The sequence below is a fragment of the Peromyscus leucopus genome, chromosome 7 (assembly GCF_004664715.2).
Source record: "Peromyscus leucopus breed LL Stock chromosome 7, UCI_PerLeu_2.1, whole genome shotgun sequence".
Lineage (NCBI taxonomy): Eukaryota > Metazoa > Chordata > Mammalia > Rodentia > Cricetidae > Peromyscus > Peromyscus leucopus.
The window spans coordinates 72,456,143-72,528,231 of record NC_051069.1 but is presented as its reverse complement, the minus strand read 5'-3'; the positions used below and the strand labels follow the sequence as shown (position 1 = coordinate 72,528,231).

General features: G+C 41.4%; 1 protein-coding gene across 1 annotated transcript; it reads left to right on the top strand.

The window, feature by feature from the left end:
• The first annotated feature begins 14,152 nt into the window (after positions 1 to 14,152).
• Positions 14,153 to 64,347, top strand: Lca5 (lebercilin LCA5). The gene is given in 18 exon segments (XM_037208235.1): positions 14,153 to 14,240; positions 29,116 to 29,478; positions 34,962 to 35,491; positions 58,261 to 58,300; positions 58,303 to 58,348; positions 58,350 to 58,395; positions 59,345 to 59,422; positions 59,425 to 59,440; positions 60,383 to 60,430; positions 60,433 to 60,524; positions 61,691 to 61,817; positions 63,446 to 63,594; positions 63,596 to 63,724; positions 63,726 to 63,763; positions 63,765 to 63,837; positions 63,839 to 63,877; positions 63,879 to 64,241; positions 64,244 to 64,347. Coding segments are annotated over 17 exon segments (2,097 nt in total). The 5' UTR covers positions 14,153 to 14,240; positions 29,116 to 29,279; the 3' UTR covers positions 64,328 to 64,347.
• The last annotated feature ends 7,742 nt before the right edge of the window (positions 64,348 to 72,089 follow it).

The window sequence follows — 72,089 nt, the reverse complement described above, 5'->3', positions numbered from 1 at the left end:
ATCTCTTAACTACACCACTCTGAAATGTAAAAAGAGATTGAATCTTATATCTTTAACTTATATTCCAACCGACTGAACTTTAGGATTTTGAGAAAAATACATTTGAATTACAAATTTTAAATCAGCATTCTTTATTTCATCTTGCTGCCTTCTCAATAAAGCTTCTATTGAATTTTAAAGACTACTTCAGAAAAGGGAACTCTCAAGCGACTGTCAGTAGTATTTGTCAAGAGAAAATCAGAAGGAGTCTATTAATATTTTTGAATACATTATGTCCTTGAACACCAACTTTGTGACTTAAAAGTCATGTTTTCCTATCCCTCCGATTTCTTATAATAAAAAGATCCCCGGGCTGGAGAGATGGTCAGAGGACAAACGACTTTGGGGAGTCAGTTGTCCCCTTCCAGCTCCATGTGCTTCCGGGGGCAGAACTCAGGTTGCAGATTGTGCTACCCACTGTTCATCAGTTGAACCATCTCGCTGGCCCCAGGGATCCTGTTTTAACTGCTGAGAATTTTCCCCAGGCAACTGCAGATCCTCTTAAATCAATACTTTTCAAAGTTCTCTGAGCGTATGGGTTGACTGAAATGGGGACTCTAATTTTATAGGTCTGGATTGGGGCCTGAGCATCAGCTGTTATATGAATGATGCTCCTTTGTGGATCCTGCTCTGAGAGGTTAAACCTCAGTTGAAAAGACCTCAGGAGACTTTTCTTCTCTCTTATTTATGGGCTTTCTTTTTATGAGACAGCATCTTACTACACAACCATGCCCATCCTCCTGTCTCTGCCCCTCAGTGCTAGGATTACAGGCATGAGCTCTCTCACTCTGCTTCCAGCTGGTTTTTACATGGGCAAGTGCACACGCCTGCTTGGCTCCCTGAATGTTTCTCTTGTTCCATTCTGCACATTAATGATGAGGCTTTGGATATTCTTTAAACTGTTTTTTTTTTTTTTTTTTTTTTTTTTTTTTTTTTTTTTTTATAGCCAGCATTGGAAAAAGCCAAGGGGAGGAATGGAATTAAAAGAAGCCTTTAAAGATCTAATGGAAAAAAATAATGTTCTTGAAAACCCAGCACTTCTGGAGCCGGGGAGACAGCTCCGTTAGCGAAGTGCTTGCTGAAGAATGGGGTTCAGATGCCCATCGCCCATGGAAGAAGTCAGGCAAGGTAGCATGTACCTGCCAGACTGATACTGAGAGGCACAGACGGACGGGTCCCTCAGGTATGCTGGCCAGCCACTCTCGACAAATAAGTGAGTTTCCAGGTTCAGGGAGAGACCCCATTACAAAAGACAAGGTGAGGTTTGAGAGATGGGTCAGTGGTTAAGAGCACTGGCTGCTCTTCCAGAGGTCCTAGGTTCAGTTCCCAGCACCCACATGGCAGTTCAGCACCATCTAGCTCCAGTGTTAGAGGATCTGATGCCCCTCTCTGGCCTCCCGAGTCCACATCTCTTTGGTAATTTGTTAGCAGCAGGTGCCTTTCCTTTTATCCTCTTCCATTCAGCTAAATGAAATATTGCTTTACATCCTTCATTTAAATGTATGATGCTTGACAGCAAACTCACCCTTGTGACATCTTCTTAATAATGTCTTCTCCCCAACATACATAATGGAGATAAGGAACTCGGAAAATGTAGAATTTTAGAAAACAACCAAAGCTCTTCTGCTATCATAATCCTAATCTAAAAAAATACTATTGACATGTTAGTGCGTTTCCTTATGTTTTCTTTTGCTAGTCATTTAAAAGTCCATTTGTTTTTGTTAAAGAAATATGAAAACAGAAAGTGTTTTAAACCATACACAGGTGTCTATATGACATGTTTATCTCCATTTCCCACCTCCTAACCAGACACAATCACCATTACTATGCCTATTAAATTTTTTTATATTTTTACTTTTGGTTTTTCAAGACAGGGTTTTTCTGTGTAGCCCTGGCTGTCCTGGAACTTGCTTTGTAAACTGGACTTGCCAGGAAATCAGAGATCTGCCTGCCTCTGCCTCCTGAGAGAGGGTTGAAGTGCATCATCACCCGACTAAATGGTCTTAAAGCATCCTTGTTTGTGTTGGTGATTACTCTTTTGGTTTCTTTATCTTTTTTCTTTTTTTCTTTTTGGTTTTTTGAGACAGGGTTTCTCTGTGTAGCCCTGGCTGTCCTAGAATTTGCTTTGTAGACCAGGCTGGCCTTAAACTCACAGAGATCTACCTGCCTCTGACTCCCTAGTGTTAGGATTGAAGACATGCAACACCACTGCCCAGGTTGGTGGTTATTCTTAATCTGTAACAACATATTTCTGTCCAGTTCTTGACTTACTAATTTTGGACCACATTCACCCAGTCTTCTGAAAGATGAAGATATCTTAGTTATATGGACATTGCCTATGTTTCTCCTTTCCCGAGTTTGGTGATTTCTTTAATTATTAAAATTTGTAACACTGATGTTTGTTTCCTGGCTATAAACTTTGGTGCTGAGTTTATGGACTTCATATGGAAATGTAAACTACAGGGAAAGATGGGAAGGAGGTTGAGGAGGATGCAGATGGATGACTTAGCACTTCAATTTTGCTTATAAATTAAATAATTAATTTAATTATTTTAATATTAGCCCCTTCTTGAATAACTTTTTTTTGGGTTTTTTTTTTTTTTTTTTTTTCCGAGACAGGTTTTCTCTGTGTAGCTTTGTGCCTTTTCTGGAACTCACTTGGTAGCCCAGGCTGGCCTCGAACTCACAGAGATCCGCCTGGCTCTGCCTCCCGAGTGCTGGGATTAAAGGCGAGCGCCACCACCGCCCGGCTAGAATAACTTTTAAAGACATTGCCTTTGAACTTGGAATTTCCCTATGTGTCCTTTGGAAAGGATTCCTGTCACCTCTGAAGTCTGGGGCTGTCACTTTTACTTCATTTAGTCCTAGTGTGCTTCTATTTTATTTCTATCATTTCCAGAATTTTCTCAAACTCATTCCATGCCTCTCACCATTAACATCCTTCAGTCTTTTAAACATTTCATTAATTGACAGCTTCTTAAAAACTTGCCTGAAATTGTGGGAGGTAAGAGTCTAGATGTACAGGTCAGAACATCATGTATCAACACCCTGAATGAGTTCTTCCACATGGCCATTGCTTGGTTTGGGGCATTTTGTCATGAGCTTGATTCTTATCAGTTAGACTAATTAATTCAGATCATTTGAAGAAGGAAGATCAGATTTGTCTTTGTCTGGGTGACAGGGGCTTGAGGTCCCTCTTCCCTTGCATCTGTCTTTTGCTATTGGGCCAGTTTCTGCTATGGGATGTCTTTCTATATGCTGCGAATATGTGTGGCTCCCATTGGAGTTATAAATAAAGCTGTTTGTGCCTATGGCAGGAAAGCTTACAGCCAGGCAGGAGATACAAGCTAAGATACAGAGAGACAAAGGGTGGAGTTGGGAGAGATGCCAGCAGACTGGTAACACCATGGCCACGTGGCAACAGACAGATTAATAGGGATGAGCTAATTTAAGATGAAAGAACTAACTAGAAAGAAGCTGAAGCCATAGGCCATACAGTTTGTAATTAACATAAGCCTCTGAGTGATTATTTTATAAGCCGCTGCAGGACCACAGGGCCTGGTGGGACCGGAGAAACTTCCAGCTACAGCCTCTGTGTGTTTACTTGGGACTGTGCAGCTGCTGGACCAGGCAGGACACAGGAAAACCTCCCTCTGCAGTCTTGATATTAGAACCAACTTGTTCTGACCATGTATTTACATGGTTCGTATAAAATGTGCTTCATAAACGAAAGGGGAATTGAAGCTGGGCCCCACTACTACTTCAGATTACATCCATTTATTCATGTTTACAAGAATATTTACTTAGCGCCTCCATATGGCAGGGATTTTCTGGGTTTTCTACGTGTTGTGCATTCTGATCTGGAGTGATGCAGAGCGGACCTGCTGTCCTGGTCATGCTTACATCCTAAGATGGGGGCCTTCTCTTTCCTATTGAACTGCAGCTGCTAGCACAGTACAGGCTGAAAAGCACTGGAATGATAAAATGGAATGCTGCTGGGTTAGGAGGAGACAGCATCCAAACATCAGCTGGCTCAGCATCACTCCAAACCATCTTCTCATGACTAAGTGTTCAGAGTCTGCATCCAAGGACAGTGGATATCTAATAACAACGACAATAATAATATTTACAGGAACAAACAAATACTAATAATTCAAATGCTAACACTTACAATCAGGTCTAACTTGTAACTCAGCTTAGAGGATTTATGTATGTGCAGATCTCTGGGTTCCATCACTAGCATTGTAAACACATTTTTTAAAAAAACAATACCAATGTCCTATGATATAACAATACTTTAAAAATGGATATAGCTATAAAGTGAAAATGTAAAACTAAATATTTTTATGCTAATGATAAGATGGTTGTATAATTTCTTTGATGTCTCAGTGGGGTATTGTGATGATTTGAATATGAATGGCCCCCATAGGCTCATATATTTGAGTGCTGGTCCCCAGTTGGTGGAACTGTTTGGTAAAGATTAGTAGGTGTGACTTTGTTGGAGGAGGTACATCATTGTCATTGGGGTTGGGCTTGCAGGCTTCAAAAGCCCAGGTCATTCCCAGTGATTGTTCTCTCTCTCTCTCTCTCTCTCTCTCTCTCTCTCTCTCTCTCTCTCTCTCTCTCTCTCTCTCTCTCTCTCTCTGCCTTGTGTTGGGGGCCAGGAATTGAGTTCTCAGCTACTGCTCCAGAGCCATGCCTGCCTGCTTGCTTGCTGCCATGCTCCCCACCTTGATGACTGTGGACTCACTCTCTGAAATGGTAAGCCCCAGATAAACTTTCTTCTTTAAATTGCTTTGGTTATAGTGCCTCTTCATAGCAACAGAAAAGTATCACAGACAGTTTTATGTCTGTTAATTTGTTTTGTTTTGGGGTTTTTGAGACAGAGTTTCTCTGTGTAGCCCTGGCTGTCCTGGAACTCCATCTGTAGACCAGGCTGGCCTCAGATTCACAGAGAACCTCCTGCCTCTGCCACTAGGGTACTGGGATTAAAGGCGTTCCCACCACTCTAACATCTTGGACAGATCCCATAACGTACTGATTATGCAGTACTTGAAACATAGCCCAGTTGTCAAACACTCTTGCTTCATCTCTTCTCTTTCCCCATACACCAGGATCTAGACCACAAAAATGACTAAGTTGAAGAGCAGGGGAGAGGGTGTACTACAGATGTGGGGAGGGCAGAGAGGGCTGGCATCAGCTTTTTACCCAAGGGGGCACTGTTAGGGGCAGGAGGATGTCAGCTGTCTTGCTAAAGTTCAGCATGTTGAGCTGAGACCATGCTCCAGAGGCCTCGATGTCTCCAAGAAGTCAAAAGTGTGGTTGCCTTGGCCAATGCTCAGCTTTACCAGGTCCCCTCTGTCTTTGAGAAAGAGGAAGACATCCCCTCGAGGCTACCTGCATTCACCCTCCTAACTGCATCTCTCTGACCACCCCTTCCACGCATCTCCTTCCTTCCCATGCAATCAGGAAGTCCCGGTGGCATTTTTCATGTCTTTTTACATGGAGAACTAAACCAGTTTAGTTAAATCCAGGTCCTCATTTTCATCTGAGCCTGCTGGGTCATAAAGCCTTACTAGCCAGGGTCATTTCAGTTCCAGTTTCAGATATTGCTAGACTGGAACTCTATATTAGCATCAAAGAGTCTCCTCCCACCAATGTGAAACTCTTTCAACAACGCCTTTAATCCCAGTGCTCAGGAGGCTGAGGCAGGTGGATTTCTGTGAGCACAAGGCCAGCCTGGTCTACAGAGGAATTTCCAAGATAGCCAAGGCTACATAGGGAAACTCTGTCTCAAAAAACAAACAAAAAACCAAACACACACACACACACACACACACACACACACACACACACACACACACACAAACCCATAAAACAAACAAAAAGACACCCCACAAAACAAAACCACAAAACTCTATCTCAAGGTCAACACCAAAACACTGATGAGGCTTTAATTTAGTAGCCATGAGGTCTTAACATCCCCTTCTTTTAGATACTATAGATTTCTATGTTTGTTTGGATTTCCACCTCTCATTCCCACCCAGTGGGCTCCAGAAAAGTAATAATAATAATAATAATAATAATAATAATAATAATAATAATACCCTCTACACAAAGGCAACTTGAGTTTCTTCCCTACTTTCCGAAACTCGGGCCTCTTCTGATGAAACTGAGGAGAGGCATTTTCCAGGGTGGGACTTGATAACCTGTTGGTAGTCCTAATTATCTATGGTTTATTTGAGGGTAATAGTTACAATGTCAAGGAAGCAAGGTGAGAACGTCCCAGCCAACATTCTGTTCAGCAGGTGGGAAGGGGAAGCCTGAGATACTTTGAAGATGGGTAATTTCCCCCACTGTTTGTATTGTTTAATTGGTATTATAGGGGTTTCCTTAACTATTTTGGATTAATGTCACAGTGTTGTGATCTACCTCCCCTTTGTCCCAGTTACTAATCGTGGTATTCCAGGTTGGGTATGTAGAAATTTCTTTCCTGGGAGAGATATCACGACCTGCTTCTTTGATTCCTGGGTAGTCAGTCACTAATAAGTGGATGCTGACAGAATGGAAATGCTTTACTTAAGACCACTGCTTGCAAAGTTTTGTACAAAAAGCCTGCCTGCTCTTTGATGTTTTCCAGTAACACTGTATTAGCAAATGTCTGGGATGTGGCTCAGTGGACAAAGTTCTCGCCTAGCATGCCTGAGGCCCTGGGTTCCATGCTTATCCTTGCATCAATTATGGTGGTGGCACAGGCCTATAATCTCAGCACTTGATTAGTAAAGGCACAAAGACCAGAAGTTCAAGGTCATTGTCAGCTACCAGGGAATTCAAGGTTAACTTGAAGTAGAGAATGACTCAAGCACACACACTCCACACACACACACACACACACACACACACACACACACACTCCACACACACACACTCCACACACAGACACACACACACACTACACACACACTCCACACACACACTCCACACACACACACACACTCCACACACAGACCCACACACTCCACACACACACTCCACACACACACACACTCCACACACAGACACACACACACTCCACACACACACTCCACACACACACACACTCCACACACACACTCCACACACAGACACACACACTCCACACACACACTCCACACACAGACACACACACTCCACACACACACACACTCCACACACACACTCCACACACAGACACACACACTCCACACACACACTCCACACACAGACACACACACTCCACACACACACTCCACACACACACACACACTCCATACACACACTCCACACACAGACACACACACTCCACACACACACTCCACACACAGACACACACTCCACACACACACACACACACTCCACACACACACTCCACACAGACACACACTCCACACACACACTCCACACACACACACACTCCACACACACACTCCACACACACACTCCACACACAGACACACACTCCACACACACACTCCACACACACACACACTCCACACACAGACACACACTCCACACACACACTCCACACACACACACACTCCACACACACACACACACTCCACACACATACTCCACACACAGACACACACACTCCACACACACACACACACACACACACTCCACACACACACACACACACACACACTCCACACACCACACTCCACACACCACACACACCACCACCAACAACAACAACCACCACCAAACCTAACAAACACGAAACAATACTAGAAAGTGTTAACAGCGGGCTCAGGACCTAGGCTCAAGTTTTCCTTTTGGACAGAAGAAGATCGGAAGCCAGTTATTAAACACTGCATTTGCAGACCAGTAAACAACAAGGACACTTCAAGAACTACTGTTGTTAATGGGCCAGTGTCTGGGGCAACACTTCTCCACAAGCATCTTTACAGTCTGGGCACATTTTTTCATTCTATGATGTAGGTCACTGATCAACAGTTAGTTAGGTGTGAGAGAACTGAAAGTGTCTTTTACAGTTTGTTTTCCTATGGAATCTTATTTCCAAAATTGCTTTCCTACTGTTTTAATTAGCAAGATAAAATTTTCAGGTGCTGAGATTTAAAAAAAAAAAAAAGTTATATTTAGTAAGACAGGCCCACAGTTAAAACAGAAGGAAAGGAGGAAAAATTTAGTTTATTCCCAGATTTCACTCATCTGAAAGCTGTGGTTGGAAATCACCTGAGAAATAAATCATGCATCATTTTAATGGGTTCAAGTCCAAATGACTGCAAGGCTGCTAGTTTCTCTTCCATGCCCACGGACCGGCAGGGCGGCTGATTATCCGGCATCACAGGCATGGCCAGGCCCTGAGCCCAGCGAGATGCTGCGCCACAAAGAGCCGCAGGGATGGAGGGAGGAGGGGGAGGAGTCACCGTCATGGCTCAGATGACCCAGAGGTTCAGGTGGGAGGCTTAAATCTGGGAGACTCCCGGCCATCGCGACCTCGGCATTGTGGTCACCGTCCTTTCAATCACCTTCTGAACCACAAATAGAACCTGGGGGAGACCGAGAGAAGGTAGATCAGACCGCTTGCTCCGCAGGCGGCACTTTCGACAATCACTCCTTAATTTAATGCTCAGGCTTTAGCTTTGAATTACTCGAAACTGTGTGATCTCAAATATTTAAAAATTAATTCCTAGAGCTTTTCCTTGACTGGATTGCATATTGTTAAAAATTATTCCTCAAAATAACCCTCTGCTTTAAGTAATGGCATGTATCAGAGGAATCGGTCACCCACTGGGCAATAGGCATGGCATATACCACTGAAGAAATTGCTTTGGGGGGAGGGGAAAGTAAGTTCTAATTCATGAGCAGCACAGTTCCACTGGGTTTATTTATTTATTTATTTTTATTAACTTAAAATTTTGTTTCCTATCAAAATGCAGCGCGTCCTTGCTCAGGTTGCTGCGGGAGAAGGAGCAGACTGGATTAAGAAGGGATCCCTGGATTAAGAGGTGTGCTGATAAGGGCTAACTACTGGCTCTGGGAAAAACTCCGATTTGTGGCAACTTTCTGGTTTTTGTGCGGTGAATATCGTCACCGTGTCTGATCTGGGACCAGTGTGAGGTCAATTACTGCCCGGGCAGCAATGCGCCATGGGGAGCCAGGACCACGTTCCGTTCCGTGCTGTGCTGGGTGCTGCGCCCGGTCTGGGTCTCGCACCCGCTGCAGGTGGATTGGAGCACGTCACTGAGGTGGTGATGGTTGGGTTGGAGCTGCCTTTGCATTTAATTGTTGCACCTTGGTTTGCCAAGTAATTGAGAGAATTCTTGAGGGTCACCATTTTGGGGAGATGCTGAATTGCTAGCGGCTCCACCTTTTCCCGTTTCAGTTTTGTGGGGCAAGGAAGGCCTGCTTTTACAAGGAAGGCCTGCTTTTACAAGGAAGGCCTGGAATTCCAGCACTCAGGAGACCAAAAAGGGAGATCAGCGCCAGTTAGAGGCCAGACTGGACTTCCTAGTGAGATTCTGTCTCAAAATACAAACCAAACTGGCAAAAGTAAACACACACACACACACACACACACACACACACACACACACACACACACACACTGGGTAGGGTAGGGAGGAAGGCAGAGAGAGACAGAGAAACACACACACACAGAGAAAGAGATTGAGTCCCAAGCCAAGCAGGGCAGTCCTAATTTCAGATTTAGAATTCTGTACAAGATACTGTTTGAAGACAACGGCCTAGTACCGTGGCAAAGATAGCATTAGAAACCATCTGAATGCCTGAATTTATCTGTTCATTTTCATTTATAAAAATCTGACAATGCTTGAAACTGTAAATGTGGATCAAAAACACCAATGTACCAGTCTATGGAGAGTACTGAACTTACAGTACTTTCTCATTCTTGATTAAATACTAATCCTGGCTAAAAGAGACAAGTATGTCTAAATGAGGTTGTATCCATGTAACCACAGATCTGTTTAAAATGAGAAGGACCAGAGATATGTTTTTTTTTCCCAAGGATTTTCAGATAAGCTAAGCAATTTCATTAGAACTCCCTTAGAAGGTGTGGGGAGGCAGGGAAAGGGGAGGGGAGGGAGGGGGAGGGCAGAGGAGGGAGGGGGAGGGGAGAGGAGGGGAGGGGAGAGGAGGGGGGAAGGAGAGGGGAGAGAGGAGAGGAAGGAGATGGGGGAGAGGGGGATAGGAGAGGAGAGAAGGGGAGGGGAGGGGAGGAGAAGAGGGAGAAAGGAGAGGAGGGAAGGGGGGAGAGGAGAGGAGGGAGAGAAGGGAATAGGAGAGGAGAGAAGGGAGGGAGGGGAGAGAGAAAGGGAGGGAGAGAGGAGGGAGAGGGGAGGGGGAGGAAAGGAGGGAGAGGAGAGGAGGGGGGAGAGGAGAGGAGAGGGGAGAGGAGGGGAGGGAGAGGAGAGGGAAACAGGTGCATAGAAGTCCAGTCCACCAGTACCCAGCCCTCCTTGCCATGCTCTGCATCACGCCCTTTCATAGAAAGCAGTTCCTTGCGGAAATCTGCTTCCTGTGTTTTAAATACACGGCTTTCATTTCAGAAGATAGCAGTGGCAAATGATGCTGTGATTTGCTTTCCTAAAAACAAAACAAATACAAACAAACAAAAAACAGAACAAAACTGAAAAACAAACAGACAGACAAACAAAAAGACACTAAGCTTTAAAGAGAACTTTGTACCTGCCACACAGCTAATAAGAGGCAAAGTCAGATTTGGGATTGAGGATGTAGGCTTCTGGTCCAACATCATTTTCCTTTTCAGAAGCCGGCTACCCATCTTTGCTTCCCTTTACACCTCTGCGTAAACAGTCTAAGCATGCACTGACCCATGAGGTACTATGACCACATGAACTGTGAATACTTAAGATGGGTGGTTGTTCTGAATTGAGATGTATCAAAGGATGAAAAAAAAAATTAATTGAATTTTCTGGTTTTTCAGACTGGAGAATTTAGGATTGTGTGCTTTTCTTAAATTTAAAAAGAAGCCCACCAGATTGATCCATAAAAATATCTGAGTGAAATTCAACTTTTGATGTAGGCTTTTTCAGAAAAACTGAGCACAGATGCAAAGTCCACCCCCTCATTGAAATAAACTCTACAAAATTCACATGCTATCAATAATTCACCCTCCGATTTGAAAGAAAGTTACCAGTGAATATCTAAGTGGCTCAGTTTCTTTTTTCCACTAACACAGTAAATCACTCAAAAATGTCATCAAGTATTCAACAATTCATTCTTTATACAGTGTAATAATCAACAGCTCTCAGGACCACAACGATGAACAATGATAACCAGATTGGACTGTATTTCTTTTCCTAACAACCCACCTTCTAGGTCTTCAGTTGCCTTGAAACTTATCCTAAATTCTTTGTTTCTTAAGCCAGTTGGTTTCTTTAAAATACCTACTATAGATGTTCTTTAAAACTTAATGTTATATACTAACAACCTATTTACCCAGTAAACAAAAAAGTTGATTAATAAATTTAAAGTAGTATGAATAACAGGAAGTTCCATTTTTTAATTGTCATACTTTGTTACTTATCATATTTAGGTAAAAAACATAAACATTGTGACAGTTCTATGGTATTTTTTTAAGACAGGATCTTGCTATGTATATAGCCAAGGATGGAAGTTGAGATATTGTTGCATGAGCCTCACAATGTTGGGACTTTAGGTATCTTTCACATGCAACTTTTTAAAAGAATGGTATTTGGTGAACAACTTAACTTTTGCTAAGGATGATCCACTGTTGTGATAAGATTATATTATGTACATATATATGCATATATGACACCTCCCCTTTTATAACTGTGATCATTGCCATTTCTATATTGTTTGATGGCAGAAAGGCTACTTATGCCTCTGGCTAGTGAATGGTTTGCAAGTTCTAACAAATCCTTCTGACTCTGACTCTTAGGTAGTAGTAGTTACCTCACAGGAAGAATTGGAATATTTGTAGGAACAGTTTCATATTCTTGGTGTCATTACCACAGAGCATTAAACACGACAAAGTCCTGCAGAAAAATGGCCATTCACTGGCCAATAGAGTCTGAAATCACAGCAGCAACAGAGGAATCAATCCCCGTGAGACTAAAAATACAATCCCAGAGTCCCCACTGGTGAGAAGTCATCTCCAAACATAATCCTTAGAAACAGCAAACCTGAATGCAGTTAAATAGTTTCAATTAGCAGAAATATTAGCATGTGGTTTGGTAGCTTCATTTCCTCTTTTTCCTGAAAAGCTGTATCTTCTGTAGTACACGGTGAAGTGAAGTGGTATAACCAGAAAGTCCTAGTCTTAACAAAATGACAGGCCAAAACCATGTCATACAGAAAGTTGAATTATTATCTAATACTTGAGATAGCTCTTTAAAAAAGCTAACTCAGTAAAACTGGCTTTTATTTTTGGGGTTTTATAAATTCTTTTGGTCTTTCTTTCCCCAGGGTCAAATAAAGCAAATATTGTTTTTAATGAGAGGGTGAATAACACTGCTGGCTGTAATAAGGGTACTGAAAATGTTACAAACAATTAGATCTCTTTGGGGAATTTCCGAATTTTTAGATACTGCTCAATTACCTTGTTATAGAAACACTCCAAAGATGCTAGATTTGGAATTTAATGGTACTGTGGTTCTGTCCTTACCTCACCACTTACTACTCCCTGAATCTCTCTTCTGGAGTATAAATGATGGCTAACAATATCTAAGTCAAGCGTTGAAACAGAATAGGATGTTACAGCCTAGGACATTCTGAGTGCTCAGTTAGTCACAGTGCTAGCTGTCCCTGAGTGCAACAGGCCTCCTTTGGAGATGGTGGAAGGCAGTTGGACCGGGAAATGGCATATTTCTCAACTTTCCCCCAGCATCCTTCTTTGAAAGTAGTCCACCCATGTTTGTTAAACTACTTTCTATTAACTCTGTCAATAATAAGGGTGAGCTATTTTGACTGAGGAGTACCATGACTTAACTAAGTGATATTAAGTATTTCACTGCAGTTTGAGGAACTCCTCATTTTCACTAAAGGACAACCGCTATTGCCTATGATACACTGTAACTACAGAAAATTCCATTTACAATATTTAGGCAGGTTCATCGGTTACTTGAAGGAAAATATGTCAGCAAAAGTTTTGAAACAGTGCACAAGTGGAAAAACGAAGTGAGGCGAGAAATGAGAATGATCATCTCTGATGGGCAATGGATCAGAATATATCTGTGTCCAAGAATTCGATTCTCTACATACGGAGGCTGAAATCCAGAGAGGCACTAACAGTCTTAAATCAGGAACTGGGTAGTCTTAAACCATCTGGATGACAAGGCTCAGAGACCTTCAAAGCCCCGTGAAAAAGATTGTTTTCTTTTTAGCTTCTTTGCCTACTACAATTAATGCTGTTTAGTGTGCACTGTCAACTTTTAAAGGAAAATTAGCCATCCAGCCGCCCGTAGCCCATTGGCATGCACTTCGGAATATTCCTTTAAAAAAAAAAATTACGTGCAAATGTGTTCCGATTACCCTTTATCCCCAAAGTCGCTCCAGAACCTCCAAATCACCCTCAAACTATATTCAAGATGTGCTCACGAAGGCCCAGACCCCGAGGCAGGAGCATCATTCATGTGTCAAGTTCACACCCTCCTACAGATCAATTTCAGCCGAGCCCGGAAAGTGCATTATGATTTTTTTATAATGAAACCCAACATATCCAGAAAGAAATCAGTCAGTTTCCACGGATTCTGACCAGCCGCTAGTTTCACCGACCCCGTCCAGAGACGGGGGTCCCTCCTCGGGAAGGTTGGCATCCTTTCGGTCCGCCTTGGGCGCCGGGCTTGGCGCACCAACTGTCCTCGCGGGTCGCAGCCCCGCCTCAGCGGCCGACCAATGGCTGAGGCCTCTCGCCGGGCCATCCCGTCTTCCGGTGTCACACCAGCCAATAGGAATGGCCGTATGGAGCCAGCAGCCAATGGGAACTCGGGGAGGCGGAGACCGGTCCTCCCGCGGTGGAAGCTGGGCCTCCGCTCCGTTGCCCGGGAGCCGAGGCCGCCGAGCCGCCGCCCACAGCCGCGGTCCCTACAGTGAGGGATTTCAAACTCCCCGAAGCCGTAGCGTCCCGGTACTCCTCGCCTCGGGCCGTAGCTGTCGGTCGGGCTCGGGGCTCGGGCCGGTGATCTAGGCAGGAGCGGGAGGCGTCCACTTGGAGGGTAAGGGGCGGGCCGCGGCCGAGAGAGGAGGTCTGCGGCCGGGGGATGGATGTGATGGGGGTGATGCGGGGCGGGGCGGCTGATGCGGCACCGGGGCGGAGCAGGAGAAAGTTAGGCGCGCGGGGTTTGTCAGCCCCCAAAGCAGGAGGAACGTGCGGTGCAGGCAGATCCAGAGAAGGGTGAAGTTAACCAGAGAGAAACCTCTGGAGGCTGGTGGCGATCCGGAGGGGTGGGCGTGGAGCCTTTCAGAGGCTCTGAAACAGGGTGTTATTATTACACTGTCATTAAGCGGGAAAGGCACTTTGGCCCAGGCTATGAGTTACTTTTAATATATCCTTGAGGGATGGAATGTGACGAATAAAAGTAGTTAGCCAAGCCTACCTGTTGACATAGCTGCGTTGGGGTGGGGACAGACGCTTTGCTTCGCGCGGGGTGAACAAGGGGACAGTGTTTCTCCATGTGAAGGGCCGGTCCAGTTCACCTGAATGTAAACTCTTACTCATTTCGTGGGCTCGAAAAGTAATGGCATCTATCAAGCGGCAGTATTTTTTTTTCCCCCGGTGAGGGGGTGCAGTGAACAGCAGATTCGTTGTGAGGATTCATTTTATGGAGATATTTGTACCTATGTTTGGGTGGTGTGGAGGGAAGTTTTATGGAAGTAGATTTTCTTTTAGGATTGATTTTGTGTCTTTTCTGTCATGAACCAGCCAGCCCCTGTCTGCTCATCTCCACCCCGAAATTTGAGGGTCTAAGCTCATCGCCCAAGCAGAGTATGCGTGACCACATACATGTTTATGCCCAACCTGTGCGTTCAGGATGAGATGTCTTTGGGATCAAAAGTCATCATTTAGTTCAGCAGTTGAGAGCACTGACTGCTCTTCCAGAGGACACGGGTTTGATTCCCAGCAGCTACATGACTGCTCACAACTGTTTGTAACTCCAGTCCCAGGGAATCCAACGCTCTCTACTGGCCTTCTTGGGCACCGGGAATGCATAAGGTGCACAGACATAGCTTCAGGCAAAACACCCGTACACATATTGATAAATAAATAAATAGATAGATAGATAGATAGATAGATAGATAAAACACCCATACACATAAATAAATAGATATATAGATAAAACACCCATACACATATTGATAAATAAATAGATAAAACACCCATACACATGTTGATAAATAAATAAATAGATAGATAGATAAAACACCCATACACATGTTGATAAATAAATAAATAGATAGATAGATAGATAAAACACCCATACACATATTGATAAATAAATAGATAGATAGATAAAACACCCATACACATATTGATAAATAAATAGATAGATAGATAAAACACCCATACACATAAATAAATAGATAGATAGATAAAACACCCATACACATATTGATAAATAAATAGATAGATAGATAAAACACCCATACACATAAATAAATAGATATATAGATAAAACACCCATACACATATTGATAAATAAATAGATAGATAGATAAAACACCCATACACATAAATAGATATATAGATAAAACACCCATACACATATTGATAAATAAATAGATAGATAGATAGATAAACACCCACACATATTGGTAAATAAATAAATAGATAGATAAAACACCCATACACATATTATAAATAAATAACAGGCATCGAGGAAAAAGGTAAATGGAGGTTTCGTTTTGCCCATGCTCATTAATCTGTATTCTTTCGATCCTCTTTCGGCACTCCAGTTTTATATTATCATTTACAGTATTTTGCCCTGTGAATGGTTGCACATTGGTTAATGTGTTTATTCAAATGTATGACAGGAAAGACTAGTTTGCTTGGAGTCTTTTAAGTTGATAAACTGTCATTCAGATGTCAAAAATCAGTTGAGGCCCTTGGAGAAGAGATAATTCCCACAGCTGTATCTCTTTAAGGTCACCGAAAGAATTCTGTAAGACTTGCTAGAAGACTCAAGCAGTCCCCTTCTGGTCCTCCTTTCTGTTGTCAACCCTGGAGTCCGGACACCCTCTTCTGCCCACCACAACTTAATCTTCAATTATTTCTTCTCACTCCATCCTTCTTGGCCAACTCCATCCTTCTTGTTAGCTCCTACCATCTATAACCCCCAGTTTTGCATCTCTCCAACTCCTATGTAGGCAACCTTAGGTATTTCCACTCAGATTAACCTGCCCATGGGCACCCCAAACTCAGTATGTCTGGTAACTGACAAACCCCATGCAGCTGGATGGTATCATTTGCATCCAGTTTTACAAGTCAAAAACTTTGAAATTCGGGTTCTTCTCATAGACCACATTTAATCCATCATCAACTCTAGTTTATTTGACTTGGTCAGTATCTCTAACATCAGTTTGAAGCTCCATATCTCTAATTATGCTCCTGTAGATCAAACCTCGATTTCTTGGGTTGAGATGGACCTTTGTAAAGGTCAGTCTGAGTGCTTTAATGTTCCTGAGAATCCTTTGTTTCCATAAGAAGTCTTCCTGTGATTGTAGCTTCCACCCGATCCAGCCTCACTCATTACTCTCTGATGCTCACAGCCAGTGGATTCATTTCAAACCAAATTGTCCAATATTAGTATAATGTGAAGCATATTTATTTTGCAGTAAGCATACAAAAATATAAGCAGATAAAATTAATTTTAATATATGGTTACTGAGTAATCCAAAATATCGTTTCAACACATAACCAATATAGAAAAGATTATTAGGGTTTTTTTTTTTTTTGGCTTTTTGTGTGTGTATTAAATTTTCAAAAGCTCATGCATTATGTGTGTAAAAGTTATTGGTTACTATACAGTGAAAATGACTTTCATTACTCTGTCCTTTTTCCTCCTACTTCCTTTAGACCTGTTCCTCCATTCTCATATATAAATTTATACCTAGATTCCACACATGCGATAACATGAGGTATTTGTCTTTCTGAGTCTGACTTATTTAAAATGACACCGAACAATCTTCAGTTCCATCCATTTCCCTGCAGTATCATTTTTTACAGGTGAATACGTTTCCATTGTGTACATCTACCTTATTTTCTTTATAACGTCACCTGCTGGTGGACTTCTAGGCTGATCCCTATCATTGCTGTTGTGAGAGGTGCAGCAGTAAACAGACGTCCCACGTACATATTCTGATGACCACATATCTCAGTTCTGCTGAGCTGTGTTTCACATCCTTAGTAACTACTTGCAATCTGAAGTAACTATTTGCATGTTTTTGTTATCAGGCCCTAGCTGACTTGATATAGGGACCAGGCTGCGTTCTGGGTTCTGGGTTTAAAGGCATGGCCACCATGCCCAGCCCTTGCTAACCCGTTTATTCTGACAGGTGCTGCTGCTTGTATTGGAAGAAGCCCTTCTTCACCAGCTGCCTGCTTTTAATAACCGAATTTATCACTGCCCATCCAGTCCCCCCCCCCCCCCCCCCCAGATTATGCTGTGCTTAACCTCTAGTAATGCCCGAGAACAGAAACCGACCGTTGCCTCCTCTGGACACCTCCCAGCTGCCTTCTGGCACTAATCCTGCCTCTCATTTCACTACCTCTCCTTCCTTTACCGCCAGCAGCTGTATTCGGCTGTATTATTTCTCCTCTTCTTGGCGCAGCGTTTGTTCATGTGAGGGAATGAGTTATCTTACTCATTTCTTATTTGTGACTTATTCAACGTTCCATGTCTGACAGTTGGGGGGTGTTGAACAAGTGTCTTATGGATGGATGAAAGAACGCTCTGTGGTATTTTCATTTGTTTGACTAAACTTTGGGAATACATACTACAGTTATGCTCTCATTTGGCTGACTATTTTTTAAAAAATTTTTTAAAGAAGCTGATTGTGTCAGAGATGTGAAGGCTAGCATTTGCTGTGGTCTGACTGATCATACTAAAACCATACTTTAAAATACAACATAGTTTAACCATTTTAATATTTCCAAGTTTTAAACAAATTTTTTTTTTTGTTTTTGTTTTTTTTTTGTTTTTCGAGACAGGGTTTCTCTGTGTAGCTTTGAGCCTTTCCTGGAGCTCACTCGGTAGCCCAGGCTGGCCTCGAACTCACAGAGATCCGCCTGGCTCTGCCTCCGAGTGCTGGGATTAAAGGCGTGCGCCACCAACGCCCGGCCTAAACAAATATATTTTGATATTTAAGGGAGAGAAGATTTTATGCAAATAAAGTAAGTTTTTGTAGAAATATGCAGAAGCATGTAAATATAGTGAGGAAACTGAATTTTCATTCTTTTTAATCTTTTAATGTTCTCTATAGAATTTACAGCTGTAGCTTGAAAGCAGCACTGTGGTTCTTTACCTTCATCTTATCATTCCATGCTTTTTTTCCTTCTTGAGGAAACAGAGCTCCTTAATTCTAATTGTTGCTCTTAGTTTCTCTTAGTTTTCTTGTCCTGTTGCCTGCCAGCAGCAGAGGTAACCAGGAAGCGATGTTTCATACACAGAAACCCAGCACAGGGTTTTGTTGGGGAATTAACAAGGCTTTGGTTTTATACACTTTGTTCCTAGACTCACGTGAGCTGAGCTGTGTGATTGCTGTGTGTACACAGTGATCTCTGCAGATCGCAGCTCACTTTACCATCCATGAGAACCTGGGGATAAAGAAGGCATTCCAGCCCTGGAGGAGTCCTGACCAGCTAGGTATCACCTGTATTCTTGGGGATTCTTGTTAAAGAAATTTGCTTTTGGATAAAAAATGAAATGTTTGGAATTGACAGTTTCCTGACATTGCTGTAGTAGTGCTCTTGGCCATTTTTAGGAAAATAACTATTCTTAGAGATTTAATTAGCAACACACACACACACACACACACACACACACACACACACACACACTGCTTTTAGCTAGCTAACTTTTTAATCTGATGAAATACATAAAGCATTCCACCCCTCAGGAGAAACTGATCACTGATTCACTTCTGGTCACAGTGACTAGTTTAAATGACTCGGAAACCTACACTTGGAACATAAATCTTCAGGATTCTGTAAGTTGCACATCTTTTTTTTTCTTTAATGGAAAATGGATTTTCTTCATACAATATATTCTGATTATGTTTTCCCCTCTTCCAACCCTTCCCCATCCTCTCCTCCTCCCTTCCCATCGAAACCCTCTCTCTCTCTCTCTCTCTCTCTCTCTCTCCCTCTCTCTCTCTTTCTCTCCCTCCCTCCCTCTCTCTCACTTATTAGAAAACGAACAGGCATCTAATAATAATAATAAAGTAAACAAAATCAAACAAACGAGAATAGGACAAGACAAACAGAGAAAAAGAGCCATAGAAAAAGCACAAGAAACACGTACAGATGCGGGGACACACACACACACACACACACACACACACACACACACACACGCATGCACACATGCACACATTCACACAGAGAAAGCCTTTAAAACACAAAACTGGAGAAAAACAAGATATACACAAACGACCTGTAAGGTAAACAAACAGAAACCAAAAGCCCCAGCAAAGCATTATGAGACAGAGGACCTCCAGAATGCCACTGAGTTTCTTTTCTGTTGGTCGTTTACTGCTGGGCATGGGACCTGCCCTCAAGAGTGGTTTGTTTACCCAGTGAAACTCTGTTGGAGAACTAATTTTCCCTTGCGAGAGCAGTTACCAGTTGGAGACAGCTTCTGAATTAGGGATGGGGGCTGTGTTCACTTACCCTCTCAGTGCGGGGACCCCATCAGGCCCAGACCTATTCCGGCCTGTGCATGCTGCCACAGTCTGTGTGAGTTCATATGTGCTTTGGTCCTGCTGTGTTTAGAAGGCCTTATTTCATTGTTGTGCTCCATCCCTCTGGCTCTTCAAATCTTTCTGCCTCCTCTTCCACAGTGTTCCCTGAGCTGTGGGTGGGGAAGGAGGTGGGGTGAGGAGAGGTGAGGGGTGTCTGATAGAGACGTCTCATTTAGAAAAGAGTGTTCCAAGAACTCTCTTTCTGTGTGTGTGTGTGTGTGTGTGTGTGTGTGTGTGTGTGTGTGTATTGTCTGGCTGTGGGTCTCTGTATTTGTTCCCATCTCCTGCAGGAAGAAGCTTCTCTGATGATGGCTGACTGAGACCCTGCTCTAGGAGTCTATCAGAACGCCATTAGGAGTCATTTTGTTGCTATGTTTCTTTAAGTTACACATTTTTTTTTTAAAGATAGGTAATTCAATTCATTTTATAATATTTCTAAGCCAGCTGTGATGACTCATACTTGTAATCCCATTGCTTGGGAGACAGCAGTAGGGACCAAGGCCATCTTCAGCTACATGGTGACTTGCTGACCAGCCCGGGCTCCCTGAGACCCTGTCTCTAAACCAAAAATATCAGTAAAGTACAAATGATAGATATAAATGCAGGTGAACTTCACTTTGCCTAAAGTCTCATTAGATCTCTCAGTTATTTAAAATAAGCCCATGAGAATTTTTGACAGTAAATAGAAGAGTATTTCCAGTGCTAAAAGGCCTAGACAGACAGTAAAACAGCCTAACACAATAAAGCGACTGGGCTCACTGTGATCAAGTTCAGTCCGAAGTGTTTTTGAGAAGGTGGCCTTTGTGCTGAGTCCAGGGTGAGGGAGCCACTGTTGGGAAGTTCTAGGTGGGGAATGAAGCGAGCTCCAGGTTTGGCAGGCGGGGAGCACAGATGCCATTAGCTTGGGAAAGAGAAGAGAGCGGTGGCATGCGAAGACGGGCAGGAAGCAGAGTGCTGAGTCTCGGATGGGTTGGAACTTAAGGAGTCTGATGGTTTTAGGAAGTCATTGAGGTGGGTTGAGGGAGGAAGCCCTGCTGTCTAATCTCTGCTCTTGGTTGCTATTTCTGGCTGCCACGTGAAGAATTAGCTGTGGGAATGAAAGCAGGCTGTCAGTAGTGAGTGCAGCGGTCCATCTGAGAGAAGATGGCGACTCAGGCTTGGGCAGGAGCAGTACCGATGGTGAGAAGCAGGTAGATCTACAGTGCAGTATTTGGAGGTTAACCTCTCAGGTTTTGTAGATGACTTAGGGATGTGAAGAGAGAAGGATCCAGAATAATCTTAGATTTGTAACTTGGGCCATTTAATAGAGAGGAGTCCCCCTAATGAGGTCAGGAAAAATAGGAAAGAGTCAGGTGGGATGAAGGTATTTTAACTTTGAACTTGTGAATTTGAAATGACCTGTCCAATAGGAAGAGGGGATATTGGACTCTGAAAGTCAGACTTAGAGATGACCCAAGGGGGCAGTGAAGGTAAAGGGAAGGAAGCCAATGCGGCTGGTACGTTGGGTGTTTACACATTTGGGTGTCAGGTAGAAAAGAGAATGCTTCTTGAAGGCTTAGGGTTTGTTATTGCTGTGAGGAGACACCATGACAACAGCAACTCTTATAAAGGAAAACATTCAATTGTGGTGGCTGGCTTACAGTTCAGAGGTTCAGTCCATTATCATCATGACAGGGAGCGTGGTGGTGTGCAGGCAGACCTGGTGCTGGAGAAATAGATGAACGTCCTACATCTTGCAGGCAACAGGTTGCCTAAACATAAGCATTGTGGTTCAGTGGAGCTGACCTGTTAACCAAGCTGACCATGAGTAATGGTCAGGTAGAATATGCAGTGTGCGTACTCTGGGTGGATAGATAATTCACATCCCACGCTGGACAGTGGAATGCCGTGAGACATTATTGTGATGCTATGAGCAGTGTGCAATTTAGAAGTTGTGTGTTGTTTATTTCTGGAATCTTCCATTTAATACTTATGGACCCTGTTGACCATAGATGAAGGGAGACTAAGCATAAAAGTTTAAACCTTTAAAATACTTGTGGGGAGTAGGAGCTGGATAATGGGGTGTAGGAATTCCGTGTGCTTTGACTGTAAGTTCTTGGGAAGAGGGGAGAGTGCTGTTTTGTGTGTTCCTCCCCCTTGCCAAGCCAGCTGTCACCTTGTTTTCTAGATGGACGAGGTCAGAGAGCTACTTCCGGTATGCAAATGAAAACAATACATCTTATCTTACATAATTAACGATAGCATTGTTAGCATTCAAATGGAATGTAATTAATTGTATGATAGTTGCTGAATTATCCCATTTATCCTCAAATCATTTCTCTAGTACTTGCTATTAATAGTCCCGCTGTGTGGATGGCAGAGGGGACAAACCAGTCTGGTATTTATTTATTTTTGGTGTGTATACGTGTATATATACATGTAGGGACCAGAGGTTGACACGGTGTCTTCCTCAGTTGCTTGTTACCTTACTGTGTGAGAACCTGGAGCACACCAGTTTGGCTATGCTGGCTGCCCAGTAAGCCTCAGGGATCATCCTGTCTCCTCAGCTCCACTTTTGGGATGTCAGAATGGTCCAAGGATGGAGCCATTGGAGGAGAATTCTAAGTGCTTGTGATAAAACTTCAAGAAAATAAGACAAGAGTCTTGTATCTCAGTTTCTTCAAAACACAGACTTGTTCGTGGAACGTGTTTTCATGTTCCTTCCAGGTGTAGCAGACAGTGAGTTTACTTCAGATTATTCATTGCAATTTGCTGCTGTTATTTGTTTATATGCCTCTATGGAAGAATGTTTTTGCCACATGCAGCTTGGCCTTGTGATTGTACACTTATGTGACTCTTAACCCTCAGGGTATAAATTGTCTGATGCTCTGAATAAAGTTGGCTATGGAATGAAACTTCAGTTTGCCTCATGTTAGCCAATTAGAGAGGCAAACACTGGGATAACTGATATGTGCCACTGAAACCAGCTTTTTAAATGTGCCAGGCCATCATACTTGGATGGCAAGTCCTTTTTCTGACTGAGTCCTCTCTCCAGACTTGATTAGCATTTTGTCTTTCTGTATATTAGTACTTTATATCAATAGCCATTAGAACTATTGATTTCAGGTCCATTAGTGAATTTTTAACAGTCTGAGATAGGCAGGCACTATCAAGCTAAGATGTATTAATTAAGTTTTCAGTGGAGATATAGCTCAGTGGTAGAGTATGTACTTAGCATGTGCAAGACCCTGCACTGGACCCCAAGGTTCTCTCTTCCTCTCTCTCCAGCTCCCTATCCATTCAGAGAAGCAGTGGTAGCCAGATAATGAAGATGTTCTTCATCACCTCATCCATACAGCTGCCAGCTCTTAGTGATCTTTCATCTGCATCCTTCTCTGGGATATTTTGAAGCAAACCTCAGACATCACTTAATTTTTATTTTGAAGTATTTGAACAAATTTCTTTAAAAGGCAAAGATTCATAACAAATACAAACTGCACAATTGCATTTCACCCAAAGCCACAGCAATTCCTTAGCATGTAGCGCTCAGTCTGTGTTTAAGTTGGCTCAGTCGTCTTCTCTTCTCTTCTAAGAGTTGTCTAGGTACCATAGCGATGGCATGCGCAGGATGTTTCTTTAGACTCAATACACAGACAACCTCTGGAGCACAGTTTGTGCTCCTTGCAGTTTGTTCAGGAAGATGCTGCATTTCCTGTAGATTGAATTCTATTTGGAGGCTTGACCAGATTCAGATTTAAAATGGACAGACTTCTAATCTTGCATTTTAATGTTTTCTTTTCCACTATTTGCTGAAAATAATTCTATAAAGAAGTGTTTTTTCTCTTGTGATTTTGAGATACAGCCTTGGCAGCACAGGCCAGGTACATGCCTGGTTTCCCCCTGGACTATTTTGTAAAAGTCATTAGTTGGAGATTCATTTAGCATCTCATGAATTTGCGGGCTTAAGTGTATTTCCTGTCTTAATCCCGTGCTTATGCAATCCCTATAAATGATGAAAGTGTTCAGTCTTGACACTAAGTGCTTCTTCGAGTTGGCACATAAGCCTTTTTCAGAGTCTCTCAGCATCATCTCATTGCTTCTTTGCTTTCTGAAATAACCAAACCTCTGGATTCTTCAGTTAATCTTACATACCTCCAGCTTCAGACATGGTGTCAGACATTTTACGAGGAAGTGATATTTAGATACGATGTGTGGGTGTGCCTTTTTTGTTTCTTGTTTCTAGGATTTCTCAGTGGACATAGATATAAAAATGTTCTTTTTCTCATTGAAAAAAATTAAGACATAAAAGCCACCATACATTCATATTGATGCTTCTGACTCAGACTTTGGGCTTAAGAATGTTAGGGCTCAGCCGGGCAGTGGTGGCACGTACTTTTAATACCAGCACTCAGAGGCAGAGGGAGTTCCAGGACAGCCAGGGCTACACAGAGAAACTCTGTCTTGAAAATAAAATACAAAAAAAAGAATGTTAGCGTTCATCTAAGCAGATATTTGTTTTTTCCATATTGAAAATTCCAGTGCCCAAGTAGTGCAACAGCTGCCCGCTTGCTTTGTCCCCGGTACACGAGTATTAGCATGAGAATGAGAGGAGTGCCCACGAAGATCACCCAGACCAGCCTTTAACAGCTTTGTTGTTTGCTTTTGTCGTTTTTGAAACTTTTGACTGTGTGTTTGCTGTGGTGTGTGTGTGTGTGTGTGTATTTACTGTGGTGTGCGTGTGTGTGTGTGTGTGTGTGTGTGTGTGTGCGTGTGTGTGTCTGTATGTGTCTGTGTCTGTGTGTCTGTGTGTCTGTGTCTGTGTGCATCTGTGTGGCTCAGAGGACAACCTCAGGGGTCAGTCCTTGCCTTCCACCCTGCACGTTGTGCTTTAAAGTAATTTGAGCTGGCTACTTTATGTTTTTGTCACCAACTGAATATTGTTTACCTCATTTGTTTAATTTCTCCTGATGTATAGGACTTTCTTTAAAAAAAATTAATTCCCCCCAAATCATCATTTCCGAAGTCAAGTCTGTAAACAGTTAGGTACAGTAGAGGTTAGCGTCCACTACTGACCCTGAACTCTCCTTTTCCCTTTCCTAGTAGCTATTTTTCAGTAAGAAAACCACCAGCACATGTTGCTTTTAAAATTTAAATTCATTAGAACTAAATCAGCACTTGCTCTTCAGTCACATGAGTGACATTTTAAGTTCTACTACAGAAATAGTCGTTGACCTCATAGAATAGACTAGAACTTTGCTGGCGTGGTTGAGAGTTCTACTGCACAGCCCTACCCTCAGAGAACGCATTCCTTTAAATGTTTTACTTATCCCTGTATTTGTTTTTTAAGGTAAAAGGTTATATATTTTTCCTGTCATGTCACAGAATAACTGAAGCTGAGTACTTACAAAGAAGAAAGGTTTATTTAGCTCATAGTATAGAGATTGGAAGCCCAAGATTGGGCAGCTGCAATTCTTTGGTCTGCTGTGAGGACCTCTTACAGATGATGGAAGCCATCCGTGATGGTGATCATGGTGAGACAAGAAGTCATAGGGGTTCGGGGGTCAGACCTGATCCATGGGCACCCCCTGAAATAAGGTCTGTTTTCTTTGTTATAGAAGTTCTTGACAACTGAGCTGTATCCCACCCCTTTATTTTGCTTTGAGAAGGAGCCTTGCCCAGTTGCCCAGGCTGCTCTGGAACTCATGATCCTCCTGCCTCATTCTTTCTTGTAGCTGGGATTACAGGTGTGTGGAATCATGTTTGGTCTAGGCCTGGTTTTGTAGAAACAACACAGCATCTCAAAAATTCTCTGTGGGAGACCAGGGTTAATTCCTTCCAAGGGTAATACTCTCATGACCTAATTACTTTGTATAAATCTGGTCTCTTAAAGATACCATCCACCTGAGCATAGCCCTTCTGGGGACAAAGCTTCCACACTGTATCTGCCCCTCACTGCACACTTGCTGTGCTTTGGGTGCTGTTGTCTCCTGGTGCTCTCCTCCTCACCCCACAGATTACACATGCTGCTCACGCTAGGCCAGTGGTATGCTTCTGAGCGATGCCCCCAGTTCTGTCTTTTTCTTAGCCTATCCTGGAGATTTTTCCAGACTATAGAGCAAATAAAGATCATTTTCATAACTTCAATAGCTTACAGTCTGTTAAAAAACCAGCTCCTTCCTGATGGCATTCTGGTCATTGTAGTTTATCATAGCATGGTGAGTAGTAGTACTGCATTGTGCATACATCTTTCCATGTATTAAGAAGCACCCTACTATTAATAGTAACTATCAATAAGGCCCTGTCTCTCAAATATGAAGAGAGGAATTGTTCTCATTATAAAAGTTGCATTAGCAACACAAATATATTGGGGAGAGGAGAGAATATGAGTCATCTGCAATGCGTTTGCTCCAACAGGCTCTGTGTGCTAATTCATCCCTTGCTTTTCAGATCGTTTCCAGTTCTTGAGTTTGAATGGGAAGAATCCTCACTATTTCCACATCGTTTCAGTGTATATGTGCATTTTAGATATGTGGTATGCACTAGTTAGAGGTTTCTTTACCATAATAAGTGTAAACATTTCTTTGAACACAAGATTTTTGTATGTTCCCAAGGATGTGCATGGTACTGATTTTCCAGGCCTTTTCTTAATCTGTGATAAATTAAGCATTTGTTTATTTAGGTTGTTTCCAGTTTTAAAAGTTGCATTATAACCTGGACATGGTGGCACACACCTTTAATCCAGCACTTGGGAGCACTGGAAGGCAGAGGCAGAGACCTGTGGGTCTCTTAGTTTGAGAACATCCTGGTTAGCCAAGGTCACAGTGAGATGGGGCCCACCACCCGGCTCTCAAATAAATCACACGTGGAGGTTTATACTTAATTATAAACGCCCGGCCTTATCTTGACTTATTTCTAGCCGGCTTTCCTTAACTTAAATGAGCCTGTCTATTGTTGGCCTCTGGGCTTTATCTTTCTCTCTTTCTGTTTCCTTTATTATTTCTTACTCCGTGGCTTGCTGTGTAGCTGTGTAGCTGGGTGGCTGGTCCCGATGTCCTCTTCTTCTCTGGCTACTTCCTTCTACTTTTTTCTCCAAGATTTCTCCTTCTATCTATTCTCTTTGCCTGCCAGCCCTGCCTATCCTTTCTTCTGCCTTGCTATTGGCCGTTAAGTTCTTTATTAGACCAGCAGATGTTTTAGACAGGCAAAGTAACACAATACAGCTGCACAGAGTTAAACAAATGCAACATAAACAAAAGTAACACAACCTTAAAATAATATTTCCCAACATTTCCTCACCTTTTTTTCTAAACAAAAATGAAAGGCTTTAACTTTAACATAGTAAGATTGTATACAGTAAGAACAATTATCAAGTAATGATTACATTCACAATGTACTGAATTCCAATTAATTTATGTCTGGTACATTTAAAGAAAATACTCCATAATCTATCCTTAGTAAATCCCAAATTTTATACCTAATTTACTTTTTATCATATCTAAGGAAAGCTGCAACTATAACTAGCTAGTCTTCAACTCCACCAAAGGCCCCAGAAGGATATAATATTATTTAAGTAAACAAAAAGTGCATTGCATACAACTTCCAAAAACTCTAGCAGTGACAGAGACATCTGACTGCCTGGACAGTCACCCAAAGTTCTTCTGCAGTTTTGGGGCATCCATCTTCAGCCTACAGGCCCATAGTATCTGGCAGACTTTTCAATGAAGCAAGAAATTTGAGAAACTGTCCTACCTATATTGGCAAAGTTTGTCAGTCACTTTCCTCTGTGTCCTGCAGAATGTCTGGCAGTTTCTTCTGTGAAGCAGGAATCCTAAAGGGCAACACCAACCTTGTTTTGGCAAAGTTCAGTGGTCACTTTCCCGTGGGTCCTGCATGTTCAGTATACCACATACTGTCAGTCAGGCCAGGAAAGAGCAGCTTCTTGCCCAAATGGTTAACCTTGCCACACTGAAAGCAAACTCCATAAGGAGTTTCTTCAATGCCCATCATATCTGAAGTAAATTGGTGCTTCCAGGAGCAGATGTATCTCATTGTCATGAAAAGCCCTAAGTTAACAAAACATTTTAAATGCCATATTCTGTAGGTCTTTGAAAGATTTGAAGACCATCATATAATATTACATGAAGCATTTTTACTTTTCCTCATATTTAGATGGGGGGGGGACCAGAAATGGAATTATTGAATTAAATGTCAAAAGCATAGATAAGATGGGCATGGTGTCTTTTGCCTGTAATCTCAGCAGTTAAGAGGTGGAGGCAGGAGGCTTGCTATGAGTTCAAGGCCATTCTTGGTTACAAACATTTCTCAAAAATCCAAAGTCAATTAATTTTTAGAAACCATAAATAAAATAAATATATCTTGCCAAAGTTCTTCTCTCAGAATCTCCTGGTGGTAGCTCTGGCCACATTGTTACTATTTTGAAGCATTTTGGTAATAGAATAGAATAAAAATGTATATTGCCTTTTTGGGAGTATTATCATCTATTTTTCTCATTTCATTTTTTACCTTATTTTGTATGGGATGCTATCCTTATGTGCTAAGGATGATTTTTTTTCACCAAATATGTTTTAAACTTTAAAAACATACTTTTGTTTTACATTTTTATAGTCAATCTTAGATATATTTTTCTTTTCTTTTTTTGTTTTTGTTTTTTTGAGATAGAGTTTCTCTGTGTAGCCCTGGCTGTCCTGGAACTCAGTCTGTAGACCAGGCTGGCCTCAAACTCAGAAATCCACCTGCTTCTGCCTCCCAAGTGCTGGGATTAAAGGAATGCACCACCACTGCCTGGCTAGGCAGTTTTCTTCCTAGGTCTTTTTATTTTTTTATTACCACACCCCAACATAGGAAAATACTGGCAATTTGATCATTATTGTCTTGTAAATTTTCAGGATTGTATTTATAATTCTCAGGATTAAAGTAAAATCAAAATTAGTTGACATTATTCAGAAGGAATATTATTTCTAGGCCTTGACAGAATGTGTCTTATATCAATATGTAAGTTAATGTATAAAAACACAATGATACCCTCTTCTTTAACCTGGGATGCTGTAAATTATTTCGCCTTTAGTCACTCTCATTTTGATTAGAGAAATTATTTCACAGCCCTTCGATGACTGCCTTTTCTTTCCTCTGTAGAGAAGAAAGTGTATCTTGTGCTGACTGATGTGGACTACAGACACATTGTGAAGAAAACAAACTGCACATAAATAAATATTACCACGATACCAAGACTACAGAAATACTCCTCAGTATTTTCATGAGTCTGTAAACTATGTGACTAGGGGCCCCTTTTCCAAAGGATGGGGGAAAGAGCCGGAAGTCCAGACCCCGATCAGGAGAGAAAGGCGGGCAAGCACCACTATTCTCACTACTCGTCTGACTTTGGGTCCTCACCACAGTCTTCTGACCGTTCGTCACCCATCCATTTGCTTTCGTGTCCAACTACGAAGGAGAAGAATCCCAAAAGACAGTTGTCAGAGAGCCAGGTACATCACCAAGGTGGGTGTCTACTGTAAAAGATGCCAGGCACCCGGACCCTCCAGGGCAGCGTGGCAAAAACCCATGTGAATGAAGCCTCTCCCCTAGTGTGTATGTTGCTGCGTACCCGGAGTGGGCTGATTTTCATTTCAGATGGGCTTTATCTTCTTAAATGATGTGTTGCTTATATCAATACATGTTACTTTTTTTATATTCAGAGTCATACCGAAGAGAGCACCAGAAGACTGCTCATTTTCTTGCTTCCTAAGGAAATGTCTTTCTTGTGATTGAAGAGGCCCTTAACTGTAAGGGCAAAACCTACAGGGCAATTGTACTTTATTGTTGTTTTTTTAAAGTAACTAAAAGCAGTATATAAACTAGTTATGAGGCATTTTCGTTGACGGAGCGGATGCTCACTGAAAACATGCAACTTAACCTAGGTATGGGTTTAGGACTCTGGATTATCCTCCAATTTGTTTGCCATTCACTGACTTAAAAGAGATTAGATTGTTATTAATCCTAATTTTTGTTATGAGAATGTTACTATTCTGGAGCATGCATAACTATGTACTATTAAATAAATCTCTTCATTTAATAAATCTCTGGGTTGAAAAGCCCATTTCATGGAACAACAGAATGCACCAAGTCTGTAGTCTGTAAGAATGGCATAGAACAATAAGTTATGGCACGTGAGGTAATTATGATACATTGATGCATGGCACACAGTTACGACAACTGTGCAGAGTGTTGAGACTTCCTGATGCCAGCGAGGGAGCAGGAAGTTGGGGGCTTGAGAAGAAAACAGAAGCCACATAATGAAATACCCACATCCGATGGTAACAGACTATATTCATTATTTTTGTGGGTGACAGCTGCTGGACCGATTTAAGAAAGGGTGTAATTAAATTTGCATTGAAAATTATTACTTTGAAAAGTAATGTTTACACATTAAAAACTACAAAGGACCAGCAAGGTGGCTCAGCAGCAGGTGAAAGGTATTTGTTCCTCAAGCCTGATGATGTGAGTTTGACTCAGGAACCATGGAGGAAGAAGAAACCCAACTCCACAAACTCCAGCTCTGCCCTTTGATCTATACATGTGCACATACACTCCTGCAATAATAATAATAATAATAATAATAATAATAATAATAATAGTAATAACAATAATGAAGAAGAAAATTGCAAAGAATATGCATCTGAATGAGAGTGACCTATTCCCAGACCCCAGTCCAGCGCCTCAGGATGCCCATCTGCTGACATCTGAGTGCATCTCTTGTTTGACTGCCATTCCTTTTTGGCTTCTTTTTTTTTTTCTTCTAAGCATCATGTTTGGTTTTTTTATATTAATAACTATATATTTACATATATTAGTATAAAATCAATGGTTTTGTATGTATATCAATACATATCAATATATGGTCCATATTTTTTCTTATTAAATTTTCTATTCATTTTACACACCAACCACAGATCCCCCTCTCCTCTCTCCTCCCGCCCCCCCTATCCTTTCCTCCCAACCCACCCTCCATGCCCACCTCCTCCAAGGCAAGGCCTCCCATAGGGAATCAGTAGAGTCTGGTACATTCAGCTTAGGCAGGTCCAAGCCCCGCCCCCTGCACTAAGGCTGTGTAAGTTGTTCCACCATAGGCCCTGGGGCTCCAAAAAGCCCACTCCTGTACCAGGAACAGATCCTGATCCCACTGCCAGGGGCCCCTTATGCAGGTCAAGCTAAAGAACTGTCTCACTTATGCAGAGGACCTAGTCCAGTCCCATGGGGGCTCCACAGCTATTGGTCCACAGTTCATGAGTTCCCACTAGTTTGGTTTGGTTGTCTCTGTACATTTCCCCATCATGATCTTGATGCCCCTTGCTCATAGAATCCCTCTTTCTCTCTTTGACTGGACTCCTAGAGCTCAGTCTAGTGCTTGGTTGTGGATCTCTGCATCTGCTTCAATAAGTTACTGGATGGAGGCTCTATGATGACAGTTAGGGTATTCACCAATCTGATTACCAGTGTAGGGCAGTTCAGGCACCCTCACCACTGTTGCTAATAGTCTAAGGCAGAGTCATCCTTGTTGATTCCTGGGAACTTCCCTAGCAACCTGTTCCTCCCTATTCCCATGTTGTCTCCCTCTATCATGGTATCTCTTTCCTTGCTCTCCCACTCTGTCCCTATTCCAGCTTGACCCTCCCATTCCCTTATGTTCTCATCCCCCATCCCCTAACCTCCATTGACTCCAGTTTGCTCATGGAGATCTCATCTGTTTCCCCTTCCCGGGGAGATCCATGTATCCCTCTTAGGGTTCTCTTTGTTAGCTAGCTTCTCTGGATCTGTGGGTTGTAGTCTGGTTATCCTTTGCTTTACATTAGTATCCACTTATGAGTGAGTACATACCATGTTTGTCCTTCTGAGTCTGAATTACCTTGCTCAGGATTATATTTTCTAGTTTCATCCATTTGCCTGCAAATTTCATGATGTCATTGTTTTTTACTGCTGAGTAGTACTCCATTGTATATATGTGCCACATTTTCTTTGTCCATTCTTTGGTGGAGGGGCATCTAGGTTGTTTCCAGGTTCTGGCTATTAGAATAATGTTACTATGAACACAGCTGAGCAAGTGTCCTTGTGGTATGATTGAGCATTCCTTGGGTATATGCCCAAGAATGGTATAGCTGGGTCTTGAGGTAGATAGATTACCAATTTTCTGAGAAACCACCATACTGATTTCCAAAGTGGCTGTACAAGTTTGCACTCCCACCGGTAGTGGAGGAGTGTTCCTCTTGCTCCACATCCTCTCCAACATAAGCTGTTATCAGTGTTTTTGATCATAGCCATTCTGACAGGTATAAGATGGTATCTCAGAGTCATTTTGATTTGCTTTTTTTCCCTGATTACTAAAGATATTGATCAATTCCTTAAATGTCTTTCAGCCATTTGAGGTTCTTCTGTTGAAAATTCTGTTTAGCTCTGTAGCCCATTTTTTATTGGATAGTTTGGTATTTTGATGTCTAGTTTCTTGAATTCTTTGTATATTTTGGAGATCAGCCCTCTTGTCAGGTGTGGGGTTGGTGAAGATCTTTTCTATTCTGTAGGCTGTCATTTTGTCTTATTGACCGTGTCCTTTGCCCTACAAAAGCTTCTCAGTTTCAGGATGTCCCATTTATTAATTGTTGCTCTCAGTGTCTGTGCTACTGGTATTATATTTAGGAAGTGGTCTCCTGTGCCAATGAATTCAAGACTACTTCCTACTTTCTCTTCTATCAGGTTCAGTGTAACTGGATTTATGTTGAGATCTTTGATCCACTTGGACTGGGGTTTTGTGCATGGTGATAAATATGGATCTATTTGCAATCTTCTACATGTTGACATCCAATTATGCCAGCACCATTTGTTGAAGATGCTTTCTTTTTTTCCATTGTACAGTTTTGGCTTCTTTGTCAAAAATCAGGTGTTCATAGATATGCAAATTAATGTCAGGGTCTTCAATTTTTAACCTTCTTCTGAATCTGGTTCTTAGAATTAGCTGGAGGCATGATCTCAAGCTTCTATATAATACACATCTCTTGTCGAGTTGAACCTTGGAAAATGCCTGGTATTCCTAAGGATAATTTACATATCTAGGGAACTGTTGGCAAGAAGCACATTCATTGTTCTGTTCCTCTCCCGGAAGTGCCCCCAGGTAAGAAGTCGGAAGTCTGTAAGCCTTACCTTATTTGAGAAGATTGCTGAGAAGAATCAGACCAGTGAAAGACAATGCCAGCAGCAGTCAGAAAATTTCAGTTGTTGTCTCCCCTCTGTCTTGTACGGCTTTCTGCTCTGTGATGTCTTCAGTTAAAATCTGAGGTCATTCGTCTGCCTTAGACCGAGCAACAAGACCAAACGGAACAAATTTCTTATCTTAGTTACTGTTCTGTTGCTGTAGAGACACCATGACCATGACAGTCTTATAAAAGAAAGCATTTCATTGGGGACTTGCTTACAGTTTTAGAGGGCTAGTCTGTGATCTTCATGGCAGGGAGAATAGTGGCAGGCAGGCAGAGAGAGACTGGGCCTGGTGACACGTCTCCTCCAACAAGGCCACATCTCCCAATCCTTCCCCAATAGTTCCACTAACTGGGGACCAAGCTTTCCAACATATGAGGCTATGGGACCATTCTTATTCAAACCACCACACTCCCACTCCGGGGACCAACTTCTGTCATGGTCATGGTTACTGTTCTTTAACTGTGAGGAGACAGCATGACCAAGACAACTCTTATAAAAGAAAGCATTTAACTGGGAACTTCCTTACAGTTTCAAAGGGTTAATCTGTTATCATCATGATGGGGGGTGTGGTGGAACTCAGGCAGGTATGGTGCTGGAGAAGTTAACTGATCCACAGATAGCCGGCAGAGAAGAAGATGGCCTGATGTGGGCTTTTGACTTGGAGGTTGTTTGTTTGTTTGTTTCTGTATTTTAACCTTTTGGTAGGCTTTTAGATATCTCTTTTAAAGTGTAGATGTGTATATATCCTGAGGCTTAAGCTCAATAAATGTTAATAAAAATACTTTCTGTCGGGCGGTGGTGGCGCACGCCTTTAATCCCAGCACTCGGGAGGCAGAGCCAGGCGGATCTCTGTGAGTTCGAGGCCAGCCTGGGCTACCAAGTGAGCTCCAGGAAAGGCGCAAAGCTACACAGAGAAACCCTGTCTCGAAAAACCAAAAAAAAAAAAAAAAAAAAAAAAAAAAAACTTTCAAATTTTTGAGTTATAATTTAGTATGTGTACCTCAATTTTATGTGCTTTAAAATGACATTTATTTTATTTATATGCGTGTATGTCTTTGCATATACTTCTCTCTCTTTCTCTCTCTCTCTCTCTCTCTCTCTCTGTGTGTGTGTGTGTGTGTGTGTGTGTGTGTGTGTGTGTGTGTGTGTGTGTATGTATCTCATATGTGGGTGGTGGAGGGCAACCTTGGGTGTCATTTCTCTGGAGCTATCTACCTTGTTTTTAGTGACAGTAACTCTTCATGGGTTTGTGGCTTGCCCAAGTAGGCTAGACTGGCTGGCCAGTGAGCCACAGGGATCTTTCTTTTCTCACCTTCACAGTCCTGGGATCACAAGCTCACACTACCACGCCTAGCCAGGCTAGATTTTTTATGTGGGTTGTGGAGAGCAAACTCCGGTCCTTGTGTTCTGTGGCAAATCCTTTGCAAACTGAGCCATCGCTTACCCCAAAACCTCTTTAAAGAGAAACGTATCAGGACCATTAAAAAAAATTCCTGGTATTTAATTTTTACATAGCCCTGGAACTTAAATGTATGTACTAGGCTGGCCTTGAACTCAGATATCCACCTGCCTCTGCCTTCCAAATTCTGGTATTAAAGGCATGCACCACCATGCCTAGCTTATAAAAGCATTTTTTAAGAATGAAAACTAAAAACTATGTAGATCCCCTAGTTCTGGATGGATAAATAATAACAGGGGTATGACCTTCACTCACATTATTACTGTTTCTTTTTTAGTCCTTAGGAAAGTTAGCCCTAAGGCTGTACCCAGCAAAAAGGGAGCCCGAGTCGGATTTCGGTCCCAAAGCCTCAATAGAGAGCCGCTTCGGAAAGATCCTGACATCGTTACAAAGCGAGTTCTTTCGGCAAGGCTTCTGAAAATCAACGAGCTGCAGAACGAAGTGTCTGAACTGCAGGTCAAGTTAGCCCAGCTGCTCAAAGAAAACAAGGCCTTGAAAAGTCTCCAGTTTCGTCAGGAGAAAGCGCTGAATAAGTTTGAAGACGCAGAGAGTGAAATCTCGCAACTTATACTGCGTCATAACAATGAGATTACTGCACTCAAAGAACGCTTAAAGAAATCTCAGGAGAAGGAGCGAGCCACAGAGAAGAGGGTGAAGGATACGGAAGGGGAACTCTACAGGACCAAGTTTTCCTTGCAGAAACTGAAAAAGATCTCTGAGGCTAGACACCTCCCAGAACGAGATGATCTGGCCAAGAAACTGGTTACGGCAGAGTTAAAATTAGACGACACCGAGAGAAAAATTAAGGTAACATTGTGCGCCTTCACGCGGTGCTCTGTGGCTGGTGCTCACTGGGCATTTTGACGGCTCTGGTTGAGCGGTCCCTTGCAGTTTGGCCTTTGCTTAGACCCGAAAGTGGATTTTAATATTATTTTTCCGGGATAGAAGTCAAGAACAGAGCCAGGCAGGTGTTGCAGGCTTTGAGTCCTAAAACTCAGGAGTCAGAGGCCAGGGCATCTTGGTGAGTTTGAGACCAGCCTGGTCTACTTTCTAGGCCAGCCAGTGCTACATAGTGATACTCTGACCCAAACAATAACAAAACCACCAAAGAAATTAAGGACAATTAAGAACGTGTATATAGGGGCTGGGGGGAGAACTTAGTCTGTAAAGGACTTGCTCCACAAACACAAGGACCTGAGTTCTACCCCCAGCTCTTACATAAAAATGCCTGGGAGTGGTAGGTGGTGGTGAGCACATGTAGTATTAGTGCTGAGGAGGGTAGATGTAGACAGGTAAACCCATGGGGCTCATTGAACAGCTAGCCTGGTCTACTTGGTGAGCTCTAGGTTCCAGTGAAAGACCAAGGCTAGGAACGCAACCCATGGTTGATCTCTGGCCTCCACACATGCACATACATGTATACATACCTTCACTTACACAAAAGATTATTTATTTAGGAGCTAGATGTTGAAGATTGTATGTATTATTAGTAAATCACATGATGATGGATGAGTTTGAGTCTTAGTAACTTCTGGAAGTTGGTTGTCTTTGATTTATAATAACCACCCTGTACAAAACGTCCCTTTCCATGAAGCTAGAAATTCGTGAGAGAGGAGAAAGATCATAAAGGGGCAGTGTTGCTGGAGGGCTTCTCTCCAGGTTCCCCAAGCCCCGCAGTCCCACAATCCACTTATAAAATAATCACTCAGACGCTTATATCACTTATAAACTGTATGGCTGTGACAGGCTTCTTGCTAACTGCTCTTTTATCTTAAATTAACCCATTTCTATAAATCTATACCTTGCCACGTGGCTGGTGGCTTACCAGAGTCTCTACATGCTGCTTGTCCTGGCGGTGGCTGCAGTGTCTCCCTTCCTTCTTCCTGTTTCCCCAATTCTCCTCTCTCTTTGTCCCGCCTATACTTCCTGCCTGGTCACTGGCCATCAGTGTTTATTTATATAGAGTGATATCCACAGCACTTCCCCTTTCTTCTTTTTTTAAAAAGGAAGGTTTTAACTTTAACATGGTAAAATTACATATAACAAAACAATTACTGAGCAAGAATTATAGTTACAATATTAAAGAAGATGTCCTATCTATCTTATATTTGTGAGTTTAAGGTTTTATAGCTAACTTATCTTTTATCATAACTGAGGAAATTACGACTATCTAGTCTTCAACCACATCAAAGACCTGAGAAGGAACATAATGGTACCTGAGAAATGGTAGATGGATGCAAGCAACTTTCGGGAATCTTGCAAAAGTAGACCAAGACAGCTGGCAGCCTGGACAGTCACCTAATGTTTCTCAGCATTGTTGGTGCATTCAAATTGGCTACAGGCCTGGAGTATCTGACAGACCATTTTTAGAAGCAGGAATTTTAAGAGACCATCTTACCCTGTCTTGGCAGAGTACAGTGGTCGCTTTCCTTGTGTCCCGCTTGTCCAGAAAGGACAGCATTGCATTTGTACTGTCAGCCATCAAGGCAAGGGCAGTTCTTTGCCCAGTAGGCCATTTTGTGCCAAAAAGACAAACTTCCAAATGGAAATGTCTTAGAAGCCCAACATTCTCTCGGGATCAAATTGGTGCAGCCAGGAGCAATTGTGTCTCACATCAACAGAATTCTAAGTTATTTAAATGCCATATTCTCTAGGTCTATGAAGTGTTTGAAGATTACCTATCTATCTGAAATATATCTATGTATACCTAGAAGACTTAACTAACATGGTTACAAATATGATTATCATAAATGACTAATTATTAACCTATTTTTAATTATCCATTACAATTTTAAATGAGTTACATAAACATAATACCTCAAACAAGAATAGAAATATATATATACAGTATAACAAAATTAACTTCAAGTTTGTATCAATAAACCAAAATTCACACCAATGTAAAACATTTTAAGCATAAACTAAAATCTATACCAATGTAAAACATTTTAAACAAGTTGTTCTTTAAAAGTAGGTTGATTAATCTATCCTTTTATCTTATCATCTCTATATCCTCCTATATATCTATATCATATCCCCTTTTCTTTTTTAGCAAGATATCATATTTATAATCAACCTGTTTTAAATAAAAATATTGGTTTTTCTCTGTCCCACACCAGAGGGCTCTTCTGATTTGGGACGCAAGAATCTCTTAACCATTTATTTTTTTAATATGTCTGGGTTTAGAGGGGAGTGAGCCAATTCCACCTCTAAAGCCAGCTTGGTATATTTGGGAATTTGGGCGTAGCATCTCTTACTACTTCCTGCTGGAGGGGGGCGCTGTATCTTATGGGGACGCAAAGAAAATTTTAGACCTATGGGGTAGTCCGTGAGGCTGTATTGTGTGAACCAGTTGCCTTGAAACCGATCTGGATGTTGGATCATCTGGGCCATGGTGTCATCGGAGTCCTTTCAGGGGGTCTTGGCTGGTGAAACCTGATGTATCTTAATCTGGAACAAGTCCACAGCCTCTGGCTTTCTGTGGAAACAAAAGCAGAACCTCTTTTCCAAAGTAACATATCCTTATATCCAAATTTTGAAGTCAAGGTACCTTTAAAATATACATTTTGGCATAACTCAACAGCTTTTGTAATCAAATGTTTTTCTTTAGTTATGAATATCAAAGAGAACATAATCCAGATTCTCTGTGTGGTAGCCATCTTTATGTGGCTTATGTTTTATATTACCTTGAGCCTTGAGCCTATTGCTTTAAACTGTACCATTGTAAGCCCGAAACGGTGCTGTGGCTGCTGGCTCCGCCCACTTCAGCTTCCCAACATGGCGGTGGTACGTTTTCCGCCAGCTCTGGAGTCATCAAGTCTCAGAAATAGTGGGTCTAAGTTTTTATCAAAGCAGCGTGTAGCCCAGAAACCTCTTTTTTTTTTTTTTTTTTTTTTTTTTTTTTTAAATACTAGTAAAGACTAAATCTACCACACAGCTTAATTTGCCGCTGGCAGATGCCTCATTTCCGCCATACTGTCGGTCAAACGCACCCGCCAGGAACCCGCCAGTGTCCAAACTTGCGTTTTGCCACATCTAGCTGCCCGTATGAGACAAGAAGCAGGAGCCTGGTTTTGGCTCTGTTTAGAATTGGTTATTAAATATTCTCAGGTTTAAGGTGGAAACTCGAGCCGTTGGGCGCCATTTGTTGCTGGAGGGCTTCTCTCCAGGTTCCCCAAGCCCCGCAGTCCCACAATCCACTTATAAAATAATCACTCAGATGCTTATATCACTTATAAACTGTATGGCTGTGACAGGCTTCTTGCTAACTGCTCTTTTATCTTAAATTAACCCATTTCTATAAATCTATACCTTGCCACGTGGCTGGTGGCTTACCAGAGTCTCTACATGCTGCTTGTCCTGGCGGTGGCTGTAGTGTCTCCCTTCCTTCTTCCTGTTTCCCCAATTCTCCTCTCTCTTTGTCCCGCCTATACTTCCTGCCTGGTCACTGGCCATCAGTGTTTATTTATATAGAGTGATATCCACAGCAGGGCAGAGAGTAGGTCATGGAATATCATGATAAAAAAGGAACTGTCTGGGGGCAAAGAAGGGAATCATATGGGTTAAGGGACATGGGGGGTCAGTGGAGGAGGGGAAGAAATGAGAAGAAATATGATGGGCCATGGGTATGAAGGGTTTTAGTGAAACTGTGTAGGGCCCTCTGTATAAGAAACCTGCATGAACAACAATCTATGTGAGGGTGGGATGAGGCAGATAAACCTGGTGTGGTGGCATGTGCATCTGGGAAGCTGAGGAAGGACTGAGTTCAAAGCCAGCCTTGACCATATAGCAAGACTCTGTCCCTTAAAAATAAGGGTACTGGATGCTTTCTATTTGGAGATCATTGTAGATGCATGTAGAAATGCATAATGGACATGCATTAATAAGAAAACTGTGTATAAAGTTCTTCTATTCCTTTTACATGCTTTTCCCACTATTTTATAATCGTCACACAATATTAGAGTCAGGGAGTTGGTTCCAATACAGTGAAATGATCCAGCAATCTCCTCGGCTTTCCCTTGACTTTATTTGTGCTCATGTGTATTGTGATACACAATGTAATTACACGCATGGTTTTCATGACCATGGCTCAGGTCAAGATACAGATCAGCAATACCTTTTATCCTTCCTTCTCTAACCTGAGACATTCACTAATAGGCATCTCTATAATTCTTTAATTTCAAGGATGCTGTATAACTGGAGTTGCTTATTGTCTAGGCTTGATGCTGGCATGTATCATATACATTCTGATACCAGTTGCTGAATGAGTCATACAGCTTTTGACTCCTGAGTAGTGCTTAATAGTGTGGTGACAGTGTCACTGTAGAGCCAATTAAAGGGTAGTTCCCTTTGGTTTTTGTTTGTTTGGTTGGTTTGTTTTGTTTAGAGACAGAGTTTCTCTGTGTACCAATCTTGGTTGTCCTGTAACTCACTTTGTAGATCAAGCTGGCCTTGAACTCACAGAGATCCACCTGCCTCTGCCTCCTGAGTGCTGGGATTAAAGGTGTGTGCCACCACTGCTCAGCTACCGTTTAGTTTTTGAACTCACCAGTGAAGCTGCTAAGATCATTCATGTACAGATTTTCTGTATGAACATGACTTTCATTCTCTGGGATGTGTACCTGGAAGTTCATGTGCTGGATGGTAGAATGTCTGCTTGGCTTTGTCAGAAACTGTCCTCGCCTTTCTAGAGTATCAGAGCCAGTGGATGTTCCGTCAGCAGCACCTCACTGTGCTGGCTCTTCTCTCCATCAGCATTCAGTATTATGTAGCAAGAGTTTTCCTGCCTTGCCCACAGTCAGGACAAATCTTTGTCACCCGCCAGTCCCACAGCCGCTCAGACCCAACCCAATATAAGTAAACACAGAGACTTATATTGCTTACAAACTGTATGGCTGTGGCAGGCTTCTTGCTAACTGTTCTTATAGCTTAAATTAATCCGTTTCTATAAATCTATACCTTGTCACGTGGTTCATGGCTTACCGGCATCTTCACATTCTGCTTGTCCTGGTGGCGGCTGGCAGTGACTCCTTCTGCCTTTCTGTTCTTTCTTTTCTCCTCTCTGTTAGTCCCGCCTATACTTCCTGCCTAGCCACGGGCCAATCAGTGTTTTATTTTTTGACCAATCAGAGCAACACATTTGCCATACAGACCATCCCACAGCAGTATTAACCCTGTCTTTAACCGGTCCTCACAGGCCTGCAGCCCCTTCCTTACTGTGCTGCCAAACTGCACTCTCCTAAGTGTTGGAGTTGAGCATCTGTTTATGATTTTTATTCAGTGTCTTTTTATCTCTCTCTCTCTCTCTCTCTCTCTCTCTCTCTGTTTTCTGTTGATTTTTGACAGTTCTTTATTTTTCTTCATACAGACTTTTTTTTTAAGATGTATGGTTTGCAAATCTTTTCTCACACTCTTTAACTTTTCTTACCATCTTCACAGATGGAAAGATATTTCAAGAGGGAAAGATTTTAATTTCATTGTGGTCCACTTAACCAAATTTTTCTTTGATTTCTTGTGCTTTGGTATCAAGTCTAAGAATGATTCACCTCTATTGTCCTTTGCTTATAGCATAAAGATTACCTCTTGTTCTGTGACCAGTTCTTTCTTTTCTAATCATTATTGAGGAATATGTGACAAAAATACATATTTAAGGTCTATAGCTCAATGTTTTATAAACACTTATGTTTTATGTTTTACATTTAAGCCCATGGTTTATTTTGAGTTTATTATTTTTTGCAAGAGGTTGCTGTTAGGCCACATATCAGGTCTCAGTTGCTGACGTGCCATGAGAAATGGCGGCTCTTCTTCTGTCACATCAAGTTGCTTGGGCATCTCCTAAAAAAATCAGTTGGACATATTTTTGAGGGCTTCTTTCTAGATTTCTAATCTGTCCTGATGACCCAAGTATCTCTCTCCTGTTACCACACACTCTTCATCCTTAATACAGAGGGAGAGTGACTTCTTACACAGACAGCGACTTCTTACAGGCTTCTGAAGTTCTCTTTAATTAGATCTTCTGCCTGTTTTAAAAGATGTATTGTGTGTATGTGTGCGCGCATGCAGGCGGTTTTGAGCTACCTGATTTGGATGCTAGCAACCCACCTCAGGACTTTTGGAAGAGCAGCCAGCCCTCTGAGCTGCTGAGCCTTCACTCCAGCCCCTCCACGTGGTATTAAAACGAGCTTGTGTGTGTCTGCAAACACATCCTGGAGCTTGGATAGGAATTGCTTTATGCACAGATCAATTTGTAGTGACTGCCACCCTAACTGCTGAATTTCCTGGCTCTAAGTGCAAGGTGTCTCCATTTATTTGACTCATCTTTGATTTCTAAATAGTCTCAATTTTTTTCTCAGATCACTTCTCAAGTTATTTTTTGAATTTCGAAGCTTATTTCTATTGTAAAAAATAGATTTTCAGTCGAATGTTTTGTGCACACAAAGGAACGATGCCGTTTTAGAAATGAGCCAGGTTTAGGATGGCTGATGTACAAGCTCTGTGTCTCCAGGTCCCCAACCTGACCCGAGCTGCTTCTGTGTAATTAAAGTTGTGTTGGGGTGGGGTCAGTGATTCATGTGCAGTCCGGGACCTTCCTGTGCTAGGTTGGTAATGTCACATCTGCTGCCACACCTTACTAGCTCTCTTCTGAGTGGCGTTGCTTCTGAAGCCCCCTCAGGAGAATTAGTCTTTACCTTTCAGCTTATTTCTTAACTTCCTGACACTTTTGGCATCCGACTCAGTATATAATTATTTCCTTCATAATCTCACTAATCAATCCAGAACTTAAAATAGTTGCTATTGAGTTTTTCATTTGGTTAGGAAATGAAGCTTTTGTTTTTAATGCCTCATTCAGCGTCTTAAATTTTGCCTCATTCACTCTAAATTCATTTCCCCCTCTAGATCAGTTGGTGATGGTTAAGGCCCGTAATTGCTTAAGAGTCGGTGAGAAACTCGATTGTGATGTTGCATTTTGTGCACTCACCAAAGCCCAAGGGTGGCCTGGCTGCACCTGATAATCATAGCTGCATCCCTGCAGCGTTCCCACAGTCGCGCACTTTCCCCTAAGGCTGACTGGCTGTGTGGTGCAGAGGACATTTCGTTGTTTGTTTGGCTGGGTTTTTTTTTTTTTTTTTTTAATATATGCTATTTGTGCTTGATCCAAATTTGTACTTTCTAAACAAAGATTTTATATCCTTCAGCTTGTATTACTTGACTTTCTTAAATTTTACTTTTAAATGCATATTGTGCATATTAACATAGAGAGCATGATACATATACTAAAATGGTTACTATAATAAAACAAAATATCCATCATCTCAAACAGTTGCATATATTTCTTCCCTGTGATATGAGCAGTCAAAATGTACTCATTTAATTAAAATCTTGAACATATCATGCTAATTAACTTGGTTTTCATATTGTAGATCACACCTTTGACGTTTTTGAGATTGTTTTTATATTCATTTTATTAACTTTTGAGACTTGCACACATGAGTACTGTATTTATATCATTTATTCCCCATACTCTCTTCCCTCGGACTCTCCCTGTGTGCCCCCTTCCACTCCCTCTCAACTCTACGGCGTCTGTAACTGTGACTGTTAGGTAACTACAAGCTGCTGAGTCCATTGAGTGTTGCTCATCTGCACATATGTTTAGGGATGACCATTTGGAATTGGATAATCCAGCGGGGGCTCATCCCTGGGGGAGGCTGAATCTTCTTCTCTCAGAGGAACCAATTGTCTGTAGCTCTTCATCAAGGGATGGGCCCTATGAGACCTCCCCCATCCATGTCAGTATGTCAGCTGGGAGTGCCATTCTTCAGGTCTTGTTTAGGACACCATATTGTTGAATATTTCATGGGTGCAACTCCCTGTCATATAGAATACAGAATCCTGCAGCAGATGGCATGGTTCTCTGGCTTTCACAATCTGTCTGCCTCCTCCTCCACAGTGTTCCCTGAGCCTTAATTATAGGGCTTGTATTGTAGATGTATCTGTTGAGGTTTGGTACCTGGAGTTGCTTCCTGCATTTTTGACCAGGTATGGGTTTCTGTAATTGTCTGCATCTGCTCAAAAAAGAAGCCTCTTTGATGAGGGGTGAGAGCTGCACCTCACCATGTGTATGAGGCTGAGTAGTTAGAGTTATACTGATTTAACATGACAGTAGTAGTTTCTCTAGGGTCCATGACCTCACCAATCACTTGGCTAGGTTTGCAGTTCTAGACACGAATTCCCTGTGGATCAGACCTTAAGTCCAAGTAGGAGACTATTAGTTATTCCCAAGATACAAATGTCACTGTTAGATCTTTGGGTTGTTTTGCCATGCTGGTCATTGTTGGGATGTGTAGGCTGTACAGTGGGTAGGACTATTAATTGTTTTTCTTAGTAACTTGAATAACACCTTGAGAAACTATGAGAGCTAGTCCTCAAGGAGGCTTCCAGATCAGTTCCAGCTTGATTTCTCCAAGTCCTTTAAAGTGTCTGTTGTCTTCATTAATGGGGTCTTACCTTCAAGTTCTGGGAGATAATCAGGGGCAACAGCATATCCTAAATTGCTTTGGGACTCCCTTGACAAATGACTGGAAGGGAGATTTTTCCATCCCTTGGTATTGGAGTTTTTGTCAACCTCTGGCTTCTTTGAGGGGGGAGGGGATTATTACCTGAGTGGCACAATTTTGTTTAAGCTATTTAATATATATTATATGTATCTTTTAAGTAAATATAATGTAATGTGTTTCCCTGTGACTTTTTCAGTCATCCTTGGTGTCCTTTTCCCCTCTGCCCAACTACTCCTCAATATCACCCTGCTTTCTTCCTCCCCAGATAAAGTCCCCCCTCACTGTTCTTCCTGTTTCCCCCTCCATAGCACCCATGTCTTACTACCCCCTTTTTAGAGTTCCTCCCCACTCTGACCCCCAGTTCCTTACTCCATCCCTGGTTTCTGCACAGACTCCAGATTGTAGACTCACATCTAAGGATTCAGAGCCAGGATCCACAAATAAGAACATGTGCCATTTGTCTTTCTGCATCCGGGTTCCCTGCTCAGTGTAACACCTTCTATTTCCACCCATTTGCCTGCCAATTGCATGATTTTTATTTTCTTTACAGCTGAATAGTATTCCATAGCGTGTATGCACCACACTTTCATTATCCATTCTTCAGTTGAAGGACACTTAGGTTGTCTCCATTTCCTAGCTATTGAGAATAGAGTAGCAATGAACATGGCTGAGAAAGTATCTGTGGAGAAGGATGTCAGGCCCTTTGGGCATATGCTGAGGGGTGGTATAGCCGGGCCACATGGTGGATTTAGTTTTAGCTGTTCTAGGTTTCCACACTGGTTTCCAGAATGACTGGGTCAGTTTGCAAAGGCGACAGCAATGAGTGGAGGTTCCCTTTCCCCACCTTCTCTCCAGCACCGGCTGCCATTTGTTTTGTTGATCTTAGACATTCTGATTGGGCTAGGCTGGAATCTCAAAGTTGATTTAGCTTGCATTTCTCTGATTTCCAGGGATAATTATGATAGTTTTATTTCTTCTTTTGGGAACTCTGTGTTCCGATCCTTAGTCCATTTTTAAATTGGGTCTTTTGTTTTCTTGATTCTGTTTTTGTTTCTTTAAACATTCTAAATACTAGTTCCCTATTGGATATTCAGATGACAAAGATTCTCTCCCACTCTGTGGGCTTCCCTTTCACTAGGTTGATTGATTCCTTTCCTGTACAGAAGCCTTCTAATCTTATAGATCCCACTTGGCAATAGTTGACCTTATTCCTGAGCAAATGGAGTCCTATTCAGAAAGTCTTTTCTTAGACCTAGATGCCATAAAGTACAGCCTGTATTCTCTTCCAGCAGTTTCACCATCTCAGGTTTCACATTGAGGTCTTTGATTCATTTGGAGTTAATTTTTATGCAGGGTGATATGGGTCGAGTTTCATTCTTCTACATATGGACATCAGATTTGTTGAAGATAGTATGTGTTTTTAGCATCAAATATGAGATGGCTGTAGTTACATGTACTCATACTGGGTCTCCTGTTTTGTTCCCATTGATCTGCATGTCTGTGTTTGTGCCAGTGCTGTGCCGTTTTTAATGCTGTAGCTCTGTAACATAGTTTGGACCTCTAGCATTGTTCTTTTTCTCAGGATTGCTTTGACTTTCCAGGTCTTTTGTGGTTCTGTATGAACTTCAGGGTATTATTTTCATTTGTGTGGTGTTTTAGTTTTCTTTTATTTTGATGTAGATTGTTTTCAATTTTAGCATTCCGTTTTTAGGCTGGAACTTGGGAAAAGCAGCTTTATGTTTATTAGGATGTTAGGTCACAGCTTTTACTCCTCTCGTCACGTGCACTTACTACTGAGAGGAGTGGAGGGGACGTTCTTACAATATTAAGTTTTGTTTTTTGTTTTTTCGAGACAGGGTTTCTCTGTGTAGTTTTGGTACCTGTCCTGGATCTCGCTCTGTAGACCAAGCTGGCCTCGAACTCACAGAGATTCTCCTGCCTCTGCCTCCCGAGTGCTGGGATTAAAGGTGTGTGCCACCACCGCCCGGCCTACAACATTAAGTTTAATTAGTTGAATACCAACAGCCTTTTCCCCATGTACATCAGCCTATAATTTGGCTGCTGGTTTGTTTTGTTATTTGATGTGAGTTTCAAGGTGCATGGGAGCCCAGGAGTTTAGGAATGCAATCGGTAGTTTAAAAATGGGTATGTGGTTAAAGAGGTAAATAGTGAAAGATTTCCGTGGAGTCACCTGCCCTGACAGCTGTCCTCTTCCTTTGGGAACTGCTCGCCTATAGTAGTGCCTGCTCCAGTCCCAGGGCATACCACAGTGAACTGCTTGATGGAGTTAGTCTTGCAAAACACTGTGCAAAAGGCCGGCACCTAAATCAGACCACATGTTTAACCTTCATTTAAAATTACCGTACACCTTTATTTGGGTTCTGGTATGTGTATATGTTGCATGGAAACTTTCCAAATTCTTTCTTATAGGAAACTTGCAAAATTTTTTCAGATGCTTAGCACACTGTTTGTTGTCTGTCACCACCCTTCAGGGACTAGCACACTGCTGTCTGTGACCACCCTTCTGCATGACCGCTCTTTGTCGGCTTTCTTAGTCACTGCACTGTGTAACAGCACCTTAGCAATTTATTGAATAGTCTTCTCAAAATAGTCGTCCTATCTTAATATATGTTCTTTAATAGATCAATACAAATTTTAGTACTTAAAAACCTGATTTTGAAAGTAGAGAGAAGCACGCTTTAATTATAGGCTGCAAAGACTTTCAAACTTCTAAAAATTATCAACAGCCCTTCCCCAACGAAGCTTTTGTTGGTGAGTTGTCTACTGATGTTTGCCACATTAGGAATTTAAAAAGTTTAGAACATTTAATAATATTCCTTAACTCATTTAAACAGTGATAAATATCTGGCTACATTGCATTATACAATATTTCAGTACAAGTGATAGCTGAGTGGTTAAGAGCACTGCCCTTGCAGAGGACTGACCGGGTTTCTGTCCCCAGCACCCATGTGACAGCTCCCAACAATCTGCATCTCCAGTTTCAGTGTCTTTTTCTGCCCTCCACAGGGACCAGGTACATGTATGAGGTACTCTACATATGTGCCAGCAAGCACTTAGACACATAAAATAAAAATAAATCTTTTTTTATAGTCTTAATAATGTTTTTTCTGAACTTGAAGCAAATCAGGATGAAAGTGTTTTGTTTTAGATATTTGTAAATATCTTTAATGTCTGTCTCAGTAAAGGACAGCTGGGTCCTCATATCTGCCTCTGCACTCAATCTGTTGCAATATGTTGTTGTGATTGATAAATCTGCAGACAATTCAACCTCACACAGATGTTTACAGTAATTAGAAAACAGAGGCATATTTAAATAGCACATTAAGCAAGTAGATGTTCTTTCATATTATTCTAAAGCTTACATTGTATTCTCCAGACGTTGGGTGCCTTCCTGACCAAGGCTGCAGTAGCAGGTCAGTCATAGCAGTGTGTCCTGAAGCAAATGTCAGGGATTGTGACCATGACAGGAGTCCACAGTCGTCAAACTTGCAGCCTTTATGAAAAGATACAAGTGTAATTACTGTACAGGTACATAAGTTGTTTTTTTTTTTTAAAGAACTACAGCAAGCTGTAGGTGTGCATTTAGTGTTTGAAAATCCAACTGCTTGTAACATCTTATTGGCACAGAATATGTTACTTTGTCAAGAAAACACGATGAAACTGTTGAGACTCTTCTCTATCTGTTAGCAGTTGATGAAAATTCAGGAAGCAGTTTGCTTTTGTGGAGCTCAGTATATATAGCTGTAGAAGAAAGTCTGGATTTTTTTCTTTTGGTAGATTTTCCTGTAAGAGACCATTACTCAGTTTCCCGTACTTCAGGACTGCTCTCAAGCAGGAGCATGCTTCTTCTTGTTAAAATAGTAGTGCGTCTCAAGTAAGCAGTCATCAGAAGCAAGGGTTAATTGATCATAGTTTCCCTTTTCTCCCTGGCTGGATAGGTCCATTTCTCTCCCCGCTGCACCTTCCTCTAACGGCTAGACTCTGCTTTCAGAGCTTTTCTGTCTTCTGAACCCAAGTCCAGAAGCTCTGTCGTTGCCTCGGCTCCTTCTCTGCAATTTCTAACACAAGGGGACGAATTGAGACGATAATGGACGTCAGATCATCTGATCTCTGTTCTTGTCCTCATGCTTTGTGATGCTGTGTTAATCCCCCAGCTTCAGCTGGCACATCTGAGGAATTAAACCCTGAACTCCTTAGGTGCCTTTAAGCTCTGAAATCTGATGGTTCTAAGTCACACTTAAAATTTTTATTATCACCTTATCCGTCTGTCTTTCTGTCTATCATCTATCTATCTATCTATCTATCTATCTATCTATCTATCTATCTATCTATCTATCTATCTATCGTATATGTGTGCACACAAGTGTGCATGCATGCACACTTGTCTCTGTCTTTATCTGTGTAGTGATTTGCATGATCATGGCATGCTAATAGAAATCAGAGGACAACTTGTGGGTTTGATTTCTCTCCTCCTTCCACGTGGACCCCAGAAATTGAATTCTGGTCATCAGGGTCACTCTATACCCTCTTACCGCAGACAGGAGTGCACCATAGAAAACTGTTTAACACATTACTTTTCACTGAAAAGTGTGTTTTGGGTGCTGGGGATTCAAACTCGGGTCATTGTGCTTATGCAGCAAGCACTGTACAGAGTGAGCTGTCTCCCCACCCCATTACGTTTGTTGTTTCATTGAGGAAACCTGAACTAAGTGGAAATCATGTTAGAACACTTTACAAGTGGATCTGTCTGTGACTGCACCCAAGCTTGGTGCAGACAAGCTGCCGTGAACATGGAGAAGTTTCCAGGTGGTGGTTTGGATGTCATGGTAAGCCTCATCCCCTTTAGCTTTAGGTTTAGCTTTAGGTTCCTAAAGGTCAGGAACCAGCCTAATTTGGTTTTGTGCTCTCAATACTGATATGCTGTCTGGACTAGAATTAATGTTTCTTGAAAGAATGAGTGAATGATGGATTCATGAGGCATTTGTGATGGACCCACAAGTGTGGGGGATGGCTGGTTTGATGATGACAAGATCAAAAATGGAATCATCCCCCGAGGCTCAAAATTTGGCTCCAAACAAGCTAAGAAAATTTGATTGAGCTTAGCTTTTTTTTTTTTTTTCAAAGTTGACTTTGTAGGTATCTGTTGTGGAACCTTTGGCTGACTAGTCTAGGTTCTAAAAAAGAACATATTTTTAGTTGTTAAGTCTGTGTTGCTGCTTAAGTGCCACCGTGGGAAAAGAAGTTATTCAGAAGAGAAAGAGCTCCTAACATCATGGGGTAGGAGCTATTGCTAACTAATTTTACTGCTGGATTACATATAATAACATGAACGAAATAGCCACAAGCTGACATGAGGAGAGCAAACAGGATAGCTAGGAAGTCAGAACACGCTGAAACAGCCAGTCTTTGAGATGGCTCAGCAGGTAAAGGTTCTTGCAGCCAAGTCTGACGACCTGAGTTCAATCCAGGGGCCCACTTAGTGGAAAGAGAGCACTGACTCCTCCAGTTGTCCTCTGACCTCCACATGTGCTCTGGGGCACAAGTGCATGTGTACACACGCACGCACACGCACACAGACAGTGTATTGAATGTTTTTAAAATAAATGGAATAAATTTGGAGGCATGGATCAGACTGAGGGAAAATGTCACTTCCTTATTCAAAGCGCTGTGACATGGAATAGGAAAAATACTATTTTTTGGTGTTCTTGGAGCAATACATTACATAGAATACATTACATAGAAACTGGTTTCTACTCATTTGTAAAGAACTTCCTAATCATGAATTTCCTGTCATGGACTCAGTACCTTGTGATTGCTGAGCTTTCTGTCCCTGGGAGGATTTGACTAGAGGCTGAGCTCATCTGCCAGGAAACCCCAAACTGCACGACTTTAAGGTGGGCTGGTGAGGTGAGCATCAGACCCCTTGCCTTCTCAAGGCCCAGGTCTTGAGAACGGAGCTGCAGTGATACTGAATGGTGGTTAAGATACCATGACGGAGCCATTTAAACAAACCCAGTCGGTGTTTAACGAGAGTCCTCTTTGCTAGGAAGAAGAAATAAGTGGAAAGAAACCAGCCGTAGTGAGTGTGTTTGCACAGCTGTTAAGGCGTGGCCGCCCTTTGTTAGCATTCTGACAGACTTCACTTCGGAAAAGTTAAGCGTTTCTGTTTCATTAAAAATGCTTCTTCCAAGACATTTCGAAAATTATTTTAAAGTAGTGAGGAAAGTCTCCCTAGTCTTACCACAGCAAAGATACTATTCCTAAGTTGTTTTTCCATTTAATTTCTTCAATTTTTGAAGGCAGTTTTTCCTAATGTAATAATGTACAACATATGAGACTATCTAAAACATTCATGCTCTTACTTGATTTCTACTTTGCCTTGGGTCTGATTCTGAAAGGAAGACATTGTTAATCAAGTCCCCGTGGCTGCCTCCTCAGGACTAGCTGTGCCGAAGCCATTGGGAGCGTCTTCTTCCCAGACACGTTCTTTTCAAACACATCTTTAGAGTTGGCCTTTAATTTTTAATGCTTTTTTTCCTTGTTCATTTTTAAAAAGAGGAAAAAACAATGAAAACTAAATATTCTTTAGCACCCAGAGATCACAGCTTCTAGCACCCTTCTGGATCTTTCTCTGTGAGGGAAAATCATGCATAATAGGAAACATGGTGCTGAGCTTTGCTTTTCAGTAATGAACTGAATCTCATCAGATGTTCGGATGCCTGCCTTTGCTGTATCTACGGGACAGATTAATGCATTCTTGTTTCATTAGTGTGATGCACTTAGACTTATTTAGATACATTAGGGGTTAATGCTGCTTTGCTTGATGTAGTTTTATGTATTGCTTGGTTCTTTATGCTAATACCGGGGGTTTTATGTCAGTGTTCACACAGAATTTTATTTTATTCTAAGCGGCCCTCATGCAGCTTATAAAATTCAAGACTAAAATTCTCTTCTAGAATGATGTGTAAGGTATTTCTCCTTTTGCTGTTTACATTTCACCTCTCAAGCTCTGGATTGCATGCTTATTTCTAAGTTTGTATTGGTCTTTTTGTTTTTGCTGATTATGCATTTTCTTAATTCTTACAGACTCCTGGCTTGTGTTCCAGCTTTAGTGCCCTGAAGTCATTTCTATTTGTTCATTTCATCTCGAGTTTTATATTTTCATCATGAAGGAAATATCTATTTTTATTAGTACCTGTAAGTGTACATGTTAGGGATTCACTGTGGTGTTCCCATGTGGCACATGACATGGGTGCTATAGCCATCCACCCTTTCTTCCACTCTTTCCTGCATCCTGCGTTCATAGCCTTCCCAGGCCCTGGTCGTCACTATTCTGTTTTTACTTATGGGAAAGAGTGTGTGATACTTGTCTTCCTGTGTCCGACTTATTTTGCTCACTATGATGACTTCCAATTCCACTGAATTTTCTGAAAATGACAAGAACTTATTCTTCTCAGCTAAATAATATTCTATGGTATGTGTTTTTGTATGTGTATGGTATGCATGTATGTATGTATATGGTATGTGTTGGGGGATATCTTTCTGTACGCTGTGAATATGTGTTGCTCTGATTGGTTGATAAATAAAGCTGCATTGGCCTATAGCAGGGCAGGATGGAGCCAGGTGGGAAAATCCAAGAGAGAGAGTAAGAGGAGAAAAGAGAGCTCGGGGAGACACCAAATCGCCGTCCAAGGACCAACATGTAATGGGACGCAGGTAAAGCCGCAGAACATGTAGCAATACATAGATTAATAGTTATGGGATGAGTTGAAGTTATAAAGAGCTACCTAGCAAGAAGCTAAGCATATGCCATAGAATTTGCAATTAATATTAAGCCTCTGAGTAAATTATTTTATAAGCGGCTGTGGGACTGCAGGGACAGGTGGGGACGGAGAAACACGTATTGCAGGGACAGGTGGGACCAGAGAAACTTACTGCTGCAGCATGTGTTCATGTGTTTATAGTATGTGTGTGTGTGTGTGTATAGTATGCATGTACATGTGTATGGTATGTGTATGTATTGGTATCATGATGTGTGTATATGTATGTATATATTTATATGGTATATATATGTGTGTATATGGTATGTTGTAATATGTGTATTGGTAGTGGGTGTATGTGTTTTGTGTTATGTGGTGTGTATATGTGTATATGTGTATGTGTATATGTGTGTATATGGTGTGTGTATATGTGTGTATAGGTTGTGTGTATATGTGTGTATATGGTGATATGTGTATATGGTGTGTGTATGTTGTATATGGTGTTGTGTATGGTATGTGTGTATATGTGTATATGGTATGTGTATAGTGTGTATATGGTGTGTGTGTGTATGTGTGTATATGGTGTGTGTGTATGGTGTATATGGTGTGGTGTATTGTTGTATATGGTGTGTGTGTATGTGTGTATATGGTGTGGTGTATGTGTGTATATGGTTGTGTGTATGTGTGGATATGGTGTGGTGTATGTGTGTATATGGTATGTGTGTGTGTTGTTTCCTTTATATTTTTTATCTGTTGAGCGCCTAGGCTGAGTCCCACTGTTAGGAATAGTGCATTGTACACATGGGCAGCAGGTGTCTGGTGTGCTGACTTCAATTTCTTTAGGATATACACTCAAAAGCAGCAATAGCTGGTCACATGGTAGTTCTGTTTTTAGTTTCTTTAGGACCTTCCATTTCCCACAGTGGCTGGACTAATTTATATTTTGTCATATTAATACTGATTGTCAGCTTGACAGGACCGGCTGTCACTTATGAAATGAAGCTCTGGGAGTATCTAGTTTCTAGATGGAGTTAACTGATCTTGACTTCCCACCTCAGGGAAGATCCTTTCTATGGTCTGGAGTCCCAGACTGAAAAAAAGGAGAAACATGGTGCAGGAGCATTGCTGTCTCTGTCGTGGGTGCATGGGAACTGCTGTTACGTGCCGTCATGACTTCCCGGCTTCCCCCTTGAACTGTGAGTTACACCTCCCTCGGCTCTTTTTCTCAGGCATGTTGTCATGAGGATGTAGCCAGTGACTCATCAACGCTGGTTTCTCCGTATCCTGTCTCACTGCTTCTTCTGGATCTGTTGTGTGTATCACCTTCATTCAGTTACAGCAGATCTTACGAGTCTAGACATTGAACTGTTCCTTCCAGCTTCCAACTTCCTAGAAAACAAGTTTTTTTAAACTATCAACTAAAGGTCTTTGGATTTCATCGGTATCTGTTATCATATCCTTTTCATGTCTAATTTTATTAATTTGGGTTGTCATTTCTCTCTTGCTCTTCTTTTCCTCTCCCCTTTCTCCTCCTCTCTGCTCCTCTCCTATGTACCTTGGCTAAGAGTTCTCTGTATTCTTGAGAACGTTTATCTTTTCAGATAGCTAACTTTGTTTCACTGATTTTCTTTAGTATAATGATGCTTTAGTGTCTCATTAATTTTTTTCTCTCTGATCTTTGTTATTTCTTTCCATCTACTCATTTTGGGTTTGGATTGCTTTTGTTTTTCTGAGACCTTGATGTGTATCAGTAGGTTAATTATTTGAGATGTCTGTGGTTCCTTTAATGTAGGTACGATCGCAGTAACATCCCTGCCCCCAGAACTACCTGGTAGGTTGTGTTTTTACTTTCATTTGATTCTAAGCAATTTCCCCCGTTTCCTTCAGTGACTCAGTAATCATTCAATAGTTTATTGGTCAATCTCCAAGTGTTTACATAGTTTTCTTTTACCCATTTAGATGTGTTTTCAATTTATTCTTTGAAAATTTCATGCATGTATACAATGCATCTTAATCATATCGACTTCCCACCACATCCTCCTCCAAATCCTTCAAACTTATGTTTGAATATTTTCTTTTTTTTTCTTTCTGTGGTTTTCTATTGATTTCTAATTTTAGTCCATTATGATAGAAGATATAAGAAAAAAATTTCAGTTTTTAAATATTTGTAAGATTTCTTTTATGGTAAAATTGATTTATTTTGGAGACAGTGCCATGAACTGTTGAGAAGAAAGTTAGATCTGTTCCCTGTGTTCAAACTTACTTTGAAGCTTCTCTGTCTTGATAACTTGTTTATTGGTAAGAATTGGTGTGTGTTGAGATCACCGTTGTTTTATCTGGACCTGTAGCATGTGATTTAGGAAACTGGGTATAACAATGTGTGGAACATATATATTTACAACCCTTGTGTCCTCTTGATGATTGTTCCTTTGGTTGTGGACGGCTCTTCTTCATCCCTCTAATTCTGGCTTGAAGTCTGTTCTATCACCACCAGTCCTCCTGTTCCTGCCTGCTCACAGCTTCTTCATGCTGGGGGAATCCCTTTCCAGCCTTTCCATTTCCGAGCGCATCTTTCCCAGTGAGGTTGGATTTTGTTTGTCGTCTCATACGCTAGTCTGCAGTTTTTAGTTGGAGAGCTAACAACCTCTTACTTAGGTTCAGGGTCAATATTGAGAGTTATTTGCTACTGTAATTTCTTGGATTTTTTTCTTGGTTTATGTGTACACTTTTTGTTCTTTTCTCTCTTTCTTATTTATTTTAGGGATTTGCCAAATACTGAGTTAAATATGCTTGATTCTTTGCTATTCTTCTATTCCTGTTGTAAAATATCTTCTGTAGTGCTAGTTTAGTAGTCATGAATTGCTTTAGTTTGTGCTCATCTTGAAAACATCTCCTTTATCTTAAAGGATAACTTTGGTCTGTATGGTAATCTTAACAAGCAGTTGTTCACTCTTCTCCATGTTTTCCTGGCATTTGGGCTTTCTGCAGAGAGGTCTGATGTTACGTGGATAAGTCTGTCTGGTATGTTACTTGAAGTTTTCTTCTGTGGCTTTCTGTGTTCTTCTTTGTTGGCATTTTTCGTATAATGTGCCTTGGATGCATGCTTTTCTGGTCATGTCTGTTTAGAATTCTAAATGCCTCTTGTAATGTTTGTTATTCCCCCTTGATTTGGAGACACCCCCCTCCTTTTTTTTTCACTGTAATTTCAGTGACTATGTTTTCTGTGCCTGTAGTTTGTATTCCAGCCCCTTTACCTGTAAGGATTCTCAGGTTTGGTTTCTAGATCATGTCCTACAGCTTGGAAACATTGTGGTCAGTGGAGTCTACATCCTGATTATCAGAAAAGAAATTCCTGATCATCAGGCAAGGGGCACAGGCTCTGGTGATCCCATGTGGCCAGCCCTCAGTAGTCTGACCAGGAAGCCCTGCTCCTCTTCAGCATAGCTGGTGTCTGTGTGCCCCAGTGCCTGGCTGCAGCTTTCCCTGATGCGCTCACCTTGCCTTCCCTCTTTGCTGGGGCTTGTATTTTCCACTTAAGTATCTCCTATGCACGTGTGAGGTGAGGTTACAACCAGTTCCTTTGGGAGGTAGAATGTGGAGGGCTTTTTGTTTGGTTGGTTTTGGGTTTTTTTGTTTGTTTGCTTTGTTTTTGTTTTTTTCAGATACAGTTTTTTCTGCTCTCCTTGGCGGAAAGTTTCATTGACCCAGGGCAGCAAATGTCTGTGGAGTCACAGAAACTGAGGTGTGCAAGGGCTCCAGACTCCCAAGTGTACAATTTCAGACAGTAGGTCCCATTCTAAGGTGACTCCTGACATTTTCTACGTTTACCATTGTTTCTATGCTTGTTACTGTTGCTCAGTATTGGTTCTTTCCCTCAGGGTTCACATTCTTTCCTACTGAAGTATATTTTCTCTTAGTAAGGACTTCTGAGTTGCAAACCTTTTCATCTTTGCTGAAAATCTTTTGTCTTGACTCTGCAGTGTTTTCTTTTCTTGGCTCTCATTTAGGTTCTTTCTGGAGAGCGCGTTCATTTGGAACTTGAGCACATTACATCCCATTTACCTCTGCTGCATTTCTTCTCTTTAGTTTAATGACTTCCTAATCGGCCTCAATATATTCAGAGGGACAGTTTTCTTACTACCTGGTTTGTAGAAATATTTCAAGCTTCTGTAGAGTTGTAAATCTAAAATGCTACAATGAATACTAAACTAAATAGTTTATCAAACTCACCTATTGTAAATATTAACATGCTTGATTTATATTAATAATTATATTAACATGCAGTCATGGGATCCCATGTTCTTTCTCTGTCCCATGCAGACACACAGATTAACTTTCTGAGCGGAAGTTACATATATCATACCCATTGACCCTAAATACATCAGTATTGTGATTTACATGTATACAGTAATTTCTTTTATTCCACTGTCCCTAGTGGGTTTTTTCCCTGTTGACATAATGTCTTTTATAGTAATTTCCTCCTGAAACACAGGATCCAATCTGCAGGAAGTCTGCTGCTGACCTGTGTAGGTCTCTAGCCTTTTACACAGAACATTTTAACCAAGTACTATGTTATGGTTTGGATTTTTTTGAGAGAATCTTACCGTGTAACCCAGGCTGCTTCTATCTAGGCTCCTACTCCTTCCGCCTTCCCATATCTGAGATTACAGGACTCCACCACTAGGTTCTGGTTAGAGTATCCGTAGCGTTGCATTTAACAATGATCTCGATGCGTCATTGTTACTAAACAAGGTTAGCCACTGTTGGTGCAGTATTGAGTAGGTGAAACATTGCTTCTTAGATCATCCTGGGGGCTTGTGATGTCTGTGTGGCCAGCTGTTCCTCCTAGTGTGGTCATGCTGAATATATCGGTTTTCTCTGCTTTTTACCCCTTAACTCCTTAACTGACACGTTGAGGAAAGTCGCCAAGCTAAGCCAGCCGCTTGCCCTGAAAACTGTGCGTACATTGCACATGGTATATTCCCACTCAGAGTACATGAATGTTGATAGCTGTTCATCCCCTGGACCATTGTCGATTAGATTTCCTAGTTTTAGACATTCTAACAGGTAATATCACTTCATTGTGGCTTTAGGTTGCATTTTTCTTCATAGAAAATGATACTGGAGCCTCACATTTGGTGCTTATTTGTCTCTGTCTTCTTTGGTAAATCACCGGTTCAAATATTCCCTCTACTTTTACTGAGCTGTTTGGTTTCTTTGAATTTTGTGTATGTGTGTGTGTGGTGTGTGTGTGTGTGTGTGTATATATATATATATACACACACAGTGTGTGTATATATAGATATAGATATCATGTATGTGTGTTGTTATAGTGATTGATATAAATCAGATAAGTTATTTCCCTCAAAATGGCTTTTTATTCACTTTGTTACTTTCAAAGACTGGAGTTCTTAATTTCAGTAAGATCCAAGACACTTCATTTCTTAACATTGCTCTAGGGAAATAATCAATTTATGTTTGAAGTTATTTTCTAGGATATTCACTATGGGAAAAGCTGGAAGCACAGAAAAACTGGGAACAGCAGAATCTACTTAAATAAATTATGCTAATCTGTGAAGTGATTCCATTTTAAAGGATTTGGTACCAGAGTCTGTTGCTTTAGGTTTTTATCACAGTGAGGCGGGAAAGCTCATGGAAGTCAGGTTATACACTGAGATATTGACATTGATAATTCCTAAGAAGTGAGATTATAGCTACCTTATATTTTCCCTTTTTCTATGGGATTTTATGTTTTGTTCAGAAGACCTTTTTGTCTAGAAGGTAGGCAAATAACTATTTATTTGGGGGAAAAGAGTGTTCTTTTCAATTCTTCATAACCTCGATGATGCACGTTCAGAGACCATGGGAACAGCCGCCAGTTTCCCGAGTGGTGTTCCAGTGCACATGCTCCATCTGTACTGTTTGCCCTTAGTACCTTGGTATTTCTTCCCAGCACTGATTTCTGGAAGCCCTTCTGTTACCAGTTCTGCCTTTTGGTCCCTCAAGTGACTGTGTGCTGTAGGCAAATGTGTAAGGATGATCACCCATCATCAGGAAAAGCAAGGAAGAATTAACACGCTAGACATCTTACTAATGGATAGGGAGCCTGTTTCCTGGCTTGTGTTACGCTCGTGAACACTAAACTTAGCCTGGTTTTTAAGACTTGTCAGTGCTACCAAGATGTCGCCTGGCACGTCTAAACCCTGTGTCTGACTGTTGGTTTTGTTGTTACTACACAAAGGAGCTATCAAAAAACCTCGAGCTAAGCACTAACAGTTTCCAGCGCAGTTGCTTGCTGAGCGGAAAAGGGCATTTGAGGCTATGATGAAAACAAGTTCTTCAAAAGGAGCTGCAGCGGCTCTATCACAAGTTAAAGGTGAGCATGTTCTTTTAGACCACATTTATTATTTCTATTATTATTATTTCTCCTGTCATATAAATTACATGAAAACCTCGTATTTTTTTAAAGAACTGGTCACTATTCATATTTATTACTGTGTAATTCACAAAATTCTGGTACTGTATGTGTCACTTAGAAGAGCATTATTACTATAATTGCTATAACAAAGTAAAGTACCGTGTATATGCCAATCGCAGCAATGTAAATGAAATAAATTTTACAAAATTCTGCAAGAGAACCATGGGAATGAGCATGTGCCTCACACTCCTCAGTGATCCAGTATTATTCTTCACATGACCCCAGGACTGCCTACTTTTAAAAAGTTGAGACCCCCTTCATTTTGTTTAGAGGAAACCAATTCACATTAGTTAATTGTATTAAGCATGTTTTCATTTTCTGGAGGTCATTGATGGGTTGGAATTTTGTTCAGGATTCTACAGAATTATGTACAACCTTATATAGTTTTCTCTTTGATGTTCAAGTTCTCAGAAAAAGGCATTATTCCCATAGTGTGAAGATCTCTTGGTTGAAAAACATGCTCTTGATTTTTAAGTCATTAATAGCCCAAACACACACTTAAGAGAGACTCTACTTTGTCTCTGTGGCTAAGCCTGGATCAGAGAGCCATTACAGCCCTGTGGGGGAGGAGTGGAGCTTGTGGTATTTTCTCCCCTCCCCCTTCTCCCATCTCTCCCCTTCTCTCTGTCTCCCCTCCCTCTTTCCTTCCTCCTCTCCCCCCTCCACTTCCCATCCTCCCCCTCCTTCTCTTTCCCTCCTAGGAGATTTTTCTTCCTCTAGTTTGATAGTTACAATGAGAGCTGACCTAGAAATATTCCAATTTAATAAAGAAGATATTGGTTATCATACTGAGAGTGTTTAATTTCAAACTGATTATCTGCCTTTCTTGTATTGGGTTTGATTTCAGGAAAAGGAGAGAGAATTGGATATAAAAAACATATACGCTAATCGTCTGCCCAAGTCCTCTCCAAAGAAAGAAAAGAAGTTATTGCAAGAAAGCACGGTACGGTAGCCTTACTGCTCACCGGGGCTGTCAGTCATAAGGGTTCTAAGTAAGAAAGGGAAGGGAAGAGCCCCTTGGAATAGATTTGGGTTGATTTTTGCAAATCAGCGTTGCTAGTAATCAGTCTTTCTACTTTTGTCTTTCTTCAGGAGAAGTCGTTAAAATCATGTTTGGGGGGGATGGAGAGATAGTGGGGGAGTGTGTGGGGTGGTTAAAAGCACTTTATGATCTTCCAGAGCGCTCATGTAAGGCGGCTCACTGTGACCTGCTACTACTCCAGCTCCAGGGGATCTGATGCCCTCTTCTGGGCTTCCTGATCACACACACGTGCATGACACACAGCACAGAGACAACCCATGCACATAAATTTAAAAAAAAAAATAGAATTTAAAAACTAAAAAAAAATACATTTTATGCAGCCTTTTAAAAATGCCTATATGTTCCTGTGTTGAAGCATCCCAAAATGTTGTGTTAGTGTACAGCTTTTCTGTTATCATTAAATAAACTTAGTTTTAATAAAAGGTTAAAACCCTTCTTATTGCAATTTTGATAACATAAGTATGTAATTGCTCCAAGTATTGAGCACCGAGCTAGCTGTAACAATTGTACTCTTTACTGCTGCTGTTCTCGTCATTCCTTCCACTTGCTGGCGTATTTTAAATCGAATCCCAGATATTATTTCACTTCACTTACTCTTTGTATTATTGTGCAGTTTTACTTCTCTTAAACAAAGTATAATTCTCCTATGAATTAGAGAAATCTTAAAGCGTTAACTTTGCAAAAGATTATTAGCATTTGTAGTATAATTGTCTTCAAATCACATAATTGCTAGTTCATCCTTCATGAACAAAGTGTGCGCTCTCCTTTAGATGACCATTGCCAATTGAATATGTGTCAACATTATTCAGTGGGTTAGAAAACTTGTTTCTGACTTTTTGGCAGTATCATGCCAGAGTGACTTTACAGACCTGTGTACAAAGGGAGTACAGACACTGAAGACTTGGAGCTGGAAGAGTTTCCCATCACACCACAGACAGTTCTGTGTTACGAAAACAAATGGAATGAAACAGAGTATCTTTCTTCGGTGAGTTCAGCAGGATGCCCCAGAGCCAAACTCCAGGAAATCTGTTTTCACAAATGTGGTCAGAAGTTCCATGCATATTTCCCACCTCTCACTGGTCTGTGTCCTCTGGGGAAGTGTGCTAGTTACCTTTCTTGTTTCTGTGACCAAATATCTTATAAGGTTCAGCCCAAGAAAGAATCGGCTCTTTCTGGCTGTTGGTTTGAAGGGGATGTCATCCATTATGGTGGGGAACGGGAGACAGCTGGTCATATTACAGTTAGTCACGAAGCAAGAGATGAATGTGGATGCTCAGCCAGCTCTCTTCTTTTTCCCTTTCAATCCCCAGCCATTGGGTATGTCCAGACACATTCATCGGGGCCTCCTCAGTTTTTTTTTTTTTTTTCCTTTAAGATTTATTTATTTTATGTATATGAGTGCTTTATCTGCATGTACACCTTTATGCCAGAAGAGGGCATCAGATCCCACTCATAGATCATTGTGAGCCGCCATGTGGTTGCTGGGAATTGAGCTCAGGTCCTCTGGAAGAGCAGCCAGTGCTCTTAAGCACTGAGCCATCTCTCCAGCCCTCCTCAGTTCTTAGAGATACACTCAGATGTGTATCTCCTCCTAGACAACGGATTCTAAGCTGACAATGAAGATTGCCCATCTTGGGGGCTAGCAAATAAGTTTATAACATTATATGATTTAAAATGCTATATAATTATTAGAGATTTAGACATAATGTAGATCTGAAAGATTCAGTGTGGCTTTCAATGCCTGTGTTCTATAATTCAACACTATCTTAGTTGGCTACCACAGCTGGTTAATAGCCATTTCTGGTTAGGTAGATTAGTCAGATTTTGTTATAAAAGTACACAAACCAAGCTACTTTTACAGCTTACCTCATCACAATTTTATATAGGTTGTTGGTTTTATTTTCATTATATTGATTGGTTCTGATATATCTTATAATTTTTTTATAATATAAAAGTTTTTTCTTTAAAACTTTAGCTCAATTAAGAAATAATCCCTTTTGAAGCATCTTTCAAAACATGATAACTGGACTTATTAAGTGAAGATTTGATTTAATTTCTAACTTGGTAATCATGCTTAATGGATGATCCACCATGTTGAAAAGACTATTTTCCCCTTTCTATATGAATTTGCATTTTTGAAATGCATAATAGTACTGGAGTACCACGAGCAAAGCGAGCGTGAGCAGAGATTCTACATCCAGCTTTGGAAAAGAAGAACCGGCAGTGAAGATCGGAGGAGGCTCTGGCAAGCAGGAGGCTTCGGGGAAGCCTGAGAGGGGTAAGAGTTTGTCTAAGCAGTTGGTGGGGCTGTAAGTGAGCAGGGAACCGGAAGAGGCGGAGACAGCAGCGGAGGGCGTACACTGGAGTCAGAACAATTGAATGGAGTTACAAAGGAAAGAGAAGGAAGACGGAAGTTGCTGTTGGGGCTTGGGAATTATGAATGAATGAACTCCAGAGAATTTAGAGGAAGCGATGTTTAATCACAGAGGGGAACTATTCCTGGAACTAAATGAAGAATTAACAAGAGAGCCCTTTCTTGTGTTGGCCTTGATCTCTAGGAGTAGCTGAAACACAAAAATCAGTGATCTACAAGGCCCTGAATATTCCTAGAATTGTTTTACTTTAATTTGTAAGTCTTAATAACATTGCTCATAAGTTCAGAGAAAGTTCGCATAGTTTCCATCTGGATAGAATGTGCTAGAGGTGTGGGCACCGGGAGTCCCGACTAAGTTTCGTATCCCATTAGTTCGGTGGTAGTTGTATAAGAGAAATCTTTCAAGTTTGTCTGTTTGTTTTAAGCTGAAATTCATGGAACAGAAATTTGTGATCCAATTGAAGTTGTTAACATGCATATTGGATGGAAATGATACTCATATCACGTTTGGCCAGAGGCTGAGCAAGGTGCTTTCATGTGTTAAACCACAGGATGGAAAATTGTTATGGTCAGTTCATTTTAGGGAACAAGAAAAGGAATTAAATAACAGAAGACCATGGCTTGGTCTCTTAGGCTGTCTCCTCACCTCCTGTTCTATATGCGGTGATCTGATATCAGAATGATACATGTATGCCATTTACTGATATTTTATTTTAAATATAAAATATTTATGATATTTCAATATTTTTAGTTCTTTCACTTGAAAAATGATTTCAAAATTAGAGGAAACTGCCAAGAATGGGCAAAACAAAACCGAGCCTTTCAAATGAATTCTGCACATCATGGCTGTGCCCTTTCCCGGGCACAGACCTTTCTCACAGTTCTCCGTCACAGTCCCCACACTCGAGGAGCTTTAACTCGGACATATTTAGTTCATCTGTTGTCCACATTGTGATTTTGTTGGTAAACACAGGATTGTTCTGGAAGCATTTTCTTCTCTCAGAACTTCTCTCAAATTGTGTTTAATTCTCACCTCTAGGGTCGTTTTTACTGTGGAGTATTTTTGCTTATGTTTTTTTTTTTAGTCTATGCAATTATTATTTTTGATAAGAACATACCTTTTTTACAAAAAAGTTAGGATGCTCTTCATTTGAGTTGTAACTGAGATTCTCTCTTGACTTGAGTGAGCACACTTGCTGTTGGAGTTCGGAGTAAGGGATGCTTTCTCAGCCAAGGATTTGTTTAAATTCCTTGTTCTTTCTGTCTCACTGCACACCATGAATTGTACAGCACTCCATGGAGACCCTTCCTACTGCTACACTGAAGATCAGTGTGCGGGATGTGGCTCTTAAGTGTGGTCCTTGTTAATTACTTTCTAACCCAGACTGTCCAATGTGGAAACAAAGTATTATGATGTCCAGTCTACCTATCTTTGAGTGTCAAACATAGAGTACAAGACTTTTTGCTGAGTTTTCCTATTTAGAAATACTTACTATTATAAAACTCCTCTTTTTAAATTTCATTTTATACAGAACGAGAAAGAGAAGAACTTGATAAAGTGAAGAGTCAGTCATCTTTGCTAGGAAGAGCAGAGAAGCCAGCACTGGACACCGGAAGGTTCCAGATGGAAACGTCTCAAACTCAGAATGCTGATAAACTCGAAGACGAGGCAGAAAGACTAAAAGACAGAAATGCTTCTTGCCAAACTGGACGAAATCAACCAAGAACTCCAGGATCCGCAGAACCTCAACCGGCCCCCTTTGCCCTTGCTCCCCAACTTTGAATCAAAACTGCTTTCTCCAGACAGAAGCCCCCAAATCATACACATTCTCCGAGTCTTCAGACAGAATTAAACGGACATCATTTGTCAGACATGAGTTTTTTTTAAGTCCCAGAGGAGAAAGGCCGGAGCCCAGGACCAATTTCGAAGCCCGGGCCCTCCAGATGAGTTTGCATTTGGTAGCTAACGTGCCTTCGTTTGCGAAAATGTCAGGGAAGTCCAATCCACTTAGCCAAAAAAGTAGCCTTTTAGATTTCCAGAACAACAGTTTTGGAAAGCCGAGGAAGGACAATGTAGATTTCATTTTGAGGAAGGAGAAGAAGGCGAACCTGATGGAGGAAGCTGTTCGGTATCCAGTGCCGGCGCCGGCGCCACCAGCCGTCTCCTCCAAGAGCGGTGGTGACCCGAACTTTCTGGCTGCCGGCAGAGGAGACTTGGACCCTCTTCATTTCCCCTCTGGGGATAAAAGCAGCAGAGTCCGGGAGCCTGATGGTGAAGATGAAGACTTTTTCCACAGCGAGGAAGAAAGTTTTTAATCCAACATGCGCCGCGGCCGAAACACACAAGCAATAAGCCAACAGTCAAAGCTGCTGACCCTGTTGATGAGGACATTGAAGAGGTCACACTCCGATGACTGACAGGAGCCCGCAGTATATATATATTGTGTGTATATATTTTAAATTGTAAATATTAAAGGATTTTAATACAGTATTTATTACAAACATTTTAACTTTGAATGGTAAAATAGCCTTATTAGGGAATAATTCTTAGGCAGCTAAATGTGGCACAATTCAACAGATAGTGCCATACCACATAGCCAGGTTGCTAAGAATGCCTTTTTTGTTTTGAAATGACCCAAAAGGAGAGTTGTTGCTTCCCTTTTTTCTGTTTGTACAGCTGGTCTCACTCACTGAGCTGGCCCCTGTGGGAAGTTTAGCCTCACTAGAATCTTTATTTCCTACTTTTACCTCTGTTTATTTTTGGTCAGATCTCACTGAGCCTAAGTATTGTCTTCCCACTGATGGTTAGATGGAAATTAAAGGTCTCCGGTGAAGACCCCAGTAGCAGAGGGTGGAGGGACGTAGGAGCTGTGCCCGTGTCTGAGGTGACAGTCAGACCACTGCTGAGTGCTTCCTCTGGAAATACCCCCCCCCCGGGTGTTTGGGGCGTTTACCAGGTGTGTAATGAGGTATTACTCCTGAGGAGCAATCGGTACTTGTCAGTTACAGTCCTGGAATTACTCACTGCTGCTCTGCTGGCCACTTAGGTGGGTCACGGGAGACATTTTTTCCCTCTACGGTGCCCCTCTGCGTGGCTCCAGGAGGCTTGGGCACAGTGTCATGCCCTCCCTTTGTACACTCTGTATTCTGGTGACCGGTGGAAGATTCCCTACCAAATACAGGAAGCAGAAGAAATGTCAGCCCAACACAGAATGATTTTCAACTCAATTATGTTTCCAGAGCCCTATTTTTGGAAGTTTTAATACATAATTTTAAGATTTGAACTTGTGCTCAAATCCAGGAGACAGAAGTGTGATACTCTTGGGTTTACAGGACTGATGTTGAAGCAACCGTGGTTAGAAATGTTTAGAATTGGGACACCTACTGTGCCGAGTAGACGCAATAGCTTTCTGTTGAATGGCACAGTTTCCTTCCACTTAGTTCAAGCCAGACGCAGAGGCATTTGCTAAATAGGACTGGTCCTCTGGACATACCAGCCAAGGAGAAACGCTGTATGTGATGGCGTAACCTGAGCATCGACCATCTGTTGTTGGTGTGGGTCTTATGCTAGCTAGGCATTCACACTGACTGGGGGCAGGAGTTCCCATGGTATCTGGGGTTCCTCTAAATGCTGATAAGACATTACCTGGTTAGGTCTCTCATTCCAGCTGCACAGCCTGCTACCTCCTGGATCGGCTTCTTGTCACTTATTGGGAACAGACTCCTTAAAAGTGCTAAATAATATTTAAAACTTTTCTCAAAGAGGATTTTAGATCTTCTGTGATAAGCAATTACTATATTGCAAATCATTGTAATATATGTAAAACATGTTATTTGTGATACAGTTCTTGATAAAAAAACATTATGCAATGTTAATTTTGTTTCATGGCTACAAGTTTTCTACAAAGTATTCTAATTTTAAATGTTTTTAAACTTTTTCAAGAAAAATTTTTATTCTTTACTTTAATTGGATTTATGCCTTTTTTTCTACCTGGAAGTCTATTTAACCCAATGAGCAAAGAATTATTAAAATTAAAACAAATTAAGTTAAAAGCTTAAAAGCATTATGATGTTTAGTATTAGAATTGGATATTAAAATGTACAGAACTTAGAGAACAAATCAGTTTTTTCTAAATGTCAAGTTAAATTTATTTGTACTCAGACCTCTTACTAATAAAAATTTAAAAGACACTATGACTCTTTATTTGAATGATACTTTATATTTAGGAGATGTCCAGTGGAAGCAGGATCTGGAAGATTTTTACCTCATCATTCACATATGTTTTGTTCAGTAGTTTTAGTTGAAGCACAGAAATTTGTACTAACTCAGGATAGACATTGTGGCAGTCTTATCAGATAATTATAGTTCCAATTAATCTTTTCTATCTTAATAGCTATTGTAATGACACGTATCTCACAGGGTAATAAAGAGGGGGTGCAGGCAGGGGGTGTGAATTGAATTGTAAATACGGGCCTGTTTCCGATCATCTTCACTTCATATTCTAAGCTGGTGTCCCTGGCTGCTTGGGACACAGGGAAGGGAAATATACACCCTGATAATGATGTGAATGCTTTAGAAGTAAATCACTGTAATTGGCAACAGAGAATACCTGTAAAACCTTTTCTCTCAGCTTCACAATACATACCCTTCTCATATGAAAGTCTGTTTTTGAAAAAAAAAAAATCAATTGAAAGTGCTCTTCTCTCATTGAGGGCACCCTGCCTGTATTAGTGGGTCGAGAGTGTGGCTCCTTGTGTCTATGGACTATGGCTTCCTCAGCTCCTAATGGTCCTCTGTGGTCCTTATGGTGAGTATAAGTAAGTAAAATCCTGAGGTTGATGCTCTGCCAATGACCAGCACATTAAAGAGCTGCTGTTATCAAAGCTAATTATGAGTTTCATGGAATAATTGAAAAAGTGGAACAAAGATTCAGGGGCTCACACACACGGACACACACACACACACACACACACACACACACACACACACAACGGACACACACACACGGACACACACACACACACACACACTGGGCACCACGAGACATAAGCAGATAAAGCTTCTAAGTCCAATTATAGAACATCAATACTAAAAATACTGTCTTTTCAGTACTATGAGCTCTTCTACAGAACAGCAGAAAAAGAACTCAAGAATTTTCTCAAGACAGGTTTTGTGACATGAGGTAAGGGGAGTGCCTCTCAGCAATTAAAGTCTGGACACCACACTGGTCTAACGGTTGCATGATATAATTCACACCCCACTTCTGCCACAGTGTATGTCTGGATAAGCTAGGAAAGCTCTGCATTTCTTTGTCTCTGCAAATCTGTGCTGTTGAGTCTACCTTGTGGGACTTGCATATGTTCACTGGGTGGATACACACAAAACCATGTGGTCAGAGGCACTCAAATCTTCCCTACTTTGTTGTTGTTCATGGAAAAGGAATTAAGAAAAGGGAGGGCATACTTTTTAAATGTCAGAGATGGCAGTTACTTGCTTTTGTGGGTTTTTTTTTTGTTTTGTTTTGTTTTTTTGGCTTACTTATTCCTCACAGAGCTTTTTCCTAAGTAGCTGGTACTTTATCAATCATTGTCCTTTGTTTTTAGAATCAAGGCAACTATAACACATGTTACAGCATATTTCAAAGGTAGAACAGTACACTCAATACTCACAACGTAAGAAATCAAACCAACCCAAACAAAAACAGTTGTGCATTGGTGCATCAGTACTCTACAAAAATAGTTACACAAAACAGGCTACTTTTGCTGTCTCGTGTTTTCCGCGTATCTTTCGCTCTCCCCCTAAAATTCCTACAAACTGGCAGACGTGTCACTGGCCCAGGTTACGCTGTGATATGCCCACCCTCTGTACCGGTTACCTTGTGCAGGTGAACTCCCTGCTCTTACTCTGGTCAGAAAAGGTCAGGGTTCCTGTGGAATGGGGAGGCCATGGTTCCACTGACGGAGGAATTTTAGTGACTTCGGGGAAAGAGTTGCTTTTTGTTTTGTTTTAAGAGTGTGGCCTCTGGTCGGTTGATTCTGATCCAGTGCTTGGCCCCACCCAACGCCCATGAGTATGTGGGCTGGAGTTGATGTTTTTCAAAGACATGAAGTTGGGAGGAAGTGGATCTGAGAGGAGTCCTGGGGGGGGGGGGGGGCTGGAAAGGCGAATGTGATCCAAATACACAGTGTGTATTACATTCTCAAAGAATAATAAAAAACTTTTCATTTAAAAATTTTAATTTCGGGCTGGAGAGATAGCTCAGAGGTTAAGAGCACCGACTGCTCTTCCAGAGGTCCTGAGTTCAATTCCCAGCAACCACATGGTGGCTCACAACCATCTGTAATGAGATCTGGCGCCCTCTTCTGGCCTGCAGGGATACATGCAGACAAAACATTATATAAATAATAAATAAATAAATCTTTAAAAAAAAAATTTTAATTTCTTTCTGACATGTGCCTCTATATTCGTGAATATATTCAGCCTGTTCCTAACACAAAAATAAAAATTAGGAAATAAGTCAAAACAGGATAGAAAAACATTTGACTTTGAGGTCAGGAAATAGGTTAGACTTGAGTGCTTACAAATTGCAGTTTTCATTAAATAATTTGTCTTTAAGTTCCTCGTGTGAAATGGACTGGTCACATCTTTACATGCTTATGAGAATCAACTGAAGTGGTGTATTTCTAGAAGAAAATAGTAGGATCAAGCATATCATAAGAGGGGTGGCGCTGTCGGCTTCTGTACTTAAGAGATGAGTGCTTAGGCTGTGGAAATGACTAAAGGGATACAGCAAAGAGGTTGTCTGTCTGTCACCTCTGTGCTCAGGTGGAGAGAAGGGACCTTGGGGCAAGCTAGCTAGAACCAAGTCAAATGGATGAGCTCAGGGTTGGCAAAAGACCTTGCTTCAGTAGTTTCGACAGAGAGTGGTCAAGGAAGACACCTTATGTCAACCTCCGGCTTGCACACACACACACACACACACACACACACACACACACACGTTTGCACATGTGGGTGCACAGTAAACATGAATGTATGTACACACTACACTCATACACACACAAAAAAATTTACCTCCATCCAGATAATTTTTAAACAGTAGGGATTTGTCAATAAGAACATTTAAAAAGCTAGATGTGTTCTTGGCCATCTTCAACTGAAATGACTCTCAACTCATACAGAGGCTGCAGTCCTTCATGGAAGGCATGCTGTTTCTGTGAAGAAGCAGTCTGTGACTGAAAGAAGCGAGTTTGCACAGAGCTTCACTGCTGTACTCATGGAGAAACCAGGAGCCAAGACTCTGTTTGCTCTCCGAGTACAGTTTCCAGAGAAAGGCACCCAGACAGCAGTGTTGGGGATCCCCTGAATTCCAGGGCTGAAGAGAACTGTGTGTCTTCACCAATACTTCCTGTGCAGTAGGAATTGATTCTGGCTAGGCACACTTTTCATACAATGTAAACAGGACATTGTTAATGTCCAATTTTTATCCTGATCTAGAGAATCAAAGTTCATACACAGTCATGGATGCTGCTTTGCCTAGAAACATTCTTTTGTTTGTTTTTCCTTCTTTAGAATTTCTTCTAAAACTCTTAATTAGCTTCATCATTATGAGCTTCTAATCTCTGTGATTTGGGTAATATTTACTCTCCTAAGCAGTTGGGACAGGGGGCGGGGTGTCTCCTTCAAATAATGAGTACAAACCCACATTTCAGTTAAAGTAAATAATTTCCAAAAGAGATGTAGAATCAATAGACTCCAAAAGCACCCACCTAGAAAACAGTGGTGTTCTGACCAGGACATTTGTGTAGAACAGTGAGGTCCACGAGCCTCAAGTCTCATTTACTGTAGGTACAGTGTATACCTCATCCAGGACCACTGTCCTCCTCTTGAGCAAATTGAGCAGCGTTTAATAGATCTGCCCTATGCTTCAGGCAGTAATTTTCAAAGGATGCCCTCCCCTGAACTGCTGCTGCTGCACTTGGAAGCTAGGGTAAGATGCCTGTTGATAGATACGTTACAAACCCACTGTGTAGAGACAGCAGCAGAGCTCATCTGTGTTATGTGAGCCCTCCAGGGCATCCTGATACAGCTAGAATTTGAGAACCACTTTACAGGAAAAGCAAAGGGAAAAGGGGTCTTCTTTTGTGTACAGGAACGACCGTAGTGTTTTGTAAACTCAAATCCAGTGCTTGGGGCTTGTAATCCAGTGTACAGATGGACATGTGGGCTCTGAACCTCATACTGCATGTTCCCTAGAAAGAAACTATCTTGAAGTCGTGTGTGTGTGTGTGTGTGTGTGTGTGTGTGTGTGTGTGTCTTAAGGTGATGTTCATGGGTGTAGATAAGGGCACACGCATGCTAATCTACTTAGGGTGATGGTCCTGGCTTTTCTACTTCGAACATAGCATCTTTTCTGCAGTTAGCCAGGCTAGCTGGCCTGGTAGCTTCTGGAGATTCCCGTCTCTGTCTCCATGTAGGACTCTGGGACTACATACACTCGCATTACTGCATGCAGATTTGATGTGGGTTCTGGAGATCTGAACTCAGATCACCAGGTTTGTATAGCAAGTGCTTTTACCTGCTGCGCCACCTCTCCAGCCCAGAGATTATTATGTTTTTATGGCTAAAACTAGCTGTGGCCTGTTACTGTCAGTTTTCTGGCATGTATATCAGAAAATATGAACCAGTTAAAAAAAAACAAAGCAAAGAGAAAAGGATTATATTAAAACAACCAATATCAGAACAACTGGGCAGTTCATATGGAATTTCTGTTATGTCCTATGATCCCCAGATTTCCAGAGAAGAAATAACTTGAAAATGCATAGTATTCCCTCAAAAAGGGACTAATGAATGGCTTAAGTTTGACATTCTGTGTGAACATACAATTACTTTTGCTGTGGATATTATTCTATATAAATAAAACACTGATGGCCAGTGACCAGGCAGGAAGTAGGTGGGACAAGGAGAGAGAAGAATTCTGGGAAGCAGAAGGCTGAGGGGAGAGACACTGCAGACACCGCCAGGACAAGCAACATGTAAAGACTCTGGTAAGCCACCAGCCACGTGGCAAGGTATAGATTTATAAAAATGGATTAATTTAAGATATAAGAACAGTTAGCAAGAAGCCTGCCATGGCCATACAGTTTATAAATATTATAAGCGTCTGAGTGATTATTTTATAAGTGGATTGTGGGACTGCGGGGCTTGGGGAACCTGGAGAGAAGCTCCCCAGCAACATACTTTAGCAACTGGCCTCTTAAAATGTTAGGTTTTTGAAAGTTTAAAAAACATGTGTTTGTGTGCGCGCATGTGTGCGTGCGTGTGCACGCACTCATATGTGTGTGTTTGGGTATGTGTGTGTGTTTTTAATGATCCAACCAAAAACTTGTGAATGAGGCTTAAGAAATACTAAAATGATCTGAAGGACTAGTCTGCATGCAGGAGGTGGTTTAAGCAAGTGTAAAATAGAGCTAAGTGCTGAGGCATGCACTTGACTCTTGTGCATGCCTCGGCACCTGAGAATACGTGTGTCAGTTATGGCCAATGTCCATCAGGTTTTTATGAGTTAGGATTTTGTTCGCAATGCAAATCTCCACATCTCTCATTGGCTTCCTAGCTTACTACAAAGCCAAACCAACAAACCATTTCATCTTCAACAGACCTGCTTTTGTGAAATTTGTTTACATGGGGTTTGTTATTGTACCAAATATGGAGCTATGTAAAACAAACAACAAAGAAACTACTGACAATGGAGATGAGGTACTTGTGATTCCTGGTGATTCCTGAGGTGTCCCACATAGTTTCTCCCAGGCACAGGCTCCAGAAGATGTACAGTGAACAGGCTAGTGATACTGTAATACACTTAACACCTTTCTTTTTCTTTTTCTTTTTCTTTTTCCCTTTCTTTCTTTCTTTCTTTCTTTCTTTCTTTCTTTCTTTCTTTCTTTCTTTCTTTCTCTTTTTTCCTTCCTTCCTTCCTTCCTTCCTTCCTTCCTTCCTTTCTTTCTTCTTTTTTTTTTGGTTTTCAGTTTTTTTCAAGACAGGGTTTCTCTGTGTAGCTTTGGAGCCTGTCCTAGAACTCACTCTGTAGACCAGGCTGTCCTCAAACTCACAGAGATCCGCCTGGCTCTGCCTCCCGAGTGCTGGGATTGAAGGTGCACGAGTGCCACCACCGC